At 43.9% G+C, this 72,089-nt stretch overlaps 1 pseudogene; it reads left to right on the top strand.

Annotated features, from left to right (window-relative positions):
- Positions 1-36,458: 36,458 nt before the first annotated feature.
- Positions 36,459-45,928, top strand: LOC122490262 (annotated as a pseudogene).
- Positions 45,929-72,089: the final 26,161 nt, after the last annotated feature.

The following is a 72,089-nucleotide window of genomic DNA, read 5'->3' as shown; positions in this document are numbered from 1 at the left end:
TGGTAAAAAAAATTATCTACTTTATGCTATCAAAAACATTGAAATAGATTCTTAGGGAAATATATATACACACATATGTATATATGTAAATATAAATATATATTTATTATTATAAACATATTTATTAATGTGTATATATTTACATATATTTACATACATACATACATATATATATATAAAAATCTTGTCAAATGGACTAAAGAACTAGACCACACGAATAGTTTTAAAACCATTAAATAAATTTAATCAGCAGTTTAAAATATCCCCATAAATGAAACACCGGGCCCAGGGAAGTTCTATTCATTATTCATAGACAGATAATTCCAGTCTTACACATAATATTTCAGAAAATATAAAAGGAAGAAACATTCCTCAACTTATTTTATGTGGCTAGTATGATTTTGATACAAACCCAGGAGAGGAAAGTATAAAAAAGGAAAATTACAGGCCAATTGCACTCATAAATACGGGTACATAATCTCCCTCAACAAAGTATTAACAAAACAAATCCAGCAAGCACAGTCAAAAAAAGTAATCAGAGCCAAAATGGACTATACCAAAAGTAAAAACTCCTTCATCAGAGACAGCAATCAACAGAGTGCAAATGGCATGCTACAAAACGAAAGAAAATATTTATTTGCAAATCATATATCTGATGAGAGGTCAATACACAGAATGTATAAAGAATTCCTGCAATGAAACAACAGCAACAATAACAACAACTCACAAATAACCTGATTTAAAAATGTAGGAAGAACTCGAATAGAGGATCTGCAAACATGCTACAAGCATATGAAGAGAAGCTTCCGATCACTAATCATTAGAGAAAGGCAAGTCAAAACCACAAGATGTTATCTCAGACATCTCAGGACTGCAACTATTGATACAACAGAAAATAACAATTGTTGGCAAGGACGGAGAGAAATCGGAACCCTCTTACGGTGCTAGCAGGAATTTAAATGGTACAGCTGCTATGGAAAATAGTATGGTTGTTCCTCAAAAATTAAAAATAGAATTACCATATGATCCGGCAATTGCGCCTCTGGGTATTTATCCAAAAGATCTGAAAGCAGGATCTTAAGAGGTGTGTGCACAACCAATATTCACAGCAGCACTATTCACAATGGCCAAGAGGTGGATACAGTCCAAAGACAGATGAATGTATAAACAAAATGTGATATGTACATACAATGGAATATTATTCCATCTTTAAAAGGAAGAAAACTTTTTTAAATGTTTTGTAATTTTTTTTTTTTTTGAGAGAGAGAGAGACACACACAGAGCACGAGCAGGGGAGGGGCAGAGAGAGGGGGAGACACAGAATCCGAAGCAGGCTCCAGGCTCTGAGCTGTCAGTACAGAGTCTGGCACGGGGCTCGAGCCCATGAACCATAAGATCATGACCTGAACTGAAGTTGGATGCTTAACCGACTGAGCCACCCAGGTGCCCCAAAAGGAAGAAAATTTTGACCCATGCTGCAACATGAATGCACCTAAAGGACATTCTGCTCCGTGAAATAAACTAGTCACAAAAGACAAGCACTGCGATTCCATTTACTTGCGGTATCCAGAATAGTCAAACTCGTGCAAACAGAAAGTGGAATGGGGGTTGCCAACGACCTAGAGAAAGAGAACGTGGGGAGTCATTTAATGGGGACAGAGTTTGGCAACATGAAAAAGTTCCAGAGATCTGTTTCACAACAATGTGAACGTACTTCACGCTACTGAATGGTACGTTTAAAAATTGTTAAGGGGCACCTGGGAGGCTCAGTACCCAAGCATCTGACTCTTGATTTCGGCTCAGGTCATGATCTCACTGTTCATGAGATCGAGTCCTATGTCGGGTTCTGTGCTAACAGCAAGAACGCTGCTTGGGATTCTCTCTCTCCCTCTGTCTTTGTTCTTCCCCCACTCACGCTCTCTGTTTCTCTAAAAACAAATAAATGTTTTAAAAAATAAATAAAAATAAAAATGGCTAAAATAGTAAATTTTATGTTTTTGAACACAATTAAAATTCTTTAAATGCCAATTTAGTTTAGCCAGGAAACGTATAGTTGGTTCCATATTAGAAATTTGATTAACGTAATTTACCACAGTAACAAAGGAAATAAGATTATCTCAAAAGACGAAAGTTTGATAAAACTCAATATTCATTCTTCATTCATTCTGCAAAAAGGCCTAACGAACCTTCTTATCAAAGGCTGTCTTCTACGCATGTGCACACATGAAGCTTACAACTCACATCATATTTAATGGCAAAACGTTAAGGATTCCTTTGGAAATCACGGATAAGGTATATTTGCCTGCTGTCAGTATTTCTATTTAATGCTATCCCTAAGGTCCTATCTAGTGCAATAAAAATGGCTGGACAGGGTAGTGGGGGTCAGGAAGGTACACAGCAGGAGAAGGAAAGATTTGGAAGGGAGGCAGCAAGGGAGAGGTGCGCAGAGGAAGGGGAAAAAAAGCGGAAGAAAAAGAGAAAAAGGAAATGAAATGTTAAAGCCATAAAGAAAGGAAAAAATAAAACTATTTTTGTCTTGTATGATGATTTTTATATGGTTTACAAGTAACCAAATGAATCTACAAATAAATTACCAACTTTAGTGAGACAGTTCAGAGTTGCTAGATGTGGTTGTTACATAAAAGCCAATCACCTTTCTGTACAATAGCGACACGTAGAGCCTTTCATTATTTCAAATATGCCATTTTTAGTAGCACCGAATATAAAGTATCCAGAACGAAAGTCACATGAGACCTTTCGGAAAAACTTACCAACTTTTGTTCAAAGACATTAAGGCAGATGTAAGTAAATGGAGAGATTTATCATATTTACAGACCACATCGTTCAATATGGTAACATGGTGAGAATGTCCGCTCTCCCCAGTTTGGGCCACACAGTCACGGCAATTTCAACCAAAATTCAGAAGAGGCCTTATATAGGAATTAACACACTGATTCTGAAGCGTGCAGGAAAGAGCAAAAGACCAAAAACGGCCAAGACACTCTGGAAGAGGAGTCAGGTGAGAATTTATCCTCTGCCAAAAAGACTAAGAAGCCAGTTTTTAATTAAAACGGTGCAGAATTAGGGCATGCATCGTCAGATAAACTAACACTACACAACTGAGAGCCACGAAACAGACCCAGATGAACGTGCACACTGAGTGTACGACAGAAGTGACGTCAGACACCAACAGAAAAGCAGGAGCTATTTCATAAATCACGCTGGGGAAGCCAGTTGTTCCCATAGGGCAAACAATGGAACCTGATCTCTCCTTCACACCTCGTAAAAAAAAAACAATTTCAGACTGATCGAGGGCTTACTACTTTTATTTTTATTTTTTTTTTAATTTTTTTTTCAATGTTTATTTATTTTGGGGACAGAGAGAGACAGAGCATGAACGGGGGAGGGGCAGAGAGAGAGGGAGACACAGAATTGGAAACAGGCTCCAGGCTCTGAGCCATCAGCCCAGAGCCCGACGCGGGGCTCGAACTCCCGGACCGCGAGATCGTGACCTGGCTGAAGTCGGACGCTCAACCGACTGAGCCACCCAGGCGCCCCTACTTTTATAAAAAGAATGTGACAATGTCTTTTTGAGAAAAAGGATTTCTGAAACGAGACACAAAAAAATGAAACCATGAAGAAAATGATTGGTAAGTCATTTACAGCTAAGAACTTGTTTATCAAAAGATGCCTAAAAAGGGATGAAAATCCCAGTCACAGAGTGAGAATGATTACTTGTAATGCATACAGTCATCATAGGATTTGTATGAGAATGTTCCTAATAACTGATTTTAAACATAGGGCACTGGGGTGGCCCAGTCTGTCAAGCATCTGATGTTTGACCAACTCAGGTCATGATCTAAGGGTGGAAGGATGGAACCCTGCGTCGGACTCTGTGCTGGGTGTGCAGCCTGTTGAGGATTCTCTGTCTCTCTCTCCCTCTGCTCGTCCCCCCCCCCCGCCCCGCCCTCTCTCTCCCTCAAAAAGAAAAAAAAGTAGAAGGGTAGAAAATTACGTGGGAAAGAAAAATACACAGTATCAGTTGACGGATTACTAATTTACTAACAAAAATTATAGATCAAGCAGAATAGAAATTAATAATACATCATAAAAGGAAGATGCCCTAGAGATAATAGGACGTCTTTGCACCAGGAAATAAGCACAATGATGATCATCGTAGCATTATTTATAACAGCAAAAATCAATGAAAACAACGAAGATGTCTACCATCGGGAGAATTGGAAGATAAAACAGAAATACAATGGACTAAGTGCACTCAAGGCTCACCATTCTTAGCTAAAGGAGTACCCTGGTTCAAAGGCTTCTTCTCTGGTTAATTCTCCCTCTCCCTCTGGAGATTAAAATCTGTTATTTCTGGATATCTGCCCTCTACGCTATATTTATATATAACTGACCCACTGGACTCAAACCACAGTTTTATTTCAAAACTAGAAAATACTCTAGAGCCCCATTTATTTCATCATTTTCCACTTTCTCTCATCGGCTTCTCACCTCCATCTCCCTGCCACACAACAAAGACACACACACACACACACACACACACACGTTTCTTGTCACGAGCCGCACTTGACTTCCAAAAAATTCAAGTCTCTTAAGATACCTATGGAAATGTCCACTGCCTCCCTGGGATGACAGCTTAATCCTTTTAAAACCCTAACTCTATATTTAGGACGAAGAAAACAATTTTTCAACACCTGAACCAAGAGCAGAGGATGATTAAGATACAAATTTTATGTGCCAGTTTATTTTATTTCTAATTATATTCTTAGTAAATGATGTTAATATTTAATAGGAATGACTTTGCCACTCAGTGCTTCGCCCAGTAAAAACCAGAGCCCTTAGCATTTTATTGGCACTAAAGCAGTCAGCTGTAACACAGGATAACAGCAAGGGTAAAGAAATTCTGCTCCGTCCCTAAATTAAATGTCTCCTCAATGACTTGAGTGCTCAGGTAGAAATAGCAGTTGCTCAAAGAAATTGGCTCCTTTACAATGAAAAACAATCAACATAGCATTTTCCGCAAATCCAAGGAGACTACAACATATGTAGAGGAGATGACAATAATTTTAAAAGGTGTTGACAATATTATCATAATAGAGGCACCTGTTTAAACCAGAGCTGACCCTCTTGCATTATGTGGTTGAAGGAAATCCAAGCAGATGCTATACACGTAATCCAGAAAGAACCCCAAGGATCACCCACCCCATGTGCCTGTCATTGAAAGACGGGTAACATGACCTATTCAACAAAGTACATTCAACAGCATCACCCTCCACCCACAACATATAATGTCACAAAACTAGTCACGGGGGAAGCACCTGGTCCCCAGAACAACGTTCTCCAGCATGTCATGATACCTGGTCAACCAAGATCAATTTTAGCGGTTCATTTATTTCACGGAACAATTTACATATGATTTCCTGAGCTTTATATTTCCTTAATGCATATAAAAATATGATTTGAGAAAAATTCCTCCTGTAATTTCAGGTTACTATTTGTCTTGCAACTTGAATGGCATGTGTCCATGGTCAAGTGGCTAATACAGTATGACTTTATACAGAAGATCTATCTTCAACCATGTTTTCCTAGCAGGTAAACAGAACCGAACTTAATGTCAAGTTCCTAATTGAGACGTCATCATCAAAATAACTTGTTTTTACGTGTCTATTTATGTGTGGCTCTGTACCGGTGACTATGAAACCTCAGAATTAAAACATCATATGATTTCACTCATATGTGGAATTCAGGAAACAAACCAGATGAACATAGGGGAAGAAAAGAAAAATAAGATAAGAACAGAGATTGAGGCAAACCATAAGAGACTCTTACATACAGAGAACAACTGAGGGTTGCTGGAGGGGAGGAGGGTGGGGGGTGTGGTTAGACAGGTGATGGGTATGAAGGAGGGCACTTGTTGGGATGAGCACCGGGTGTTATATGTAAGTGTAACTGTGTTCTACTCCTGAACCAATGTTAATTAACTTGTTAACTACCCTGAATTTAAATAAATAAGTAAATAACATACTAAATAAATAAATAAATAAATAAATAAATAAATAAAATGTCTCTCCCTCATAGGATATGCAATTTAAAGTCAAATAGAAGGGGCACCTGGGAACTCTTGATTTCGGCTCAGATCATGACCCAGGGTCATGGGATCAAGCCCCATGTCAGGCTCTGCACTGAGGGTCAAGCCTGCTTTAGATTCTCTCTCTCTCTCTCTCTCTCTCTCTCTCTCTCTCTCTCTCTCTCTCTCCCTCTCTCTCTAAGGAGCCTGGGTGGCTCAGTTGGTTGAGTGTCCAACTCTTGATCTCAACTCAGGTCATGATCTCATGGTTTATGAGTTCGAGCCCCATGTCAGGCTCTGCACTGACAGCTCGAAGCCTGCTTGGGATTCTCTCTCCCTCTCTCTCTGCTCCTCTCTGACCCCTCCCCTGCTAGGGCTCTCTCTCTCAAAATAAATAAATAAACTTAGAAAAAAAGATTCTCTGCCCCCTCCCTTGCTCACCCTCTGTGTCTTAAAGAGACAGAGAGAGAGAGAAAATGTACATATTAAAGACCCCAAGATCAAATACAGACACTAAAACATAAGCCAGCAAATATGTTCAATTATATCAAATGGTTAGATAAATAAGGGAGTTATAAGAGGTTTTTTTTTTTTTCTTAATGGTTACGTTTTTCATGAAAATCTCTCTCTCTGTCTTGAAGGTTTATTCAGGAGTTGGGTTTGAAGAGCTGTCTTAACAAAGGAGAAGGAGCCTGAGGAGGATTTCAGGGAAAGAGAACATTCAGGAAGAAACCAAGACGTAGGATAATTAAGAAGAGAAGCATGAGTGCTAAGACGGCCAAGGGGCAAGTTCAGTGCAGCGGACCTCGAGCGTCTCGATATGAGAAAACAAATATATTGCATGAATATACCACCATCCCTCAGGAACCCCATTCACCTGCCTAGCAGACCTGAATGGTGTTCACAAAAACACGCTTATCTATTACTCAGGAAGATCTGACTCATTTTGAGTTCCCAAGTAGGTCAAACCAACAATCTTTAAACACCTATATTTGAGAAATATTTAAGAATAGTTCCTCAATCTCACTTAATTTCTAGCGTGGATGGTTCATCAGTCGCTATTGTTTTCCTCTAAGCTATTCTTGTAAAAAGGCAACTCTTTTATCATGTTGGGTTCACTCACACTTACACACTTCTATGAATCTTTTAGGCTGGGCTTCTCCGAGACTGGTCTCGGAAAGAAGGCATCAGCGTCCCCAAGTAACTTGTGAGGATGGAAATTCCCAGGCTGCACCTCAGACCTGCTTGCGCAGACGCTCTGGAGGGGACGTGCGGCCATCTGTGTTTTAACAAGACCCTCGGGCAACTCCAGGCCTCACTCGAGTTGCAAACCACAGCTTTGTACCTGTTAGGAATAGCACACACATGCTTGCTGTGGTCCCAGTTAGGACACGCATTTCCGCTCACCTGTAGAAACACTGCAGGGGGAAGGGGGAGGTTTTGTAGCTTCATCTCAACATTGATAACGGCATATTTATGTTGGTCAATAAATACTCCCCAAATGGTATAATGTTGTTAAATACCTAGGCACTGTAGATCCTAGTGGGTCGCGAAGCATTTGCCAATATATTGTCAATGCGGCTGAAAGATTTAATGAGCTCCCAAGGGTCTCCAGTCTCTCTTGGGTCTCAGGTGAGGAAGACCTAGGAGGCTGAGACCTCACAGCATCTCCCGAAGTGACAGGTGGAGGATGGCCCCAGGAGGAAGGTCTAGAAAAGTCTCCTGGGACATCTAAGAGTAAAAAAAAAAAAAAAAAAAAAAGAGAGAAAGTTTTAAAAAAGGAAACTAGGCCTGAGATTTCTTTCTTGCTGCTCACCAGACCTTTCTCCAGGCAAATCTGGGTCACCTCCAGTGGGCGGGGCCGAGGCCTCACCGTCAGCATCTGGAAATGAATGGACTTATAGTGAGAAAATGTCATTCCCCTTAAGTCTTAGTCTGATACCCATCAGTGGTACTTAACAACACCTTGTCCAAATACGAAAAATTAGAATAAAATAAAATAATAAAAGAAAATGTCTAAGACTGAATCGCAGAAAAATGATTATATATATATATATATATATATATATATATATATTTTTTTTTTTTTTTAAGAAAATGTTCTAGGGGCGCCTGGGTGGCGCAGTCGGTTAAGCGTCCGACTTCAGCCAGGTCACGATCTCGCGGTCCGGGAGTTCGAGCCCCGCGTCAGGCTCTGGGCTGATGGCTCGAAGCCTGGAGCCTGTTTCCGATTCTGTGTCTCCCTCTCTCTCTGCCCCTCCCCCGTTCATGCTCTGTCTCTCTCTGTCCCAAAAATTAATAAACGTTGAAAAAAAAATTAAAAAAAAAAAAAAGAAAATGTTCTAAACTCTAGACTTTTTTGCACGCTGGGCCAACACCCCACCAAGTGCCTGGAAAATCCTCTACCTGTGCCCACCCCACCCCCCGTTCCCACCGTCCCGGGTAATGAAGACCTTCCTGCCAGTCACCAACACCAATTACCTCACCCGGACTTCACCGTTAAAAAGGGGGGAGGGGGGGGGAAATCACTATTTCAGCAGCGGTCATTTAAAAACAAGAAGAAGAAAAAAAAAAAAACCCGCACATCAACAACAATGGAGAACTCCCTCCAAAATTAGCCCACGCCGTCACATAAATTGGTTTTCTTTGTGATCTCAAATTGACTTGCAGCTCACTAGTTGGAAAATAGTTGCTGAGAAGCCGGGGCCTCCGGCTCGCGGATCCTGCCCGCCTTTCATCGTGTAAACAAACGCATCAGATTTAAAGCTTTCCCATAATTGTTATGCTAACCTTGGAGCGAAACCTCTCCATTTGCATTTGAAGGAGCTAAATATTAGGCAGGAAAGAAAGTGCTCTTTTTGAAAGCCTGAGAAAGTGTCCCCGCGCGGGGCTGGCCCGCCATCTGGGCCGCAGGCTGGGCGCGCAGCCCCCGCCCCCCGCTCCCCGGCTGGGGGCGCCGCCGGGGCCGTAATCTGGGGGCCGAGCGAGGCGGCGCGGCCTCGGCGGCCTGAATGGGGCCGGGGACGTGGGAGCCGGCCGTGCCCGGGGACAGGCAGCGCGCCGCGGGCTCCGCTCCCGTTGCCCGGAGCGCGCTCCAAAGCGCCCACGTCGCGCGGGGGGCCACGCGAGCCGGGCCGGGGGCACAGAGCTGCGTGCTCCCGGAAGCAGAAATTCACATCTTCGGGCCCGCTCGGCCCTGGAGCTCGCCGAGCCGCCGACGCGGCCCGTCGAGGCGAGGCTGCTCTTGCAAAGCGCACGGCTGCACATTCATCTCGGAGTAATTAGAAATAGGAACACCGCACCGTGGGAGCTGTTTCAAGACAGGAAGGAAGGCTCCAACTTCCCATCAGCCTGTTCTGGGGGGAATAAAGAAAAGCCAGGCGTCCCTCTCCCTCTTCGTGCAACCTGAACACAAAGCAGGTCTCCGGACTCAGGGGGGGAAAAAAAAATCCCTCCTGGGAGGGTATCTACGGCGGCATACAGCAGGAGAGCAGAGCCGGAGGGGCTAAGATATTGCCAGCTTCCGAGGACATAATTATTTTCTTTCACCACTTCCCATTTTCTTCTCATTTCTAATATAATTCAAAGGTGCTTTGATTTTTAAATGATGGTGCTGTTGTCAGAATTAGCATTTTTCTCTAGTCCTAGGAGACATTCCAGAGGAGAAGGGTATTTTTATTTTCCTTTTCCCCCTGCCCAGGATTTGACAAAGGCTTCTCATGCATCGCTGGGCTGTGTTACAAAGTTAGGGGATTTTTTCCCTCGCTCAAAAGAAGATCATTGAGGCTGCAAGTAACCCTGGTTGCTGCTAGGAGATGGAATTCTTTAGGCTACAACTGCTTGTTGCAGGAATAACTGGCAACAAGAACGAGGGACTGCCCTGGAGTCCCCCAGGGGGCAAGAAAGAGGCAACGGTGGGATGTGAGGCGAAGGTTATTGTTTTTCCTAGTCATAAACAAAGTATCAGTGTTTGACAACTGTCCAACAGAAGCATTAAGTGTTCTGTTTATTTCATAAGTATTTATTCAATGGTCACAAGTGTGTGTGTGTGTGTGTGTGTGTGTGTGTGTTTGAAGAATCGGGGCCTTGTTCTCAGGCAGACCCAGGTTCCCTTTTGGCTTCTCACACCTACCACCTTGGTGGTCTTACTCAAATTAGTTCGCTTGTTGCAATCCCAATATTCTCATCTGTAAAAATGGGTACATGATCTCCATCTCAGAGGGCTATTGCCATGATGGAATAAACACAGCCTGGCACACAGTAAGCTCTTGATAAATCAGAGCAGTTCCTGCATCAACATCATCCTTATCATCCTCATCGTAGCTGTCATTATCTCTTCTCTGAAGACTCTGAAATGAATCTTTAAAAATATGTATTAAATGAAGGGAGCGTTCAAAAATACTGATTTGTCGACAGCCAGTTCCTGTCGGGAGGAAACAGACAAAAGACCGCAAAGTTCCTTGCTCTCATGGAGCTTTTGTTCAAGCTAGGGGGAGGGACGGGCAAGGAAAGGAAGGAATATGATCACTGCAACCGGCGATATGTTCCATCAAGAAAAGGATCCTGGGCATCGGGAAGGGGGGTGATTGGGACAGGTTCAGGGGACGCGAGGGGCTGGTTACCACGAGGTGGACGCAGGACCTCTCAGAGACGGTGACAATGATGGGGGTCAGCCAAGCAGAAGCAGGCCGGAGAAACTAAGCAATGCCAGATCTCGTAGGGTCAGGAGTTTCAAATTCTTCCCGGGGCAATGAGAGACCGCCGGGAGTTTCAAGAGAGGGAATGACGTGATCCGACGTATTATTTAGGGAGGTCACCCTGGCTCCTATGTGAAAGAGCAGACCATGGAACAGGGTGGAGGATGGTGGGGTGAAGGCGGTCTCCAGGCCTCGTTGCACCCGGGAAGCTTTTACAAAGCCAAACCCCACCTGGGTGCGTAGAGTAGCGCCCACACTTTTTTGTTGGGTTTTTTTTTTTTTCTTACTCTGTTTCGGCTTTAAACTCCCAAGGGATTCTAATATACAGCGAAACTTGAAAAACACTAATTTAGGCGTTGGGATTGTCCAGCAAAGGATGATATGCTAGAAGTAGAAGTGGCAAGAGGCGGTCATGGTCAGGATACGACTTGGAGGGAGAGCAGGTCAACCTGCTGTTGAACTGGAAGTGACAGAGGTCGGCGGGGACAGGAAGATTAAGGAATGACCTCGAGGTTGGGACAGCAGCAGGACGGACGGTGATTCCATTCACCGGAGGAGCAGAAATGAAGCCGAAGCAGGCTGGCGAACGGGAAGCCGGGTTGCTGGAGACTGCAGGCCAGAATTACTCACCGGGTTTTGTATACAACGCTTATTTGACATCAATACAACAGGCGAATTATGCTGTGGAGGCATCTAGCAGACAGTTGATTTGAGAGACAGTAGGTCAGAACCCTAAATGTATCAGTGTCGCCCAACAGATCTTCCTGCACGGTCCGAAGCAGTAGTCACTCACCACACGCAGATGTCGAACCCTTGAAATAAGGCTAAGCTGGCGTGACGGGCGCTGCATTTTTATTCTGTTTTAATTAATGGAAATTCATTGATGGAAATAGCTCTGTGTGGCCAGTGGCTGCTTCCCTGTTGGCAAAATGTAGGTACGTGTTGACGATTCCCATATCCTTATATCTGGCCTGAACCTCTTCTTTCAGACTGGGACACCTTCTCATCACCTCCCCAGCAACAGATCAAAGCCTCTGTCTTCTTCGGCTTGGATTACTGCAGCATTAGATTACTGGTCACCTTGTTTCTTCCTGACCTTCTGTCGTATATTCTCAAAACAGCCCCTAAAACCATCTTTTTAGTTTGAGTCGTTTTGTGGATTCCTTTGCTTAAAGCCCTCTAGCGGTTCCCCATCTCAGTATAGTAAAAGCCGAAGTCCTTTGTCTAGGACACAAAAAAAACCTGCGTCATCTGACCCTTTCTTTGCTCCTCCAATTTTCCTCCTTCCTGCATCCCTCCTCTGTCTCTGCCGCAGCATTTTCACTTCTTTTGTGCAACAAAATTAACTCAGCAATCTTGTTTGTTGCCTGCTCTCCCTTACTAGGAAGTAGGCTTTATGAGTGTGGGGACTTATGTCTACTTTGTTCGCTATTGTGTCCTCTAGTATCAAGAGCACAGTAGCTTGGCACACAGTAGGTACCCAGTAAATACGGAATAACTGAATCAGAAGACAGATAATATATGCTCACCTGGATCACCTAGAAAGACTGTACACAGGCAATAGAAGAGCCCCCAGGACTGAGCCTTGGGTCTCGCCAACGCACAGAGCTCCCCTGTCCGATATGGTAGCCACACGTGGTTTTTGAACTTTTGAAATATGCTAGTCCAAATTAAGTATAAAATACCCACCAGGGGCACCTGGGTGGCTCCATCGGTTAAGAGCCCGACTCGAGATTTCAGCGTTCAAGCACTATATCAGCCTCTTCACTGACAGTGGGGATCCCGCTTGGGATTCTCTCTTTCCTTCTCTCCGCCTCTCCCCTGCTTGCTTCTCTCTCCCTCAAAGTAAATAAACATTTTTTTTTTAAATAACCCACCAAACTGTGAAGAATGTAAAGTATCTCATTAATTATTCATACTGATTGTTGAAATAATATTTTGGATATACTGGGTTAGTTAAAATATGTTCTTAAATTTGATTTCACCCATTTACTTCTACTTTTTTTTTAATGGAAAGATTAAATACTAGGAAGTTTAAAATCATAAATGTGTCTCCTGTGATATTTCTGTTAGACACATCGCTCTCGAGACTTAGAAGAAAAGCCAGCAGGGGATAGTGTCCAGTGAGCCAGAGAAAATATCAAGCAAGTATGGTGCATGGAAGATGAGAGAAATAATTGTGCCCAGTAGGAGAGAACAGTTAACTAGATCATGTGAGTAATATGAAGATGGAACATTGACCAAAGATTTGGCAAGATGGAGATCACACTTAACCTTGAGAAGGGTGGCTTGTGAGAAACGTGTGGACAGAAGGTCAAATGTAGACAGTTTAAGTCAGAATATAAAGAAGTACAGACAGCCAATATAGACAACCCTCTCAAGAATGCCTGCTATGAGAAATGGGATACTTGCTGGTCACAGAGGAGACAGAAAAAATTAAAGGTGGGAGGGATTTTGAAAGCTGAAAGAAACCATCAAAGAAAGCCCCAAATTGGGAAATGTAGGCTAAACACAAAGAGTATAGAAGCTTAGCATTTTGAATCTGAAAGGGCCCTTGAAGTTCATCTTGGACATTATAAATAAGGACTTTGAGGCCCAAGCAGGTGAAGGATTTGTCAGTGTCCTACAACAGATCGGAAACCAGAACCAGAAACATGGTCTACAAATGATTGCATGGTCTCCAATGAGATTACATAATCTCATTTCCACAGAGAAGAACATATCCGAATCCTAATATATTTAACCCCAAATATTTTTCCTCTCATAAGCAGAATGTTTATGTGATTATTAATGGTCCATTAAGAGCTAACATATAAAAAGCATACCTAACACTTATTGAATACGGTGTGCTATGTGTCTGGTATTTTACATATATTGATAGTGATTCATGGAATAATCCCATGACGTAGATAGGTATCACACTGGTTTTACAAAATAGGAAAGCAAAATTTTGAGAGTTTTAGCTACTCATATATGTAACTGCTTGGAGCCAAAGCTCACAGTCTTTTCAATATATCAGATGGCCTCACAATCATAAACTTTTTGCTTGGAAATCATCCCTCTGTAGGGGAAAATACCCAAATCAGCCAGCTGATGTAAAGCAAAACTACTATCCAAATTAGTAAAGCAATATCCACTCGTAAGTCAAGTAGCTCCTCTCTAAGGTATTTGTTTGGCATTGTACTTCCAAGGTCTGCACTCAAACAAAAAATTTTAACCAGGACAATCTTACAGCTCTGAGCAAACACAGTGGCACAATCACGGAGGGGTTTGCCTGTTAGTTTTCTAGAATGAAGCACACTATTTTCCTGCAGAAAATCCCACTCATCGAGTGAAAACGATCTTACGTGCCGCTGGTATAGAATGACTGAGTGTCTCCACTGGAGTAGCTTCAGTAATTCTCTGTGAATTGGATAATACTCACAAAGAGATTCATGTTCAACGAAGAACACCCATCTGCACTTCACGCCTAGGACTTTCATACCTGTGACCACATACGACTTCTCTACATAGAATAGAAAACAACTCTGGATAATTACTCTTTCCATGTACAAAAATTAAATTACCTGGAGTGCTCAGAGAAGGGTAGAAATGAGAGGTTCTGGTAAATTTTATATTCTGCTTAACCTGAGGTCAACGAAACGGACACTCTGTGTTCCAGCTCCACTGAAAATCTCCCTTAAATGCCTACATCTTCTTTCCTTACTGTGTAGGAAATTAAACATTATTTGATCTTTTTCTTAATGACTCAGTATTTTTCAGTGCTTCGGGGCATTATGTTCAATACCATCTCACAATACCTATCCAGGACTTACTTATACATAGAGCCAATGGAGGGAAGGGAGTTTTACAAAGTATATTTCCATGAACTTTGCAGAAATATGTTTACTTACGATTTGCCTCCTTTTGCGAAAAGTTGAGTAGCCTAAACACTTCAAGTAATGAGATTATCTGCTAATTCAGGTTTTATCACCCAGTTTTGATCTCTTGTCCACTAAGATTATACAATGCTGTTAACTCCTAAGAGAAATACAGCATATATTGAAGGATTTTGATTTCGGGTCTTGTTGTTGTTGTAACATTGCTGGTGGGTTTGTGCTGACCCTGCCATAAGTCCTCACTTAGAAATTGTTGTGAACAATGATAATTCACATTCACAAGAAATGACGTTCCCAAGATGATCGGTCTGGGGCGACGAGTCTGTGGCCACAAAGAGGCAAACTTTCACACGTGTTCATCTCCAGGGCTTTCCATCTTTATTTTTCTTAACTCCTCTGTGGGGTCTCTGATACAGCTGGATCCTTCCATTTGGAAACTCTCTTCCCCAAGATACTACTTCACTTTTTCTTCTTTTCCCTCATCCTCCTGCTCCGACCAGACCTTAGTCTCCCTCACTAACTCTTCTCCTTGTGCCCCTCAGCTCATTCGTCTTTTTCCTCCATTTCTTCCCTCAGTAATTTCATCCGCTTCCCAGACTCTAGCTGCCCCGGATCCACTGACAACTCAGAAGTTCAGGATCTCTACTGAGCCCCAAATGTGTATATCTAAGCAGCCTCCCGGGCAAGTCTACCTGCACATTCTGGAAGTGACCTAGAAGTTAACGCATCCAAAGGAAGCTCATTAGGCCAAGGTTTTCCCTTATCACTTAACAGGCCAGTTAGTTACCTGGTCACTCAGGCCAGTCCCCCTGGAATCCTATTTTTCCCTCACTCCATTGATTCTAGCTCGGACAGACAGCAAACCTGTCCTTTCCTCGAAGCTGGTGTATAACCTTAGTTCAGATCTGCAAACTTCCCCTCTGGCTTTCCTCTTTCCACCTGTTCACTGCCCTGTGCATTGCACACACTTTGCACAGGGGCATCTCTCCAAAACACAGATTTGAACTATTATACTGCTCCTCCTTGGTGGACCACCACCCGCATCTCTGGGGACCACGTCCTCGACCCAACCCATAAAATAAAGTCCAGAATTATTTTTCAGAGCATGACGTGTCCTTCACCTCCGGCCTTAACTTGTCACACCCACCCCCCACCCCCCGCAATGCCTTTGCACACACACCTAACAAACACCACCTCCTGCTTTCTGCTCAACTCACTCCTGTCTCATTACCCCTAGAACTCCTATTTAACCTTCAAGGCACTTTGTCAATATCTCTTTTATGCACTTATTACATTGAATTATAATTGTTAATTTATTTTTTTTTTAATTTTTTCAACGTTTTTATTTATTTTTGGGACAGAGAGAGACAGAGCATGAACGGGAGAGGAGCAGAGAGAGAGGGAGACACAGAATCGGAAGCAGGCTCCAGGCTCTGAGCCATCAGCCCAGAGCCTGACGCGGGGCTCGAACTCCCGGACCGCGAGATCGTGACCTGGCTGAAGTCGGACGCTTAACCGACTGCGCCACCGAGGCGCCCCAATATAATTATTAATTTACACATCTCCCCCTATATTGTGTTACAATTACTAAAAGACATGAGACAGGGACGATGGTGTTTTCACCATTAGAAAGATATGCTAGATATTAGATAGATATGCACTGTCTAGCATAGTACTTGTAACTCAGTGGGTACTCAACCGATGTATTGGAATTGAATGGCTCAGTGATGAACTCAGTCTAAAATGGTCTAATGAGCTCATCTTCATCGTCTACCCCTTCATTATCCAGGACAGGCATCCTCTTCGACATAAGGGAGAGGGGATTTCTAATTTCAGGCACAGGGTATGTCTTCCTGATTTGTGAGGAAAAAAACAACCCCTCTTTTCTTCACTTCCTCAGGGGAATAAATTGCATTACACAACTGTGGGAACAACATGCTTTTTAAGGGCATACTTTGTTGACCTGATCAAGTCTTCCTTGTCTCTTCTGTTATTCCTTCTCTGAGCCTGTCTGCCTTTTTTCAAAAGAGAAAACACCACAGAGCATTTCTATAATAACATGGTGTATATTATCACGTTAGCTACAGTTATAATAAAAGTAGCTACATAATCAGATTATACTTTGCCTCATAGCCATAGAAATAATGGGGCTTTATCAGGAAATTTTTATAACCGAATGGAAATTCACTAATGCAATAGGAAGTTATCAAATGTAATATAATTCAGGAGTCCCAAACTGCTAGTGTCTCAGTAGGTGAAGGGGGGTAAAAAAAGCTATTTTATTATAATGAATCTCTTAACAGAGACATGCTTATTATTCTCATAAAAATGCTCAGCATATGTTTTTTCTCTTATATAATCTTTTCTTGTTTTATTTCATTTTGTTTTTACTTGGATGCTTTTTTATGAAGAGTCTCTTTGAGTATCAAAAGAAAATTAAAATGATCAGTGATCAGGGGGTTATTTAGTAGAAGAAATCATCCAAATCTTGAAAATATGGACTTGTACTTCCAAACTGCTAAAAGAGTTTTAAAAAGGCTTCCATAAATGTAATACACACAACAGAATATCAGTGTGGCCACGTGTTGTGGAAAGTGACAGGCTTTCTACTCAACATACATGAACTAATGAGCAAGAAATCGTACATCATATCAGATAGCCACTGCTCAAATCCTGTCCAAACGTTTACCTGTGTTTCCATGGAACGACAATGAACAAATATGCAAAATCTAGGTAGGTACAATTTTTGCCTTTACTAGACAATGGTTTCATGACAGTCGTATTATCAAATTGAAAGAAAAATATTAAATGGCTTTTCTACTTCATGATAAATCAAATTCTAGAATTCAAAGGAATTTTTCTTTGAATTTTCTTTTCCTTTCTCTAAAAAAAATTACTCCTTAGTCCAGGATTGGGAAAAGAGTAAGAAAGTGACCACACACACACACACACATACTTTATATTTATATTTATATTTATATTTATACACATATACCCACGTATGTAATAGATACCTGGTGACCTGTTATTCTGGAAGTTTTGAAAGGGAGATGTTTAGGGGAACCTGGATGGCTCAGTTGGTTAAGTGTCCAACTTCGGCTCAGTTCATATTCTCATAGTTCATGAGTTCAAGCCTGCACTGGGCTCTGCGATATCACTGCGTGGGATTCTTTTTCCCTCTCTTCTCTGTCCCTCCCCCACTCACACTCTCTATGTCTCTTTCTCCTTCAAAATAAATAAATGAACTTAAAAAAATAACCTTAGACAATTGAAATATTCCTAAAAAGAAAAGAAAGGAGAAGTTTATTTATTGGTTCAATGGCCTCCTCTCCTAAAGTATAGCTACTTCTCCTTCTGACCACCTGGGAGCAACCACAATTAGGTAACAACCGTCTGCCATGAAAATGTACTTAAGAGAGACCAGAAATACTTATTTCAACCACTTAGACATATTTGCCATTTTGTCCTTTTGATCAATGCTTTCTACACAGTTTTGTTTCCAACCAGAATATTCCTATGGCTCGGGTTCAGGATCTGATCTGTGCGGAAGGGCTCCAGCTGGTCACATCAGCTCCCCTTCTCTGGACTACAGACACGGTGTTCTCCCCTCCAGCATCTAAGCCGAGCAGAAAAGGAGGATGTGATCTGGTAACGACACAACCACACATAATTACTTATACTTTTTAGGATCATGCTTTCCAAATCTCGTACAAGCCCATTGTTAGTATGTGATTCTACGTGGTGGGATAGATGGGTGGGGGTTAGAGGATGTAGGGAAGAATAGGAACCAATTTGGGGTGGGGACAGGTGGTGTTAATTCAAAATGACACATCTAGAAGAGACTCATCTTGGTCTGCCGTTTGAGGACAAAGCTAAAGGAATGAACAAAGTCTTCAGGAAGCATCTTTGTATACGCAGAATTAACATAGAAAGGCAGGGCGCCTGGCTGGCTCAGTCCCAGTCCGTTAAGCGTCCAACTTCAGCTAAGGTCATGATCTCATGATTCATGGGTTTGAGTCCTGCATCGGGCTGTGCACTGACAGTGCAGAGACTGCTTGGGATTCTCTCTCTCCCCCTCTCTCTACCCCTCCCCTGCTCTCTCTCTCTCTCTCTCAAAATAAATAAGTAAACCTAAAAAAATAGAAAGCCAGTTTTCTGTCCTTCAGAACGATCCCTTCATCCTCGCAGGTAGGAAGTTCAGAGTTCCGTTGAAGGGTTCCAACAATCTGCTACTCAGCCTCTTTCCCTTTGCCACTAAATAGCATTGCTTTCGTTACTTAAATGTACTTCTGTCCAGGTTTGGACACACTACCCTCCGCTACCTATACATCTCATCAGCTGTTTCTCAGAGCGCTGTGGCCCAGTGGGGAGGGGAGAGGTCATAGAACAGCTAATGCAAGTGACATTATGTTCTCACACAAGTGATCCTGTACTTAAATGTCCCAATTTGATGAAGAGTAGAGATTTGTAATGAATCACTCCCTCTTTAGGAATACTGACTTCTCAACCCCAGAGTTTTAAAATACCTGTATGAGTAAAAGCAAACTGAAAACCGTAAAGCTCCTATAAGAAAACATAGGTGGTAAGCTCCTTGGCCATGACCCTTTGGGTATGAGACCAAAAGCAAAAGGTGACAAAAGCCAAAATAAACAAGTGGGCCTACCTCAAAGTGAAAAGCTTCCACACAGCCAAGGAAACCATCAACAAAATGAAAATGCAACCTACCAGATGCAAGGCAAATATTTGTAAATCATATAGTTGATAAGGTGTGGGGAGTTAAGATTCAAAGTATATAAAGAACTCATATAATTCAATAGTAAAAAAAAAAAAGATTATATTAAAACAGACTGAGAATCTGAATAGACATTTTTTTTTTTCCAAAGAAGACATCCTAAGCCCGACAGGTACATAAAAAGGTGCTCAACATCACTAATCATCAGAGGAATACAAGTCAAAACCACAGTGCGACATCATCTCGCACCTGTTGGAGTGGCTATTATCAAAAAGATAAGCGATAACACATATTGGCAAGGCTGTGGAGAAAAAGGAACAGTTGTGCACTGTTGGAATGTAATGGGTGCAGCCATTCTGAGAAACACCATGGAATGTCCTCAAACAACTAAACATAGAAATACCATATGACCCACTGATTCCTCTTGTAGGAATACACCCAAAGGAAATGAAATCACTCTCTCAAAGAAGTATCTATATCACCTTGTTCATTTCAACGTTATTTACAATCGTCAAGACATATAAATAAAGTGTCCACTGATGGATGAATGGATAAGGAAAATGTGAGATGTGTATACACACACACACACACACACACACATGCATATGTATATGCATCCGTATGCATATAACTCACATATCCATATATGTATGAATATCATTCAGCTATAAAGAAGAAGAAAAGGCTGAATATGCTGCCATTTGGGACAACATGGGTAGACCTTGAGGGCATTATGCTGAGTGAGAGAAGTCTGAGAAAGATAAATACTGTATTATCTTACATGCAGGTGAAATCTAAGGAAACCAAATTCATAGAAACAGAGGGTAAATTGGTGATTGCCAGAGGTGGGGGTTCAGGGGTGGGGGGACATGGGTGAAGGGACTCCAAAGGTGCAAACTTCCAGTTACACAACAAACAAGGTCTGGAAATGTAACGTACAGCATGGTGACCATAGGTAACAATGCTGTTGAGTCCATGTGAACATCTCTAAAAATAAAAGTAGGACTTAAAAAAGTGTTTATCACAAGAAAAAGATGTAACAATGTGAGGTGATGGGTGTTAATCAAACTTACTGTGGCAGTCATTTGGCAGCGTATACTATTTTGCCAGAATCATTTCCCAGGTAGCAAATCATTACGCTGCTCACCTTAAACTAATACAATGTTATAGGTCAACTGTATCTCAGTAAAACTGGGGGAGAAAAAGATTACAGGAAGATAAGTCACAAGGCATAGACTTCCTTGTTCCCGTCTTCCTCTACTGTTCTATGGTGTAACTGTCTTTAGTATTGAAATCACCCTTTTAGAACAACTGCCACCTGCTTATCAGAGATGCAGGCTCTGCGATTGTAATACCTCAATGAGGTACCCCGCTCGCGAACTTTCAAGGGGCAAGATCTTGGCCATTTTATTTAAACCCTGTACACTTCAGTTTCCTAATCTGGAAAAGGAAGATAGTAACCATAATAGCCATCTGGGCTTGTTCTGAATATTAAGTGAGCTAATGTGTGTGATGTGCTTGCTACATCGTAAGGCAAATAAGTAGCAAATGTTGATTATTATGAGAAATTAAACAGCGTATTGCTGGTTAATAATGAGTCCTATCATTATAATGAGTCCTATCATTATAAATATATTATTAAATCCACACTTTGTTTAAATTTTACTATTATCTCCAAAATATGTAGCAGTTTTAGGGGCACCTGGGTGGCTCAGTCGGTTGGGCATCTGACTTCAGCTCAGGTCATGATCTTGGGGTGTGTGAGTTCCAGTCCTGCGTCGGGCTCTGTACTGATGGCTCAGAGCCTGGAGCCTGCTTCGGATTCTGTGTCTCCCCCTCTCTCTGCCCCTCCTCCACTCATGCTCTGTCTCTCTCACTCTCAAAAATGAATAAATGTTAAAAAAAATTAAATATTTAAAATATGTAGCAGTTTTGTGGGTTTTTTTTATTTCGGTTATCCAAAAAGATATGTTTTGCATAATCATCTTAAGGAAACAAAAAGATGGGTAACTGCCAGGCATAAGCCTCAGGATGCCGAACAGCTTTACAGAATCACCAACTGCTGTGATCATTTCCCATCGTCTCTCTTGTGTCTGTTACATTATAAAAATCTTGTCAGCAGACTCATGTCATACCTAGACCCAGGAATTTCAGTCACTGGGGTTTCTGAGAGGCGCGGGCTTCTGGGGTAGAGGAAATACCAGCACTTCGCTTTTCAAAACAAAGTATATTTCCCTGCGCCCCCGAGTCTAGGAGGAAGACCATGCACTTTGCCGCACGAGTGTAGACAGACTTCCCCCGGGAGAAGAGGAGATAGCCATGAGAAGAGAACACAGGTAAGAGGCGTCCTGGAGTCAGAGGCCCTCAGCAGGGCCTGACCTTGGGAGATGAGCCCTACACAGCAGGCGGGAGAGAAATTTTAGGGGACCTGATGCAGAACTTGGAGTAGGCACACAAAAAAAGATGTTGTTAGACTTGAGACACTTCAGTGGAACAGATTCTAAGGTTGACACTCGCTCTGATGAAAAGATAAACCGACAGGGGCATTACTGGGTAGTTAAGCTAGTTTTTAAAAGGGGCCAGGTAGCGACAGTTAGTACCTGGATCCTGTCTTCATATGTGGGGTACCTTGCCCTGCAGGTGCTCTGAGTTGCCTTTCAGGTGCTCTGTTCTTCCCTAAGTGAGTATGGAACCAATGGTCTGCACCAGTTTTAATCATACATCGTTGATCATTCCACCGAGGGTCCTAACCATTCACTGAGAGTAAGTCTGGGGTCTATGCAAAGATAGTGAGAACAATTGCTATATCATAAAGCTAGAACATTCCACTTGGCATCAGATGCTCGATACTGAGTGCTCTCCTTGCCTTCATCATTCTGAGGACCTTAATGATGTATGCAAAAATCAGTCTCCTGGCTACGGTGTCAGATCACAGCAGGCTTCATGATTCTTCTACTTAATTTTTATTTTATTTTCTTAATTTGTTTTAATGTTTATTCATTTTTGAGAGGGGGGGGAAGAGAGAGAATGAGTGGGGAAGGGGCAGAGAGAGAGAGGGAGATACAGAATCCGAAGCAGGATCCAGGCTCTCAGCTGTGAGCACAGAGTTTGACACGGGGCTCGAACTCATGAACCGTGAGATCGTGACCTGAGCCAAAGTCCAATCATAACCAAGTGAGCCACCCAGGAGCCCCACTACTGACGTTTTTATTAAGGACCACTGCGGCTCTCTATTGAAAGAATTCCTGAGACATTAGGAGTGTTTTGTTTGGAGAAGGGAAAACAGAAGCCAAAGGTCAGAGAAGGCTTTATGAAGTCAGATCACCTCCACACCTCACTTCCCATCCCACACTTTCTACCCACAGAGTGACCTCTCCCACTGTGACTCCATCCTGTCTCTTTACACTTCACGGGAAAATCTGATTTGCTTTGCAACACACTTTGACAGATTTACTTCCATTTGCTTCCATGAGTTTTGAGATTGAGCTCTCTTGAACCCTCAGACAGGGACTCCTGTTCTAGGAGACCACTCTTGAGATTGTCCCACGCCTTTGGACATGTATGGACTCTTCAAATCCATACCTGCTCTCTTGAATGGTGTTAGATGGCCGTGCTTCTGGGAAGGATTTGGAGCATATTTCCTGGTGGGTGGTGAGTCCACGGCTGGGATTATGTGAGCAAACTTGAGCCTAGCCTGTGTCAGATCTTTCTTCCAGGCGCTGCAGCATTCAGTGCCATTGAGTGAGTGTGTTTTGTTTTACTCACTACCGACACTTACGTGGCATTTTCAGAGAGTTCTCAGGGCTGCGTTGCATGTTTCCAGCCCCAAGAGTCACAGTGGCTTTCCGCCCTGTCTGCTTCACTCTAGAGAGTCCGTGGAATCATTAAAGGGGGAAACCGTGGCAGTCGAAGAAACACCCACAGCAGCCATCTCATAATGATCGTCCTTTCTTAACTGAGAAAGGAAGACTACCACTGCCCAGATGGGGATCTCTGGAAGTCACCCCCATTCTTCAATTTAACAAACATTTATTGGGAATCTCCATGACTGAGGCAACAGGGAAGAAGTCGATATGACACTTTTTAAGAAAAAATCTGATATTATGAAACGACTAACAGGTGCCATATTTTACGTACATTATCCCGGCTAATCCTTACAACAGCTTTTTGAGCTGGGGAATATTATTCCTGTTTCACAGATGAAGAAACGGAGGCTCAGTGAATTTCTCTCCCTCGCTCAAGCAGTAGAGATAGAACCTTCTGACTCCAGAATATAGAGCGATCTTTTTTTTCAACGTTTATTTATTTTTGGGACAGAGAGAGACAGAGCATGAATGGGGGAGGGGCAGAGAGAGAGGGAGACACAGAATCGGAAGCAGGCTCCAGGCTCTGAGCCATCAGCCCAGAGCCCGACGCGGGGCTCGAACTCACAGACTGTGAGATCGTGACCTGGCTGAAGTCGGACGCTTAACCGACTGCGCCACCCAGGCGCCCCTAGAGCGATCTTAATGTGGATGAAAAGACAGTTCCTTGGACAACTAGAATTCAAGGTGATAAGTATAACAGGATGAGAACATTTTCAATTGCCATATGAGTTTCGAGGAAAGAGATAAGAACTTGATCCTCCCTTCCCCTTGACCCCCCCACACAAATGAGTCCCTTCCTACCCACCAGCTTGGTATGAAGCAGAACAACTTAGAAATACATTGGAACACAGTGTCGCAGTTACTTAGGTTAAAAGTTTGGAGCTGCACCTGGGTGGCTCAGTCGGTGAAGTGACCCATTTCGGCTCAGGTCGTGACCTCGCAGGTCAAGGGTTCAAGCCCGGGTCAGGCTCTGGGCTGACAGCTCAGGGCCTGGGGCCTGCTTCCAATTCTGTGTCTCCCTTTCTCTCTGCGCCTCCCCCTTCACGCTCTGGCTCTCTCTCAGAAATAAACATGAAAAAAACCCAGAAGCTTGGGGATAAGACTGTTCACTTTCTATGCATGGATACTGTCACACATTGGTGACAGTTTCTCAAAACTGGGTGATCAGTTTCTCAAAATGCCCTGCTCAGGAGATCAGCTGGGGCTCAACAGGGCCAGGCCGATAAGAACCCTCCTTACCCTCAGATGGTCTTCTGTTGTCAAAAGCCAATTCTGTTTTCCCCTTCTGGAAAGTAGTATCTATAAATCTGAATGATACCTATTTTCCATCGTAGATGAAGCAAATATTGGTAACCAGGTATGGAACAACTTACTGGCTAGGTGAAAAAGATATGCGGAAATGTACAGAAATAAAATCATTTTTCCACATTTGGTAGCAAACTTCTTAAAGAATTTTTTAATGTTTATTTATTTTTGAGAAAGAGAGAGAGAGGCAGAGCGTGAGTGGGAGAGGGAGACACAGAATCCGCAGCAGGCTCCAGGCTGGGAGCCGTCAGCAGCACAGAGCCCGTCACAGGGCCCGAACTTACGAACTGCGAGATCATGACCGGAGCTGAAGTCGGATGCTCAACTGACTGAGCCACCCAGGCGCCCCAAGTTTTGTGGGGTTTTTTTAATGTTTATTATTTTTTATTTTTTTTTTCAACGTGTATTTATTTTTGGGACAGAGAGAGACAGAGCATGAACGGGGGAGGGGCAGAGAGAGAGGGAGACACAGAATCGGAAGCAGGCTCCAGGCTCTGAGCCTTCAGCCCAGAGCCCGACGCGGGACTCGAACTCCCGGACCGCGAGATCGTGACCTGGCTGAAGTCGGACGCTTAACTGACTGCGCCACCCAGGAGCCCCTTTAATGTTTATTTTTGAAAGAGACAGAGAATAAGGGTGGGGAGGGGTGGAGAGAGAGGGAGACCCAGAATCCGAAGCAGGCTCCAGGCTCTGAGCTGTCAGCACAGAACCCAACGCGGGGCTCGAACCCACGAACCGTGAGATCATGACCTGAGCCGAAGTTGGACGCTCAACCGACTGAGCCCCCCAGGCGCCCTGACGTTTGGTAGCAAACTTCAAGTACCGTTCACCTTTTGGTACCTCCTTCTCTTGCCTAAATCCAAAATAATATAGTAATGAAAACACATTTTATACGGTACGTGACAGGACAATATGGTACGCTTATTCCCCCAATCCTTCTGAGATAAGTAGGAATTATTTCCCCTAGAGCAGAGATGAGAAAAATGGCTCAGATAAAGTGTATTTCCAAGGGTCAAAAAGTATCTTTCCAGGATTGCAGAGCCAGGGAGTTCTCTAAGCTAGAACTGTAGCCCAGAACACCACGTTGCAAGCTGCGTGCTCCTTCTAGGCATGATGTGGTTTTGCAGCAGGTGTGAAATTCTCTTCACTATCGCCAAAAGTGACACTCTAAAAGATCATACCCTTGGGGCGCCTGGGTGGCGCAGTCGGTTGGGCGTCCGACTTCAGCCAGGTCACGATCTCGCGGTCCGTGAGTTCGAGCCCCGTGTCGGGCTCTGGGCTGACGGCTAAGAGCCTGGAGCCTGCTTCGGATTCTGTGTCTCCCTCCCTCTCTGCCCCTCCCCCGTTCATGCTCTGTGTCTCTCTGTCTCAAAAATAAATAAACGTTAAAAAAAAAATTTTTAAAGATCATATCCTTTGCCAATTTTGCCGTCTCAGCAAAACTCCCATTACTTCACATATATCTCGGCATCTCTTCTTTCAACGTGGAAGCCTTCCGTTTTACGGGACTCTATCTGTATTACTACATTCCCACTATTATGACTTCTCATTGTTTTCTAGTATCTGTGGTTCTGAATTTTTTATTTTCAGTCTTTTCCTTCTGGCTACACCAGACATTCATACACAGGAAATGACACAAGTGAGTGGAAGATTTGGATCCACATCTAGACCCAGGAATGGGTTATTATTTCAGTAGTAATCTTAGAAAGTTGATCCAAAAGCATCACTTAAGCAAAGCTTAATTTACTTGGGTAAAACGCAAATTAAGCAATGAGTTTTCCAAACAAATATCTGAGATACTAGTATCCCCACAGTTCCCAGAAGAAGCAAATGGACAGATAAAGACCATGTATATATATTTGCGTCTTCAAATAAGGACAACCGGATACAGAAAGTCTCATAGCTTTAAAAGATTTCTTGGGGCGCCTGGGTGGCGCAGTCGGTTAAGCGTCCGACTTCAGCCAGGTCACGATCTCGCGGTCCGTGAGTTCGAGCCCTGCGTCGGGCTCTGGGCTGATGGCTCAGAGCCTGGAGCCTATTTCTGATTCTGTGTCTCCCTCTCTCTCTCTGCCCCTCCCCCATTCATGCTCTGTCTCTCTCTGTCCCAAAAATAAATAAACATTGAAAAAAAAATTTAAAAAAAAAAGATTTCTTGTACATGGCCAGTTTTTAAATGAAAATTGTATTTATCTAAGACATACAGCATGATGATTTGATACACATAGTAAAGATTTTACTACAGTCAAGCTAATTAACATGCCTTCTCATATAGTTACCATTTCTGTGTGTGTGATGAGAGTACATGAAATCTACATGGGCATTTTATGGAATTCTCACCCCGACCCCCACATCATGCCATGCTTTGGAAAAGCATTTGTCTTCTCAAGATATCAGGCATTTATATATTCACGTCTTGTGATGATGTATGTTGGGTTTAGTAACGTCTTACCAGGCCAAGAACTTACCAGTTGGAGGCAGTCTAGAGAGGCAGTTAAGATGGCCAAGTGTACACAAGGCTGCAGAAAAGGGGAATGGAATTCGGGGGAAAGAAACTCAAAGCAATGGCTTTTTCATCCCCTATCCCTTTGGCTACAGGATTCTACAAAGGCCACTAGAACTCGGCTCTCAGTTATCGAATCCTGGGCCTTCGCAGATTCAGAATGGAGAGAGAAACTGAGATTGTTAATTATTTTTTTCCGTTTTATTTGTTTTGAGAGAGAGAGAGAGGGAGGGAGAAAGAGAAAATCCCAAGTAGGCTCTACACCATTAGTGTGGATCCTAATGCAGGGCTCGAACTCAGGATTGTGAGATCATGAGTCGGGCGCTTAACAAATGGAGTCACCCAGACGCCCCTGAGACTGTGATTAACAAGAAACATGAACACCGTATTTAGCACAACCTATTCATCAGGCACAGTGCCATCTGTTTACCTACAAACAGCCTCCCAGATAGCAAATAACACCCAGCTCGATTCATGAGGGCATATCCAAAGTACAGTGATATTTCCAGGAAATGAGTATGGACAGAATTCTGAGGCAAAAGGTGAATCATCAGTGCCTCCCCCAAGAGTGACCTCCCAGGAGACATTTAACACCTGGGAAATACCAATGAATGTATTGGGTTGTTCAAACTCATCCAACGTTGGGTGGCTTTTTCATAAATAAAGATCTAACCATTTCCTCTAAGAATCTGTGACTTGTCACTCCTCCTAACATCTTGTCCCGATTTTTAAGAAATGACAAAATCTCAAACCAGACATGTAAACGTAACTTGCTTTTTCCTCTAATTCGTGGGGGGAAGTAAAATTTTGAAAAAGACTTGTTGGTTTATGAAACTAAAAATATAACCAAGAAGACCCCAAATATCAGATGCAACTTTCTAACTTCTGTACCTCAGTTTTTCTATCCTTAAAATGGGATTAACAATGTTGCAGTGCGCCTGCAGAGGAATATAAATTTAATCAGCATCTTAAACCTCCACTTTGTAATCCTCAGAGGAAAAGGCCCTGTGTAAATACAAAGTGATCTTATTGTGCCTCATTATCTGAGCTAATATTAACTGTAGAAAAGCTATGTCGACTAACATAAAATGGATATTGGAAGAAAATTGCAGTTTGATTTTGTTGTTTTATCATTTCTATTGGCAAGTGAGGACAAAGTAAGCACAAAGGAGAAATAGATGACAAACATTCATTATATTATGTCACCCAAATTCCGGCTTAGAAATAATATCTAATAATAACAGCACAGTTCCTGGTTCTACCAACTTCTAAAATAAAAACTAACTCGAACCGAGCATGCCAGCTAGATATAAAGTAATACCTTTAAAAAAAAAAAAAAGGCTCAAACTCACTTCTAAATATCAGACTGGAATCCTGATAATTGGCCAGTAGCATCGCTTTCCACTACTTAATAGCACATCGTTAGTAAAAGTATAAACGTCCAGAATCTCATATTGATGTTGTTTTCACTGCTTTTTGTTTTGTTTTGTTTTGTTTTGTTTTGAGAGAGAGTGTGGTGGAGAGGGGCAGAGGTAGGTAGAGAGAGAAAGAATCTGAAGCAGGCGCCACACCCTGCAAGGAGCCCCAGTGGGGGGCTCAATCCCATGACCCTGGGATCATAACCTGAGCGAAAATCAAGAGTTGGACGCCTAACTGACTGAACCACACGGGTGCCCCAATATTGTTTTCACTTTTATGAAGTGGTCAGGTGATTCTCATGCAAGGATAGCTTATTCTGTAACTCAGATACATGGTCTGTATGGTTCCATGGAAGCTTCCATGACTGGCCCAAAACATCAGGCAGAGCAGGAATGGCGCCCACATCTCATGACCACTTAGTTAACGACGTAACCCTTGCACATTCAGTGTGAGCCAGACTCGAGCCTCTTCTTCCGAGGATGAGAATGGGAGCGTTAGCAAGCTGATCTGCAAAATCCAATCTGAAGCTCATCCCAGTACACAACGACGAACTGATCCTTTGTGTTGGTATAAATAGTGCTGTGCGATTCTTTTGTTTATTCATTTCGAGAGAAAGAGAGCAGCATGAGTAGGGGAGGAAAGAGAGAGAGAGAGAGAGAGAGAGAGAGGGAATCCCAAGCAGGCTCTGAGCTGTCAGGGCAGAGCCCAACACAGGACTTGAACTCATGAACCATGAGATCATGATCTGAGCGGATACCAAGAGTAGGACGCTCAACCGACTAAGCCACCCAGGCACCCCATAGTGCTGTGAAATTTTTAATGCTTTACAAACTTTCTCTCATTTACCTCCTTCAAAGCAGGGTCTCTGTCTTCCCTGTGCTCTGTTTCCCTTGTGCTAATGCAGTGCCAGGAATGTTGCACATATTCAAAAAATAGCAAATATTCATGTTATTTAGTTGGGACCCTAATTCGTTCATCTTATAAACCAGATTTTACCTCAGCTTCGCGTAAGTACTTTTCTAGCTCAAGTTGTCCTTTTTCCTTTTTCTTTCCTTTTTTTTTTCTTTTTCTTCTCTTTCTTTCCTTTTCCTTTTTCTTTTTTTCTTTTTCTTTCTTTTTTTTTGTATTTTGGCGTTTTTTTCCATCTGTAGCTTGTCCATAACTACATGATTCTCTTAGCACCTTCAAAAGTTGTCCAGACTCCTGCAGTTTCTCTTTTTGTTTTTTTTGTTTTGTTTTGTTTTGTTTTTTCTCCACTGGGGATTTCACAGCCCAGGCAAGGGTATTTCACCCTGTGACTGCTTTCTGCTAACTCAGCAAAGACTTTAGATCAAATTTCCTGATTGTTCACGGAGGATATTTACATTTCCACAGCCAGAAGTAGGGAAGACAGAATGATACTGGTCATTTTCAGGGTGTATTTCAGGGCTTTCCTTTTACAATTACAACATTTTCCTCCAGCTAACCGCTCCCCCACCCTTAGTTCCTTATCCATTGAATTGCCTATTGTTCATATACTGCCTTGAATCTTTTAGGCTTTTTTATGAATTACTCATGCTCAGGTGCCCTTAATAATAATCCTTAACCATCTTCTAGCTTAAAACCCTGCTTCTGAGTCTAAGGGAGGATTAGTAAGTAAATCTATTTTTTAGGCATTTTTTTCTTCCCATCATCATAAAGAAATTATTAAAAATTGCTGTGTGAAATTGTGCTAATCAGTATTTTAAGATAGTATCAAAACCATAGATGGCTAACGTGACCAAAGACCAGACTGTCCCCAGGAATCAGGACCATGCAAGGGCATGGGACCAATTGCCAGGAGATCCGGTTTTAGGTGTAACACGTTCCCGAAGTCTGGTTTCCTCACCTTTCTGCCTCCAGCGACTGGTGTCAAAGCTGGGTGAAATAATGCAGAGAAATGCGTTTATAAACGGTAACACTCATGTAACATTCTTCAACCTTCTCATGCATACATGTTTACACTGAAAAAGAGAAATAGGGGTGCCCGGGTGGCCCAGTCGGCTAAGCGTGCGACTTCGGCTCGGGTCTGGATCTCCCAGTTCTGGAGTTTGAGTCCCAGGTCAGCCTCCTTGCTGACGGTGGGGGGCCTGCTTCAGATCCTCTGTTTCCCTCTTTCTCCGCCCCTCCCCCGCTCACAGCTCACCCCCTCTCTCACAAATATAAAATAATAAACACTAAAAATGAAAAAGAAAATAGAAGATTTGAAAAGGGACGTGGAGGAATATTGCAGGTATGCTAAGAAGTCTCTGCAAGATTTCTTTTGACATAGTTCTTCGGCAATATATTCTACTTCCTCCAGGAAAATTCCAGTCTCTAACCTAAAGCCCTTGTCGTGAAATAACGTCCCAAACATCATAACCAATTTGTTTTGACTACTAAAGAGGCCCTTTCACGGTCCCTATAGTACACCCCCAATTATATTCAAGCCCTAATTAATCCTGGAGGTGGTGGGCAGACCCTAGGTTGGTGTATGTTGACCGAGAATTCCAACCCTCAAGTGGTAATTTCGCCATACTCAGCGGTATTTGTGGCCCTCGCCATCCAAATGACTTTGCTCAAACGCCCGTCATCCCATTTGGCCTTCACGCCTACAGACTCGAACAATCCAGCCTAATGCTTTCTTGGAGGTGACGCGCTCCAGTTCAAAAGTCCGCATGTCCCCCAGGCCACTGAGGGTCTCAGATCTACCAGCGAGGCACCACCACATACTTCGTAAGAGAGACTGTGAATTAGAGGCTTAACTGTGAAGTTGATTTTCTCAGGAATGGGGTTGTAGGAAAGAGCTCTTCGCTTTTCTGAAACAAGTTTGCAGCCTTAAAGCTTGGGCCTTATAAACAGTCTGTCTTTGGACTTGCTTTTCTTTCCCCCCCTCAAAGGTGTTCTGGAAAGCAGAGCGTGTGAGAACATAATACAAATGAGTCATATGGGGGTGGAGGACCCCCCAGGAGGGGCCTGGCATTTAGAGATAAAGACACTGTGAGAAGGTTACCCAAATTGCATTTCCACTGGCCAAGTCCTTTCTCCGCGGAATAGCAACGTAAAATAAAAACGCAACACAAGGACCAGGAAGGATTGTTTGCAGGGATAAACAGGACAGGAGACAGACTCACATGTGCCACGTTTTTCCCACTGCAGATGAATAAAAGAGGCAATTATCTAATAAAAAAATGTACTGTTAATTGCCCCCAGTTAAGCAGTACTACTGTTAGAGCTATTAAGTACTATTTGGACTGAAGAGATTTATTTCACCTTCCTCTGCTTGGAAATTTGACATCATTCCTGGCTTCCATCTCACCCCCCAATTATAATCCACTGGAAATGGGAAAGCGACAAGAGCCATTTAATGTGTCACAACAAGAGTGAGGGGGAAGAAGGGCTGGAAGTGAAGGCTTTTCAAAGAGAGGGGGGGAAATAGTGTCGCATGATGATTACAGAATCTGGTGGGGTTTTTTCTTCTTTCCCCCTCCTTTGCCGTATGGATTCGTTTTGTTTTTGTTTGTGTTTTTGTTTTCTCCCTTTAGGGCCAAAGCGTTATGGTTAAAGGGTGTGTTCTTTCGGGTTTATGGCTCTGACTAATGGAATTGCTCTAAATAACATTTTGATCTCGCAAGGTCACCCAGAGTACTATACCTTTCCTTTAATGATTCAGGTCTGGACCAGGCATTTCCCAGAATTGAGATGGTAATGAAGTCATTAGTTTCTTCCTACTTGAAGCCCTGGCTAGAAAGCAGAATTCTATGGGCAAAGTCTGAGTGGGCTTTTTTCATAAATCTCACACCCAGCTGAGCTGTAACACCTGTTACATTTTCCCAGGAGCTTGAGCCATAAGACCATTTCCAATCTATTTGCTCTTCTTCTTGCGCAGGACACTGACAAAGGCAGGGGTCCCTGTTTTCTAAGGCACTGCTAATTGAAAATCTCTGGCCGGTGCAAATGTGAACTCAAACCCACAAGAGTTCCAAATAAGGCTCCAATGAGTATTTCCTCCTCTTTTTAAAAATGGCCTTTCTAACGCAGGTTATACAAGATTAATTTGTTGGAGGGAAAAATCGTCATTGAACCTCTTTGCCCCCAATAAACTTTTACTTTCCATGCATTTTTTTTTTAAAGAAAGAAAAGGGAGGGAAAATAATAAAACCCAGAGATCAGCTAACCCTACAAGACCCGTGTTTGTAAGAACTGGAGGGTGGGGGGGGGGGGAGCATAGCATTAAAGTGTATTTGCTTTTGTTGGTGTGCTTTTAAAATCTCTGTGTATTAATTTTGAACGCAAGAAAGGAGAACAAAGTTGAGTCACATGAGCGAGCAAATGTAAAGTGATTACAATGGCAAAGCAAGTTTCAAAAACTGTTCTCAAAAACTGAATAATTAAAAGAGGAGGAAATTTTCCTCTAGGATTCTTGAAAGGGAAAAGAAAATGCATTCATCTATAGAGAAGATGGGCATTTCTGGTCCTCATAACAGTCCGTGGGGAAACAAAACAAAACAAAACAAAACAAAAAACAAAACAAAACAAAACAAAAAAAAACCCCAAAAACCCTGCAAAACAAGGGAGGTTTAGAAGAAGCAGCTATGAGGCCTCACCTGGCATTTGGCAGGAAAAAGAAATATCGGAAATAAAGTAGATGTAAATAAATGAACAGTTACATATTCCTCTGGGAGCTCAGACACCCTAAGAATTTGAGTCTTAAAGATACAACGTTGGGATCCTAGCCCCACAAATCGTAACAGAGCCCACATCTGGCTGTTCCACCAACTACATTCTTCACCCAAAGCCCCTAAAGAGATGGCCTGTCTCTGAATTCCATACCACAGGCTTTATCGCTTTATTGGTGTTTGATGTTTTGTGACTTGTTGGTTTGGGGTTTTGTTCGCGCGTTGTTTTTAAGTGCATTGCTTGTGGTCATTGTCATTGTTTGAGTAGGTAGCACTTAGGTCGTTTGGGTATCTTTGCAGGCCTCCTTCTTAAGGCACATTCTCACTCATTATACTCCTCCTTTGCCAGAAGTGGAGAAGCTGGTCTAAAGCGTGCAAGCTTTCAGTCATGATGTGTGAAGGGGTGTATGCATCGGTAGGAAGAAAGCTACCATTTCGGTGCAGGAGGAAAAAATAATGAATGACATTTTTAAGTCCACGTTTAACAAGCTGTCTTTCTCCAACATAGATTAACTCTACTGTGAAATCTGTGTGTGGTTCTAAATCCAATCCTGAGAAGAGCTGAGACACTCAGAACCTTCAGAGAACACTTGTTCATACAGTTCCTAAACCATATTTGAAACCACCAAAAATGGATTTGGTTGCCTATTTATTGGAAAGGAAAGAGGTTCATGATATATCCCTGAGTGAAAAAGCTTTTCAGCTCACCCATCTATGAATCGCCATATTTTTTGGTAAGGTCAAAAGTGGTCAAGTATCTACAATGTCATATCTCAGCTTAAATACTGTGTAAGATAATATGAATAAAATGATCTGATTTTGTCGTTGTTTTATATATACTCTGAAAATCTACCATAAGTTTTCCCTGAAACAGAGATTAGGGGTAACTTTTACTTCATTTCTTCTTTTGGCTTACCTTTATTTTTCACTTTTTCTGGAAAAATCTCTGGGATCCCCCCAGGAGGTCCAGGCCGGCCAAAGCTGAAATACTTGAGAAAATGTTAGCTACACCCTTTGGGCTCTTGTCAATCTCTATCCCAATGCTCAATCCATTTGTACTATTCATGGTGGGGAGGTGGGGCGGGGGGAGTAGGGGGTGAGGATGGTGTTCTTACCCATATTTCACCAATTCTGACTTTGTCCATATAAGCTGTAGAGTCAAACAACTTAATAATTTAAGAATCAATTTGGACTGACGATTTTTTCCCCACTTAAATCTACCATGAAAACATGTCACAATTCTGTCCGGAGAATTTTCTGTTTCCATCCACCATAACAAAATTAAAGATACGCTCCCATGGAGGAAAAGTCAAGCAAAACAAAGACTCTGCATAGACTGAGTCTAAATTTCTGGAAAAAAATATGGTGAAGGTGGTGACCTTTTATTTGTTAGGAAAGACCAGCAACACTGATTCTATCCGACTTACCTTCTCTCACTTCCAGAAATTTGGGTTATTTCTAGATTCTTCCATCTCCTTTCCACCATCCACCCCTTTAGACTCCCTGCTTGTGTTTTTTGTGTTTTTTTGACTCTGCATGGATCATTGCCAATTTCTGCCTTTCCTGCTTGTTCCTTTTATGTGGTTATTTATGTCCAAGAGACTGGACCTTACCACCATTTCATCAATAGTTTCTGCCACTTATTGCCATATTTTCTTATCATAGTAACTTCCTTGATCGATTTTCTATTTTGTATGTGCTAGTGATGAGTACTGGTATTCATAATCTTTCTAAGAGCTCAGAATTTCTTTTAAAAGGGACCATTCTATTATTTAGGTTGGTGATACCGATCTATATTTTAATTAGAGAAAGTTGAGCAAAAATTATTTTAAACCCCACACTATTCAGGGAGGCAGCCTGAAGCAGGAAAAAAGAAATCACCGGTAAGATAAGGTTGTAGCCCAGGTTTTGTGACTCACTCTGTGACTTTGAGCATGTCACTTAACCTCTATGGGACGTAAGCCATCATCTATAGGACAAAAGATTTTCAAGACAGAGAATGTAGGTCTCTCTATTTCTACTTTTGTTTTGGCTGTCAATTCATGAATCCATAAATCTCTTTGAATTCTTACGTGCAACACCAATTTTCCACAATGACTAATAGCCAAGAGTGGTTGATCCATCAGCCCCGTGATTCCCAGGGCTCTGGAACGTGGCTGAATCTCCATTTGCCAGGCAGAGAGATTCTTTCCATTCCCTTACTGCCCGTCGGTCTTCAAGGCACAGAGAGGACTCTACTCCTGACAGGTACCTTGGTGGGTACAGGTAACCTTGCTTGAATGAACTCCTCAGAAACACCCGATAGCTTTGAGTTTCACTGTGCCCACCCATGTCCTGTAACACTTGGGAATTTCCTGGACTCATTCTTCCATACATTCCCACCCAAACTACACGCTAATGGAATAGGAGTGGAAATCAGCTACGAGTGCGGAGCGCCGTTCAGAATCGAATGGGAAAATTTTCTCAGCCTCAGGTAAATAAAAGTAAAAAGGCAGAGCGCTCTTTGAATTCTCCTGGAGACAAAAAAAAAAAAAAAATTAAAATGTTCTCTATGAGTTGCTCCAGGGCCCCGGGCAGGCATCCCCCCCTCCCCACCCCTTTTTAAAATAAGAGCTTGCCCTTCCCTGCACAGCCCTTTTAATACAAGTGAAAAAATTCCAAATTCCTCATTTGTTTAGCCTGAAAATCCCCTGCACATTCCCACAAACTACTTCCTTTTCTCTCTTTTTAGCAAGACTCCCCTCTCTCTCTTTAATGAAGAGAAGTTCAGAGGGTTTTTCCCATGAATAGATGGCAGGCACCTGGGAGTTATGAATTTTAAAGTGATCATTTTCTTTCAGCCATGCCGGACAATGGGCATCTCCTTTTGACTCACTTTCACAGCTTTGAGAGGCTCTCAGATCAGCCACATTCCAATCGGACTGGAGTCAGCTCGGAGCTGTGCTGGACCGCATCAAGGTCTCGCACAGAAAGACAGGGAGCAGATGGCCGGCCCGGCTCTCCTCCCCCCTTTCAGCGCGCAGAGGCAGGCAATGTGGGAAAGCGTTGGCCCGGCATTGCCCATTGATCCCTGAATAGAACCACCGCGGGCCACCAGCCTGTAGGTATGAACCTCTGTTAACAGATGGTGAGATCATTATGAGCAATTAATTCCTTTAATGTATCAGTGGGAACATGTTGGAAAGGATGACGCAAACACTCAGTGAATAGTGAGCTCCTCGCTCCTGGGGGAGTGAGCGAGCGGGTGCTACCTTGGGGGGCGGCTGGGAATCTCTCCCCAGGCTGCAAGGCCGCCTTATGGCTTGGGACGGGATCTGGGAACGGACTGCCCGGCACGGAGGTGTGGTTTTCATTAACTAATTGTGAATCCTTCCCTTCCTTCATGATGAATGCCAGATTTGTCTCTAGGTCATTTTTCTGTACAAGCACCATCCAGAAACAGAGACACAAACAAAAACGGTGCTTGTCAGTCAATCCGAGGTGCGCGGGGAATTATTTCACAGAATCCGGCAGAGAATCAGGTCATGGGGTCACTTTTGCTAAACACGATTTCAGTTGCGAAGGTTCGAAATTTCAAAGAAGGGTTTCTTTCAACACAGATGAAGCAGTGGTAATACTCCGTGCATCCCAGGGTTTGAGTCTGCAAACTGAATGTTTGGATGCATGATAAATGGGTAGATGAAAGGAGAGTCATTTTTAAAATATGAATTCGCAAACATAGTGAACTTGAGCAAATGACCCATGCAGCAAATTACGCCCCTTGCATCGGTGAGATAATTTTTAAATTCCGCAACAAGGTAAAAAGGATGGTCGGCGGCCATCTGGGAAAAATTGGCACCCTCTTCTTCAGGTATTACTCTGATTAGTAATCAATGAGATAATGGCGTTTTTACGTGTTTTTCCTACTTTTGGAAATAATATTTAGTCGTAGGGGTGTTTTTATTTTATAGGAAAAAGAAAAATCTACAGATGGTTGGGTAGCCCTTAGATTTTAAGAAGATAGAAAATACAGGAACAGGAAATACTGGCAACTATTCGCTTAATTCATATTTAAATGACACTTTTTGCTTGTAATTAAGACACTCAAGCAGTGTCTCTGTTCATGAAATTTACATAACTGTACAATAGCTTGCCTAAATGAACAGCAAATGGCAGTTAACCTTGAAGTGTATTATCTTAATTGAATAAATCTGGCTTTAATTCAATAAATTAAAAACAGAAATAATATCGCAAAAGACTTCTAAAAACAGACTTGCCATCACCCCCTAAATACAGACTGGTACTGTTTATAGTTGTGTTGGAATGCTCGGACATTTTCCAGTATGATTTTAGAACTCTAAAAGCATTCTGGGTACACATTTGCTATTTTTCCATCATTGTTTCCAAAGCAAATCAATGTCACTTTTTGGAAATCATTGATAACAGTATCTGAACCCTGAATCAGAACTCATAAGCCTGCTGATTTAAGATGATTCTTCGTCCGGGTTTCCACTGCCTCTACCTCCATGGGAAATTTGGTCTTCCTTTTTTTCCAATTCTTTATGACGGAGTGTCCTGTGACACACAGAAAAGACTAAACAGGGGGGAAGAGACTTCTTACATAGGAAAGAGACATTCCCACTACTTGTTCATTTAAATCAGATTCCCATGGGCTACACATGCCTTCAGCATCAGGGAAATGACAAAAATTGCTGAATTCTTTCTCCCAAAGTTTGTTGCATTAATCGGCAAAATTATGTTTCAGTGATTATACAGTTAAGGAGAAGAAATCATGCAATATGTTTTTATTTGCATGAAATAAGTTAATGAGGCACCACCTGTGCCTTGTATCAGTTTATGGGGGAAAAAGCAGGAGAACACAGGTGTTCCAAGAGCATCACGGTAGACTTCCTACATTAATTTAAAAACCCTAAAAGCATTTAGCAGCATCTACAGTGCATATTGCCAAGGAATAACCTATGCACACAGAGACGTGCATAAAAATTATTGTGAAGAAATTCCTGGTTTCTTGGCTAGCAAGGAAAAAAAAAGCCGTAATTCATTCTTTCCTTGTTCTCACAGTGTTTGCTATTATACCATCTGCAATATACAATGTACATGCTCAGCCATAACCCGTACGGCTGGAAAAGAAGCATTCACACTGTGAATTACCATTTTTCCCAGCATCTAGCTCTAGTCAAAGACAGCACAATAATAAACTAGAAGCTCCTTTGTCTGTTAAACATTGTTCTTCATTACTACATGAAAAGCAAATTGTCTTTGTATAGAGAAAGAGTGGCACATCAGCCATGGGAGTGGGGGGAAGGGCTTCGCCTCTCTCACTGACCACCTCGCAGACACAGAAGCCACTCATCTATCTTTCCCCACCGGCCCACCCAACTCTGCTTTCCAAATCATTTCATCGACAGGCACGTTGGGGAGAGATCCCTTGTTCAGTTGAGTGAGATGCTGGATTGGAGGCTCACAGGAAGCTTTTACCCTGAATAGCCTAACACTTACATCCACAGATTTCTTGTTTAAAAATCTCTTCGGTGTGTCCCTTTACAATGTTTGGGAGAAGTGAAGCTTATCAGAGATGCTCTTTTTCCTGTGGTTAAATATACTCCACGAGTTATTGTGCTCTTTGTATTGTTTTTGAGCTCCTAAGGGCCAAATGAGAAGACAGCCAACAAAGAAACAAAACATTTGGAGCAGCCGACTAGATAGATAGACAGATAGATAGATAGAAAACATATACCAAGTACATGAATACCAGCTACCATGAAAGTTAAGAAAATGTATAGATTAGACCAGAACCACCCATTCAAGGAAAGGGTCCTCATGATGAAATCAGTTACTTACAAGAGACTGATGATTTTCTCAGGGCTTTTTAAGTCTTTTGGATGTAATAAATTCCAACAAAACTTGCAACATCATAAGCTTGCTTGTGAAAACTTAGTTACTAAATTAAAAACTCAAAAATCTCTCCTCATAGGGAAGGCAATGGGCAAACCCAAGTTCTCGTTTTAAATCTCGAAGACGATTACCTCTTACTGACGTCTCGTATGACCCACAGTAGATCGTGGCCACAGTGTGTTGCTAGAGAGGTCTGCCAGGAGGGACTGAAGAAGGGGACCCTGCTAGACATGACGTGAGGAGTCAAAATCACGTCTGTTAACTCCACTCCACTGGACAGAGACCGGCTGGGTGAAACACCCTGCCTGAATATCAGTCCCAAAGTAGTTCAATTTGTGCATTTACTGTTCAAAAGAAGTTGAGATCTCATCAGAGACTGGTAAAAATCACTGGGGGGAGAATGTCCAGAATCAGCTTTGGACATAAAACAGCCGTTTCCGTATTGATGGGTTTTGCAGTCTAATTTTGAATGTGACTGCAAGTTTTTCTCTCTGGCAGACGGGAAAAATACCTGGCTCACTGAATCGTCATGAGGCTTTTAGGAAATCACATCATAAAATAACTACATTAGCTCTCCATAGTGTAGGCTCTCAATAAATGCCAGGTACCTTTTCAGGTGTAGATTAACACTTGATTTTCACTTAGGAGATGGGGCGCCTGGGTGGCTCAATGGGTTAAGCGTCCGACTTTGGCTCAGGTCATGATCTCACACTTCGTGAGTTTGAGCCCTGCGTGCTGAGAGCTCAGAGCCTGGAACCTGCTTCAGATCCCTCTCGCCATCTGCCCCTCCCCCACTCGCGCTCTGTCTCTCAAAAATGAACAAATGTTAAAAAAAAAAATTTTTTTTTAATTTCAGGAGAAAAAAGTACATAATTGCCAAGCAGCATATTCACATTTGTTCTCTCCTGAGGAGAGACACAACTTTTATTTTTAATGTGCAACACTTGAAATGGCAACTTGAGAAATTGTGAAATGTTTGCGGAGGTAATTGGGACAATCCTTCTCAACTCCGAAATTCCGTTATTCTCGAATGTTCTCGAATGTCTAAAGTTCCTGTGCTCAACCCAGAAATCAAGTCTGTTACCCTGGAGCTTGCAACCGTATCCCATCTAAAAAGAAACTCGCCTATGTATTTTTATCATGCATCACGTGACAGGGCTAGTTTTGACTTAGGCAGGCTCATTCTGTGTAAACAAGATACTGACATCATCAAGACACAGAGAGGAATAAACTGAGTCCACGGCCATGAGAAAGTGGTAAAAATACATGAGTCACATCAGAAACATCTGTCTTCAATCCCAAGTTAAGGACTTCCCAGGCTAAGGGGCAATTTGTGAATCATACGATCGACTCTCCCAATTCAAACATTGGCATTGGTCTTAATTCTACCGATACGTAAAAGGATAACTAATGATTTATCTTTTTTAATAATACTGCTTTTCCTTGTAAGTTTGCATACTGGTTTCCAAATGGTTACAACAAATACTTTTTTTTTAAATTTTCAGCTTGAATGCTTCCTTCTTAATTCAGAATGACATTTGTTCCTAAACTCATAACACAAAGTATTTACTAGTACTTCGTATAGTTGTGCCTTTGTTTTTTCCCTCTCAGGGAAAACATGTTGAACTTCCTGACTGCTACTCCTCAACATTTAGACCCTCCCTTTCCAGTATCCCTTTTCTTTCCTTCTCCACAGGCTCTTTCTCTATCATTTCAAACATACTCGGACCATCTCAGTTTGGGGTGGTACTTCCTCACTAAAGAGTGATTTTGCCTCTGGGAACTATTTAGCAACATCTAGAGACTATTTTGGTTGTCAAAACTCCATGCCATTGGCATCGAGTAGGTACAGACCAGGGATGCTGTTGAACATCCTACCATGCATAGGGCAGTCCCCTTGCCCACCCCACACAAAGAATTATCCAGCCCCAAATGTCCATTGTACCCAGGTTGAGAAGCCCTAGTCTAGAGGAGGAAAAAACCTGAGACCTAGTTTTATGTTATTTTGTGCCAGCTACTCCACTCCCAATCCTTTCCTCTTTGCTAACCTGTCTCAAAACCTCTCCCCTCTATCCATTTCCTATTACCCCCTTACTCCTTAATCATCTGCAATTTATTTTCCTTCTCTACAAGTCACGGCAACTGTTCTCTTCGGGGTCACTAACCTCCTTGCATGCTCGACCTCACAAGGCAATGAACACTTCCTGTCCTTTATTGGGACATCACTGTTGCACTTTGCTTGCTGACCACTTTCGCCATCGTATAACTCTCTCATTCCTTGGCACCATTGACAAAAATGGTCTACAAGTCTTAATCATTACATCTTCTTCTTCCTCTTCAGCATCATCATCATCAACAACATCTCCTCAATCGTCGCGACCACTCACACCTCATGCCTCGCTTCATTCCATTCTCCATTTAAATATCCTCCCCGCAAAGAGCCTTCCCTGCCTGCTCAACTCAAAGTAGCGTTATGGGATTTTCCTTTCTCCTTAACTTGCTTTGTTTTTTTATTATTACCTGATACTATATTATATGAATGTATAGTTGAGTTTGTACCTTGTGTCTCTTCACCGCATTCCTTTTCCCCAAAGAATATAAACTTGAGGACAGAGGAGGGACAGTGCTTGTTTTGTTCACTTCTATGTGATTAGCACCCGGCACTTAGCGACACATGCATATTTGTAGAATGCGTGACTGAATGAAATAATGGATGTGTGAATGAATGAGTGAATGAATGCATGAATAGTGGGGGGAAAACCCCAGACCTTCGAGTGCTTTCCACCTGCCAGCACTGTGCTTAGTGCAGTGTCTGATACTGGAGATTTTTTCTTAAAATTCTTTCCTATTGTTGTCTTCTAAGACATTGCCCTAGGCTGATTCTACTATTTCCATGGTCATTTCTCTGTCTCCTTTGATGCCTCCTCCCTCCTGCTGGGCCATTCCCTCCTCAAACGAGGGCCATCTCCTTATTCTGCTCCCTCCTTGACAGCATGTTCCAGTGTCCCACTTGAGTGACCCTGATAAGATTCTGTGTGTGGCACCACACATCTGTAGAACCAGTTGTATCATGGGGCATTCTGAGAACCCAAACATGTTCTAAGTCAATGCCGTTGCTGCTGAATGCATCTACAAAGTATGACATTGGCAGAGATCTTGAGGGAGGAAGAAGCCTTAAATATTTGGGAAAGTGGGGGGGCGGTGGGGGGACGGGCTGTATGCTGGAATAAGGAGACTGAAGGGTGTAACGCTGATAAAATACGGTGGTGAAGAAATTTTCATTGGAAGCCCCTTTATGGACATATAACTACATCTAATTTTCTAAGACATGTGGACAGAGAAATTAAAGATGAACTGAGGTCCCCTTCATGCCTAAAGTTCTGTGATTTACTAATCACAAGCACTGTGTCTAAATAAGGCACAGCCCGCTGTATTGTGCTCCAAGGATGTGTGTTTCTTTACGACTTGGAGGTTTGAGGCAGCCCTGGGTTGAGTAAGACTAAGCTGTCACTTTTCTACCAGTATTTGCTCGCTGCATGTCTCTGTGTCACATTTTGGTAATTTTTGAAATATTTCAAGTTTTTTCATTATTATTCTATCTGTGATGGTGATCTGTGATCGGTGATCTTTGACTTTACTATTGCAATTGTTCTGGGATTCTGTGATCTGTACCCATAGAAGACAGAGAACTTAACCAATAAATACTCTGTGTTCCAGCTGTTACACTGACCAGTCATCCCCCCATCTTTCTCCCTCCCTCTCTTCAGGCCTCTCTATTCCCTGAGACACCATGATGTCGAAATGAGGCCAGTTAAGGACCCAATGTGGGCTCTAAGTGTTCAAGTGAAGGGAAGAGTCACTTGTCTCTCACTTTAAATCAAAAGCTAGAAATGGTTAAGCTCAGTGAGGAAGGCATGGTGAAAGCCAAGACAGGCTGAAAACAAGGCCTCTTGTGCCAAACAGAGAACTTGTGAATGCAAAGGAGAAGTTCTTGAAGAAAACGAAAAGTGCTGCTCCCGTGAACACACGAATGATAAGAAAGGGAAACAGCCTTTTTGCTGATAAGGAGAAAGTCTGAGTGGTCTGGATAGAAGATCAAACCAGCCACAACATTCCCTTAAGCCAAAGCCTCATGCAGAGCAAGGCCCTGGATCTCTTCAGGTTGGGTGAGAGAGGTGAGGAAGCTGCGGAAGGAATGATTGAAGCCAGCAGAGGTTGGCTCATGAGGTTTAAGAAAGAAGCTGTCTCCATGACATCAAAGTTCACGGTGAAGCAGCAGGTGCTGATGTAGAAGCTGCAGCAAATTCTCCAGCAGATCTAGCTGAGGTAGTTAATGACGGTGGCTACACTAAACAACAAAAGTTTGGTTAATTTTTTTAATGTTTATTTACTTTTGAGAGGTTGGGGAGAGGGGCAGAGAGAGAGGGAGACACAGAATCCGAAGCAGGCTCCAGGCTCTGAGCTGTCAGCACCGAGCCCGACGCGGGGCTCGAACTCACGAACTATGAGATCATGATCTGAGCCGAAGCCGGATGCACAACCGACTGAGCCACCCAGGCGCCCCACAGGTTTTTAATGTAGATGAAATAGCCATCAACTGGAAGAAGATTACATGTAGGACTTTCATAGCTCGAGAGAAGTCAATGCCTGGCTTCAAAGCTTCATTGGACAGGCTGACTCTCTTGTAAGGAGCTAATGCAACTGTTGACTTTAAGCTGAAGCCAACGCTCGTCCACCATTCCAAAACTCCGAAGGCCCTTAGGAATGATGCTGGATCTACTCTGCCAGTGCTCTCTCTATAAATGGAACAATAAAGCCTAGATGACAGGACATTTGTTTACAACATGGTTTACTGAATTTTTTTTCAATATATGAAATTTATTGTCAAATTGGTTTCCATAAAACACCCAGTGCTCATCCCAAAAGGTGCCCTCCTCAATACCCATCACCCACCCTCCCCTCCCTCCCACCCCCCATCAACCCTCAGTTTGTTCTCGGTTTTTAAGAGTCTCTTATGCTTTGGCTCTCTCCCACTCTAACCTCTTTTTTTTTCCTTCCCCTGGTTTACTGAATATTTTAAGCCCACTGTTGAGACCTACTGCTCTGAGGAGGGAAAAAAAATCCCTTTCAAAATATCACTGCTCTTTGACAATGCACCTGCTCACCCAAGAGCTCTGATGGAGATGGACGAGATAAATGTTGTTTTCATGCCTACTGATGTAACATCCATTCTGGAGCTCATGGGTCAAGGAATAATTTTGACTTTCAAGCCTTATTTAAGAAATACATTTCATAGTGCTATAGCTTCCATAGACAGTGATTCCTCTCATGTATCTGGGCAAAGTAAATCGAAAACCTAAAAAGGACTCACCATTCTAGATTCCATTAAGAACATTCGTGAAGGGGCCAAAATGTCAACATGAACAGGAGTTTGGAAGAAGTGAATTGCAACCCTCATGGATGACTCTGAGGGGCTCAAGACTTCCATGGAGGAAGTCACTGTAGCTGTGGTGGAAACAGCGAAAGAACTAGAAGGGGAGCCTGAAGATGTGACTGACTTGTGCAATCTCATGATCAAACTTGAACAGATGAGGAGTTGCTTCCAATGGAGGAGCGAAGACAATGGTTTCTTGAGATGGAAACTACTCCTGGTGAAGACGCTGTGAAGATTATTGGGATGGCAACAGAAGATTTAGAACATTACATGAACTTAGTTGATAAAGCAGTGGCAAAGTTTGAGAGGATGAATTCCAATTCTGAAAGACGTTCTACGGGTAAAATGCTGTCAAACAGCACCACATGCCATGGAAAAAATGTTCCTAAACGGAAGATTCCCATGGATGTGACAACCTTCATTGTTGTCTTAACTTAAGAAATGGCCACCTCCATCCCAGCCTTCAGCAGCCACCATGCTGATCCACTGGCAGCCATTGACATGGAGGCAAGACCCTACCCCTGCACAAAAATTCTGAACGGCTGAAAGCTCAGATGACGGTTAGCATTTTTTTTTAGCAATAAAGCGTTTTAAATTAAGGGTGTACCTTTTTTCAACATGATGCTATTACACAATTAGTACAATGTAAGTGTAACTTTTATAAAATTCATTCGATTCGCTTTATTGCAATATTCACTTTATTGCGGCGGTCTGGAACTGAACCCACAATATCTCTGAGGTTGCCTGCACTAAAATAAATAGATGAGAATGAATGCAATAAAACGCGTGCATACTGTTGATGGAACAGACTCAAGCGTGCTGCTGGTCATTCTCCGAATCAGTTCTGCGCCCTTTCCTGGCCGGCTCTGTGCCCGAGGCTGACTCCCGGCCTCACCGCCCATTCCGGCACCAGCTGTAAATGGGAGGACGTGAGGAGGGAAAGTGGGGCCGGTTTGCCTTGTTCCCTCCTGCGTTGCCATCAGGAGGACAGCTCCTTACTGGGCCCAGGCGACCCCTCCTCCCTCCAGGCCCAGGAATGGGCACAGCTTCCCCTACTGCCAGCTTCTGGAAGTCTCCGCATCCCTCTCGTCCCCCGTCAGTGCCACAGCTGGCAAACCGAGTACAGCCTCTTCACCTGCACCACTTGGGATGAAGTGTCTCCAGCTGGAATCTTGTCCCTTATCTCCTCTTGTGCGTATGTGAGTTAGATATTTTTCTGTGTATATACAAATTGTGTGAGCATAACTGTCCATTCTCTTTTCTTTAAATTTCTTTAATCTTGCTGGTTTCTTTATTTTTAGATTATTCTCCATTGCTGACATACTAACTTAAAGTAACTCATATCTATATTGTGGTGTGTGTGTGTGTGTGTGTGTGTGTTTGTCATCAAGGGAAAACTTTTATTTTAGGGTGTCTGGCTGGCTCAGTCGGTGGAGCGTGTGACTCTTGATCTTGGATTTCTGAGTTCAAGCCCCATGTTGGATGTAGAGTTTCCTTAAAAATAAAAATCTTAAAAAAAAAAAAACAAAAATGTTTAACTGTATGGGAGTTGAAAACATTCAAACAAACAATATCTTAAATAAAACAAAAAAAATTTTCAATGAAAAAAATGAGTTGCAAAATTTAAACTCCCCTAAATTAATCTATGAACTTAGAGCTAATCTAACTGAAATATTATGACCTTCTAATGGAGTGATCTTATTATTTAGGTTTTTTTCCCAATTAAAAAAAATCAAGTCATTCAGGAAAATATTAAATTCTTGTACAGAGTTCTAATACATGTTCATGTATCTGAAAATGACACACAAAAATGCTGATGCCATACAAAAATGGTCTTTATTGTTTTAAATCTCAGTATGCGTGCCAAATTTTAATGATGGATAAAGTAATAGTGGACTTTTTATTTAAATCAAAATACAATACTTACATTCTCTAATTCTGCAGTGTCCAATGATGTGAAAATAATGTATTCACGAGAATTATATCAAACGAATCTTTATTTGAAAAACACTATCCCAAAATTGTGTTATATCTACTTGAATAAGAACGACCGTAGCAGCAATTAAATGACAGCAACTAAACCAAGAAGAGATCAGTGAAAACGACTGTGAAGACAGAAAACACTTGCAGACGCGCCGAGGCTGTGGGTGACCAGGACCCGGCTGCCGTGGGCCGGGCCACACCTGCAGGGGAGCCTCGATCCCTGAGCCCTCAGCACGTGACCCTCCTCTTCCCTGGGGGGCTGGTGGCCCAGGGGACCCCCGGACACTTGCGGGCCTCTGTGGGCTGTGAGCGGAGCACCGGGGGCCGACGGGCCACTTGGGAAAGGCTGGGAGTCAGACGTGGCGTTGGCCAGCATTTGCTTGTGGCGATCCTTTCCTTCTCTCAGCTCCTCGAGGTTCCTCCAGTCAACACAGCTGCCGTCCAGCTTTCTCCAGCTGTGTCCTCAGGGAAGAGGATTTATTTGTTTGGGGAGAGAGGAGAGTGGGGGAGGGGCAGAGAGAGAGGGAGAGAGAGATTCCCAGGCAGGCTCCACACTGTCAGTGCAGAGCCTGAGGCGGGGCTCAGTCTCCTGGACCAGGAGGTCACGACCTGAGCCGGAACCAAGGGTCAGACGCTCAACCAACTGAGCCACCCAGGCGCCCACGGATCTCTTTCGGTTGGAGGCAGTGCTTCTCTCCATTCTTTGCCCATGTCTTCGGCCGTCTTCCTCTAGAGGCTGGGAATCTGATTTGTGCAGTTCGTGCTTCTACACACGCTGGGAAGTTTCTTCTCGACTCCCAAGCAGCCTGTTTCCTCCTCAAACAACTGTCTGTGACGTTGCACGATGTGTTCCTGATGTAATCCAGGCAGAATTGGAAGCTTCAGCTTCAACCGCAGAATCTCACCTTCAAGCTGTGAATTTTCACGCTACAAAGGTGCTTCTTCGGTTTGGAGTCTTGTTATTTGTCCTGCGAGCTGTTCATTTGTTTGTTTTCCTTCCCACAGTTGTCTGGCTATTTCTTGATTTTCCTCTTTGTACGTTGAAGGGACACCCTGAAGTCAGTATCGTCGATGACACTCTTAAGATCAACTACTGACCGGTGGATGGGGCCATTGCCATCTTCTCTTTTGCTTGACTGCCCCTCTCTCTAAGGAGATCAGAGAAGGGGAAGGTCGTCAGCAGGTTTTCAGCCTTTGATATCAACTGGCTGAGTTTCTCCCTCGAGACCTGCCGCATCCCTGCGTTCGGCTGCTCCAGCCCTTCTCTCTCCTCCTCCTTTTCCTGGACTCTCTGCCTCCATCTTGCAACTTCTTGTTTGGACGGTTCTGGACTTTCCTTCAAACCACCCATTATTTCCTCCTGAAGTTGTCCTCTGTCCTTCTCTGATGCCTTGAAGATGGGTTTTTCATCAGTTGCTTGGGAAAATTCAGGGGGCTGGCTCCTCTGTGCCTTTTTCAGGGAGTTGACGGTGACGTCTTGGAGTGACGACCTGCTCAGGTTTGTTTTCATCGCCGACAAGCACAAGGTCTGTACGTGAGAGGACCGGCCTCGGCCCCAGGTGCCTGAGGGCCTCATCGGCCTGTGTCACTGGTGCGAAATTCTCACCACGTTCGCCACAGACTTTGTTGCAGGCAGAACACGGTTTGCCTAGAGCCTTCACACTTCTTAAAGGTTCGTAGTCTCTTTACACCCAAACCAGCACCGCGGTACAGACCGGGATCTCCCAGGGAAACAGAGGCCTGGGACACAGCTCCAGCTTTCAGAAATCACCCACAGAGCGTCCCCACCACCACCAGATGCTCCAAGGCCAGCTGGAACGCGGATCTGGTGACGGGCGGCAGGCCCTCCATGGCTGCATCGTGCTCCACAGCGCTGTCTCCAAGTGCCAGCGTCCTGTGGGTCTCTACCGATGGCTCAGACCCCCGGGGAATGTTCTGCCTCTAAGATAAACAAGGGCCCGACAACCAGGGCAGAGTAGTCGGGCCGGGGGAAGGGGAGGCCAGCCAGGGGCCAGAAAGCAGTTCTCCCTAACTTGGCCCTGAAACAGAAAGGGATGTCACTTACACAGGCACAGGCGCAAGTGCAAAGGGCTGATGGCAGCTTGGAGCCCCCCTACTCCAGGCCCACCTGGCCCTACAGCAGACCTAGGGGGCTCAAAGCAGGGCCAGGCCATGTCCCTTTTCTCACACCAGAGCAAGTTAGGACAGAGGGGTGGGGCCCCTCTCCCTGTCCCTGGGTGAGGCTCATTTTCCTGATTTAAGGTTTCCTTCTGCCGCAGGAGGCCTGGTGCTGCCCACGAGATCCCGGGGATCCCACCCTTCTGAGTCTTCTTCTCTCCTCTGTATGTGGCCAGTGTGGGCAGGCAGGGGCCCCGGGCGGACGGATGTCCCCAAAGGGATTAACTAAGAGACCTGGATTCCGACCCTAACAACTCAGGAGAAATCAATCACAACTGGCAGGCCTTATGATTTCCCGGACTTTCTGTGGAGCCAGTAGCCCCTGTTCGACCCGGCGTTCCTGGAAGGGGTGACTCTGCTCCAGAGGTGACAGAGTGACCGGGTTCCTTCCCTCATGTGGCCCTCCATCTTGAGCCCGTGCCTCCCAAGATGGCCTCGGGGAGGGTCCCCAGTCCATGAGTCATCTTCAGAAGTGGGCCTCTGGGGAGGCGGTCCTTCTTTGGGCTCAGTTTACCACTTTTACTTCATTAAACCACATCTCACTCTCTGGTGTCTCTCGGGCAGACCCCGCTCAGGGCCTCCTTGTCCACCCCCGGGGACTCTGTCGTGAGCAGCTTGTCCCCAGTCCCTTTACTGAGAGGGACACAGGACAGCTGTTAGCCGAAGGCTGTCTGGGGGTCCTGAAGGGCTCCATGGGTGCAGAGAACAGAGGCTCTGACCAGGCCTGGTGGTGCAGGGAGGAGGCAGCAAAATGCCCACGGTGAGAGTGGCTTCGTTTCTTCTTCTTCTGTTTTTTTTTTTTATAAATGTTTATTGATTTTTGAGAGAGAGGGTGGGGGGAGGGGCAGAGAGAGAGAGGAAGACACAGAATCTGAAGCAGCTCCAAGCTCTGTGCTGGCAGCAGAGGTCACGACCTGAGCCAAAGTCGGACAGTCAACGCACTGAGCCACCCAGGTGCCCCCACCAATGCAGCTTCTTTTTGACTGGACTATTTTTAAGAGCAGTTTTGGGTTTGAAGGAAAACTGAGTACAAACAGAGCCCAGCCAGCAGCACGCCTGTCTGTGACCCTATCAAACCCCAGCATTTCACCACATACCTCCCCTTCTGTTTCCTTTCTGAGGTTCCTTCTGGTCAATTCCGTTGGTCCTGTTTGATTGAGAAAACAATTTATCAGTTATGATTTTTTCAAATAGTGGTCTATATTTAAGAGTCATCAAAACAAGACAATTTATTCCAAATGTATTCCCAACTACTAAGAATCCGCATGGAGCCTAAATTATATGTCACAGAGAAAAGCACAGTTTGGGAAGGATCGCGTAACTAAAAGGTACGTCATTTGCTTTTCTCTTTTTTACCTAATTGTGTTTTCTTCTTCAAACTCTTTTTTTCCTTCCTCGGATTCATTTTTCTCCTATCCAGACTCTTTGCCTTTAAAGAAAACTCCAGTGGTGGGCAGCCATTGAAAGCAATAACACATACTATGAGTTATCAAGGGGGATTTGAAAGGAAAGTCATTTCTGACTGGGAATATCAGCCAAGAGAAAGGGAAAGAAGCTGTGTGTGTGTGTGTGTGTGTGTGTGTGTGTGTGTGTGGTGTGTATTTGTGTGGTGTGTGTGTGTGGGGGGGGTGTGGTGGAACACACGTCTGCCTGTGTTTATGCCTCACCTTGGAATCTGAGCTTCAGGAATATTCTCAGACATCATCTGCTTCTTAAATTTTCAAACAGACAGGACCCCAACAAGGACTAAATAAATGAAGATGACTTCGATTATAAAGGCAGGACAATTGCATAGATTATTTTAAAAACGTCTGAAGTTGGGGCGCCTGGGTGGCGCAATCGGTTAAGCGGCCGACTTCAGCCAGGTCACGATCTTGCGGTCCGTGAGTTCGAGCCCCGCGTCGGGCTCTGGGCTGATGGCTCAGAGCCTGGAGCCTGTTTCCGATTCTGTGTCTCCTTCTCTCTCTGCCCCTCCCCCGTTCATGCTCTGTCTCTCTCTGTCCCAAAATTAAATAAACGTTGAAAAAAAAAAAAAAAAAAGTCTGAAGAAAAATAAGCTGGTACGGTAAGGAGGATGAGCTTAACCACTTTAGAAACTGTAAAGCATTAGACAAACGCAATGTGGTGGTGTTACTGATAAATAATTACCTGTGTTTTAATTTGGCTTTGCACATGCAGTATTCTGTGACTTCAGTAGGATTGCTGGGAAGTCAGTTCTAGGGAGAAACTAAAAGGGAAAAAAAGTTACTTGTCTTTCTGCATTTGTCCCAAGTAGCTCAAATTCAGAGCGTTTATTTTAAATCACTCCTTCCTTCTGATGATCTTCTGTATTAATATAGTTGGACACTGAGATATAGAGTTATATTCTGCTTAGAAAAATTCTTCTATTGGCCACACTATACAATGAATGTAACTGATTAATGAATTAACCAGCTGGCAACCATACCTGGGTGTATTTTAGCACATTTTCAACTAAGACGGATGAAAGAGGTATTACAGACCACTTGGGAATCGTTAATAATAATAGCCTACATTTAGAGAAAGGAAGTTTGATGTTAATTTTCAGAGAAAACAGCCAAAATCTTGCAATATTTTCTGGGAGAAGGGGCAGTAGGTAGAACCCAGAACTTGGGTTATTTTGGGCAGCCATCCATGCTTTTAAGACTGATCCTTACAGAAATCACTTGGTTTGCAAAATTGTCAAGGGACTAAATGACTTAATCAACCTTTCTCATTTTTATCTGCAGTCAATCTGAGCTTATTATCAAACCACTCAAGTGATGGCCCCTGATTGAACAGAACATTCCACTGGGAGCAGCGTGAGTAGCCTTCCCTCCTGGGAGGGGGTACTCACAGGCATTGCATTATTCCTTTTTCACCTTCAACCTCTATAGGTAGAAACTTAAAAGCCATTTTGAACATCATCTCATTATCCCTTCAGTCTTGAGCTAGGAGTTGATTACCCTTAATTTACGAGGGGACACTATATTGAGAAGCAATCCCGTTTCTCAAATGTCACATACAAAGTATTCTGTGTGGGGCCGAGAAGAGAATTCAAACCTACGGGTCATAATTCACCTTCTGCTTTGGCATTTACATAGCATAATATTATGACGGAGACTCGCCCCACCTTTGAAAAATAATGAGATATTATTGACAAACAAAAATCCTTTCGTGCACATGTAAAATCCTCTTTCCTAAGTCAAAGGTGGCTGGTTTTTTTTTTTTGAGAGAAAAATAAATTCAGATGTTCAAATATAGAAGTGGTTTCATTTTATGTGTTTACTTTTTTAGTTCGAAAGCTCTTCTGTTTACCAGGAGCCCAAATGAATGCGTACAATCCTCAAAGAGACAAACTAAGGTAACCCTGATTGTTTTGTTGACTTTGCTAAAGGCAATGGCCCAAAGCATTAGTAATTAAAACCCATTTAAAATTAATTTAATTTCAGGAGCTCCACAAACCCATAAAATCAGACACACACAAAACTAACAGCCAAAGATGCCTTTTTGAAACCAATGGTTTTCAAAGTGAAAAGGCAGACACCAGAAGGGAGCAGAGCTCAGGAGAAAGAAAGGGAGTAGGGAGGGAGCCGGAAAGGAGAAAGTGCTCGCATTAGCCTGGGAAGCCACCTTTCGAGCCCCAGCCCCCTGTTTCAAAGACAGGATTCCTTCGCTTTTTTGAGTTTCAAGTCGCTGAGCCATCATTCTGTTTCTTCCCAGAATGGAGCTAAACTGGCCTGAGACATTTGGAAATGCTTCTCTGGGCAAACGTTCTATTTGTATACGTTTCTCAGAACAAATCAGGGCTGCCACGGACTAATCTTAAGTCCACAGAAATTGGGCAAGCACTTTCCGCAGTCGAGTGTGACCCCAGCTTTGCATTCAGGGAAGCGCTAACCCATCGCTCACAACGCGAAGACACAGGCTTTTAGATCACCAAGCGTGGGTGTTTGGGGAAGTGGCGAATATATCTAAATGCGGGTCCAAGTCTTATTTCAAAGGAAAAATGTGGAAACAGACTGGTCCAGATGTGGAAAAGAGCATCACTGACAGTGAGGTGCAAGTGTGGGCAGCCGGAGCGTGAGAGCTAGCGGTGGGGTCTGAGTGGGGGGGAGCAAAGAACCTGAAGATAACGGAATCTTTCTCCACCTACCTCTTCCTCTTGCCAAGTGCACCTTTCCAATCGCCAAATGACCCGGCACCTAAAAAGGCAGACCACTTACAGACCCCTATTCTTGACAAAGACTCTGGAAATGACCCGATTCGACATCTGCTTACATATGGTGAGTTCAGCCAACCGCCCCTGACTGCGACACTCATTACTTCCAGCCAGCTCTCCTGTAGCTGAGATAGTCTTGTTGGCACAGACGGATTCTTAGAAAGTTCTTCCAAATCCTAATTCTGCTCTCTTGAGCAAGAGAGGATACGACATTTTGCTCTGACATCTGCAAGCAATAGGGTAGCAGTGAGCCCTGGAGCTCTCCGCGGAGTCAGACGGGCATAGGTTCATACCCGCACCCAGGGACAGGTGTGTGGATACAGGTAGGTTACTCAGAGAGTCTAAGCTTCAATTTCCTTACCTGTGAAACGGAGTAACAAATATTCCCCACTTCCTAGGTGTTTAGTGAGGATTGTTAAGATAAATCACCTAGAACAATGCCTAGCATATAATAAATGTTTAGATAAATTAATGATTATCGTGGTGTGAAAGGCATAGACTTTGGAGTCAGATGGTCCTGAGTTCAGATCCCAGCACCACTGTTAAGTAGCTCTCCATAGGCTCATGCATTTCCCTGAGCTTCAGTTTTTCCAACTTTGGCATGTCTGCCTCAAAGGGATTTCGTAATGATTTAGTGAAAAAAAACTTTAAGTGTTTAGTATAATGTCTGTCCGGATTTTTTCATCCTCATCGTTACCCAGGGTCTTTTTAATGTCCTTCTTAAAACACAGTGCTAGGAACTAATTCAATATTCCCAAAGTGGTCAGAAACAGGGCAAAGAATAGTGTGCAGAAAGTCTCCTCTGACCTAAACATGATACGTTTATTACTGTAGCAGTCTAATGCTGTATTTGCCTCTTCTCTTTCGGCCCCTCAGAAATAAGAGTATAAGAGGGAAAATACAGGCTCAGGGATCCACTGGATCTATCCCAGTCTTTCAAAGTAAGTCAGTAAAGGGGCACCTGGGTGGCTCAGTCAATGGAGTGTCTGACTTTGGCTCAGGTCATGATCTCACGATTTGTGGGTTTGAGCCCTGTGTCGGGCTCTGTACCGACAGCTCAGAGCCTGGAGCCTGCTTCGGATGAATTCTGTGTCTCCTCTCTCTGCCCCTCCCCCACTCACACTCTGTCTCCCTCCCTCTAAAAAAATAAATAAACATAAAAAAAAAAACCACCAGAATCCTTTTGGGGCACCTGGGTGGTTCAGTCGGTTGAGCGTACAACTTTGGCTCAGGTCATGATCTTGTGGTTCACAGGTGCCCCGCATAGGGCTCTGTGCAGGAGAAAGAAAGGGAGCAGGGAGGGAGCCAGAAAGGAGAAAGTGCTCTCATTAGCCTGGGAAGCATTGCAGAGCCTAGAGCCTGCTTCAGATTCTGTGTCTCCCTCTCTGTCCGCCCCTCTCCCATTCACTCTCTGTCTCTCTCCCTCTCAAAAATAAGTAAACATTAAAAAAATTTTTTTCATAAAAAAAATTTTTGAAAAGAATCCTTCCTAGCTGTCTAGGTCTAAAATTGGAAAATTGCATTGTTCTATCATTAACAATTTCCTGTGGCACAAACTATCCAAGGCTCTATATGTCCCTGGGACAGTCTCTCTTGGATCAGTCATAGGAGGGGCTCTCAGAGTGAGTTCTTTTTCAACTCTCAAACATTCAAGAGGAACTTCTTCATGTCCCCAGACAAAAGTGACCAGCCTCCAGAAAGCTCTTGCAGCACGCACACCGTTGCTTTTCCCACCAGCTCTCTCCCCTGCCCACCTTTGTTTCTTCCCAGTTACAGAAACACACCGTGTTTATGCTCACACCACGTGCTTCCAAGGAGGCCAGGCTCCTACCTTGTCCCAGAGGGTAAATGTGCATTGGCCTTAGCCAACCGTCCTTATTCCAGTGCCTCTGCCAGCACCCGATTCAGGAATGGGCAACACGCTGCAGTTCTAGACAATCAGATATGAGACGTGTAACACGAGGAGAAATCTATTGAGTGGCTTCTGGCAAATGTTTCCCTGCTGTCTAAAAGGCGTATAGGAGGGGGAAGCTTCCCTTTCCTACCCCCTCCCTCCGCTGTGCTGGGAGGTAAAGCCTGCAGCTTCTACAGCCATCTTGTGACCACAGAAAGATAAATCTGAGTGGAAAAGGAAGCACACACAGCACAGCAGAGCAGAAAAATGGAAAACACCCAGGTCCTCCTTGACATCGTTGACTTGCTGAGTTAAGGACCCCCGCGCTGCTGACCCCTAGCCAGCTTGCTATCTGAAATGCATTTAAAAAAAAAAAAAAAAAAAAGGTCCTTGTTTAATGCTGTGCTTCCCAAACTACAATGTGTGCAGACAAGTAACCCATGTCTCTTGTCAAAATGCAGATTCGGATCCAGAAGGGGTGGTCTGGAGCTGAGGATCCCACAAGTCCGAGCTCCCGGGTGGGGGTGATGTTGCTAGTTCTAAGCCCAAACTTTGAGCAGAAGGGCTTGTGTCATCTCAGAGAGATTTCTCTGCTATTTGTAGCTGAAATCATCCCAAATGATACAATCCTCAGTCCAGCATCCTTGCTCATCACCTCTTACCTGTGTTCACGAAACCCAACTGAGGTCCGGAAAATGTTAACAGTAATTCCAGTCGACGTGAACCTGCAATTCGTGTTTCGACTCCGTTCCACACATTTCGATACCCCGCCATCACCAGCACCCTCTCACTCTTTTCTGCCTTTAAGTAAGGCACTCACGGCCCGGGCACCCAGGGTGTGACAAAGGCGCCTGTGAATGCCGGCTGCACGAGCCCCGCACCACCTCGGAGCGCGTGCCAGTGCACCTGGCCCAAAGGTGAGGCAGCTGCACGCACGTCGGTTCCTTCCTTGCCATCTCCGGCTCTAAGGAGAAATGCTTGAGCGCTTTTGCAAATCAAAACCTTTTCATCCTGAATTTGGTGATTCACCCTGAATGGCGTCTTCTTGGAAAGTCTGTAATGCGCTATTGTGTAAGATGGGTAAAATTGGCCTGTCTCTTTGACAACGCTCCTCTTCTCATGGCTCAGGGCTGGGCTGGGGGAGGTGAAAGAGTCACAATAAAAGGCGTCCTTTACACACAGCCGCCCTCCCCTCCCCAGCTGGAGCGGTGTACCTGCGTGGGCCGGGCTGTCTGCACCCCGTGCGGTCGGTATTACTAGCCCCCTTTGTTCATCGCATAGCCTCTGGACGAGAACTAGGTTTCAGCAGGTACGAAGATGGGGCTTGTTTTTAACAAGGCAAATTTACAAAGCTTCCACACTAGAGAAAAAAAAAAAAGTGTGGGGGAGTCAGACATTCAAAGGCCATGCCAAATTTGCTTTTCCCCAAAGCAGGGAGAGACAAAGGAAATCTCAAGCATACCTCCCAGACACAAAGGACATGTGTTTACCCTCCAAATTCAAGCTGAGTGAACTCACCTCATTATCCCAGGAGCTGGTCACTAATTCTACCCAGTTAAAAAAAAAAAAAAAACACCCAAAACAAAACAAAAACACCCAAAACAAAAACCTACAGTCTCAGTCAAACAGTGTCGTATTATCTTTGCATCTGGGTCCGCTAACAATTCTTTCAGTGTGACACAACTCTGCACTACAGACTTTCATGTATATTCTCTTCCTTAATCCTTGCAACAACTCTGTCAAGTAGATACGTGGATTAGTGAGAGAAAGGTCCAGAATCTGAAATGTCCAGAATCTGAATCCAGAACCCAAGAGATTTTTACAAGAGGAACAGGTAAAATTGCTTTGGGAAACTATGTCAAATGGTGCTAGAACAGTTTTAAATTTTTTTTTCAACGTTTTTATTTATTTTTGGGACAGAGAGAAACAGAGCATGAACGGGGGAGGGGCAGAGAGAGAGGGAGACACAGAATAGGAAACAGGCTCCAGGCTCCGAGCCATCAGCCCAGAGCCCGACGCGGGGCTCGAACTCACGGACCGCAAGATCGTGACCTGGCTGAAGTCGGACGCTTAACCTACTGCGCCACCCAGGCGCCCCATCAGTTTTAGAACATTCATACTTTTTTTTCCCCCCACACAGCTGAAGCAGACCTCTCCTTGGCTCCTGCCTCAGTAGTACGGTCGTGGTCTTTGGGGACAGGACAGATGACCACAAATTTCCAGATACCTTGAAGCCCGGGATTTAGAGCCCACAACTACGTGGCTGGGGCAAGACTGTCTGGGTCAGGGCTTGTAAGTAGCCACTGGGAAGCCGAGTCTAGTGTGGCTCCCTTAACCATTGTTCATTTGGACTAATGCTTGCTATTTTTAAATGTAGAAATTTCATGTAAAAAGATGTTTTTGTTTTGTTTTGTTTTGTTTTAATTCTCCGAAGAAGTCAGAAGATCTGTCTACACTGGGTCATGGGACAATAAGTTGACTGCTAAAGAATGAGAGCCCTTTTATTCAAGGAAGGTGCTTTCCAGTCAGCACACTGAAGCTCTCCCTGCTCTATCTTCAATACAGGGTCCAATGTCACTACCAAATACATGTCTCTCTAAGCCAAGCTTTCTCAACCTCGGAACTCTTGGCATTTGGGTTCAGATAATTCTTGGTGAGGCGGGGGGATGCTGTCCTACACAATGTAAGCTGTTTAACAGCATCCCTGGCCTCTACTCACTAGATGCCAGTAGTAAGTACCCTCCACAGCAGTTAGCACAACCAAAAATGTCTCCAGATACAGCTGAAGGTCCCCCGGGGGGGGGGGGGGGGGAATGGCCTCTGAGGGAGAACCACCTAAACTTCTTCATCCACTTAAGATCCTAGCCAAGCCCCCACCCACACGAGAGTCTGGATCTCCTGCTGCCTACAAATAGTCCCCCGTACAACCAACGATGGAAGGTCTACAAATCACACTGATTTCCTTCAACTTCAGGTTTTGTGTTCCCTTTAAAACGAGTGTCCGGGGGCACCTGGGTGGCGCAGTCGGTTAAGCGTCCGGCTTCAGCCAGGTCACGATCTCGCGGTCCGTGAGTTCGAGCCCCGCGTCGGGCTCTGGGCTGATGGCTCGGAGCCTGGAGCCTGTTTCCGATTCTGTGTCTCCTTCTCTCTCTGCCCCTCCCCCGTTCATGCTCTGTCTCTCTCTGTCCCAAAAATAAATAAACGTTGAAAAAAAAAATTAAAACGAGTGTCCGTCTGGATGAGGCAGTACATCAAGTATCCATCATTTGTATCTCGGACTTTCCGGATCCTTTCTTAAGGGCGGCTTTTCAAAGGAAAAGGGGTAAGAGGAACATGAGACCACTGCGTTCAGAAGGCAAAGTGATTTTAAGAAGGGAGGGAACAGAGCAAGGACCCAATGGGCGACATCATCGCCTTGAGCGCCAGCCCAGCAGGCACCCACCTGAAACAGAGCTTTACCAAGATCACCTGTGCTCACGCTGAACCCTGCCGCTTTGAGTAAGGAGAATAGATGTTCACGAGTCCACCGCCTCCCACCTTGCTTAATGATGCACCTCATCACATTCTGATGAAATCCGGACGCAATCAACATTCTTGTTTTAACTAGTTGTTCTGGCAAGGGGTCTTTCTCCAAGCTCAATTTCTCACGTTGGCAACACGGCTAAGAAAAACATACCCATTTGCCAGCTCCCCTCACCGTCCACCCTAATTAGAGCCAATGTTGCTGCTCCCTTCAAAATGGCTGTGGAGGGCAAAGGGACGCTGTAAGGAGGGTGGCCCTCTGCAGGGGTGAGTGCTCCCAGCGTCCTCTTGGCAGGGACGTCAGGATCTGAGGAGAGTCACTGCGAGAACTTTGGGGTGGGACAAAGCCAACTTTACAAGTTGTTTATAACTGAGCAACCACGAGAACCTCATACACCAAAACCTTTGGAGTTGGGGCACCTGGGTGGCTCCGTCGGTTAAGTGTTCGACTTCAGCTCAGGTCGTGATCTCACGGTTCATGGGTTCGAGCCCCACGTCGGGCTCTTGCTGACAGCTCGGAGCCTGGAGCCTGCTTCCGATTCTGTGTCTCCCTCTCTCTCTGGCCCTCCCCCCACTCATGTTCTGTCTCTCTCTCTCTCTCTCCCTCTCTCTCTATCAAAAAATAAATAAACATTAAAAAAACAATCTTTGGAATGTGGCTAAAGTAGTACCCAGAGGAAATGTATAGAATTAAAAGAATATACTAGAGATCAAGAAGGCTGAAAATAAACTCAGAAAGCTATAAGCGACACAAAAATCATTTTTTAAAGTAGAAGGAGTTGGTACAATAAAAGAAGATATTCATAATAAAATATTATTAAATAATAAAATTATTAAAATAATAAAAATGAAATAAAATTTATTTTATTAAAAATAAAAATAAGAATTGGGGTGCCTGGGTGGCTCAGTCAGTTAAGCCACCAACTCTTGATTTCAGGTCAGGTCATGATCTCACAGTTTGAGTTCAAGCCCTGCATCAGGCTCTGCACTGACTTGCAGAGCCTGCTTAGGACTGTCTCTCTTCCTCTCTCTCTCTGCCCCTCCCCTGCTCATGTTCTCTCTAACTCAAATAAACATTAAAAAATAAATAAATTAAAAAAATAATAATAAAATAAACAATTTTTGACAAGTATGACAAAGAAACAGAGATCAAAGTCATACATAAATGGCATTAGGTATGAAAAGGGGCACATAAGTATAGTTGCAGATGAGAGATTTTAAATCCTAAGACACAAGAGACCCTCTCTGCTCTGTATCAAACCCTACCCGACACATTTTGCTTATTTCTGCACAAAACAGACAAACGCTTCTTCCGTAAGACTCTATGCATATCCCTAGTATAGCACCTATTCTGGCATAGATTTTGCATTTGTCTAGCCTCAGCCCTCCTTTATGGAAGGGAATAGATCCTTTTTGATTCAGAACCCTAGCTTTGGGCACGCCTGGCATACAGTTAGTACACAATAAATGTCTGACGAATGAATTCTGGGAAAAGAAACAGGCGGAGGAAATGGCTGAATATATGAAGAGGAAGGTTTGAAGGAAACAGGGGTATCCGATCCTCAAAAGAGACAATTACAGAACATACCACAGCTGCCTTCAACAGTGTCACTGGTCATGGGAAGGAAGGATTGAGTTTTTTCTGCAGAGGAGACCCAGGGAATAGAACTTACATCAGTGGACACGACAGAGACCAAAAAGACCCGAAATGGCAGAAGAGCCAATTGGATTATTTGACTTTATTAAGATGCCTTTCTTTCCCAGAAAGCTTCTATTTAAATTATTTAAAGGTAAGAGATATGTCTTACTTCTTTCAAATTAATCATAAACCTGGGGCACCTGGGTGGCTCAGTCAGTTGAGCGTCCGACTTCGGCTCGGGTCATGATCTCATAGTTCATGGGTTCCAGCCCCGTGTCGGGCTCTGGGCTGACAGCTCTGAGCCTGGAGCCTGCTTCGGATTCTGTGTCTCCCTCTCTCTCTGCCCCTCCCCCACTCATGCTCTGTCTCTCTCTGTCTCAAAAATAAATAAACGTTAAAAAAATTAAAAAAAATCAATCATAAACCTCTCTGCCTTTCTTCCCCCATACCACCCCCACCACACCCCCAAATCACCTGCACACAGCACTCTTTTGGGCCAGCTTAGGGTTATTGCCCTCATATCTCTGTCATATCTCCATCAGATTTCCAGTTTCCGAAATAAACCTCGTCTGGTTGGTATGAAGCCCGATCTAGCAAGGCTAAATATTCCACCAAGCTGCCTGCCAGACGCTGATAGTATCAACATTCTGTCTTCGTTCCGAGTTGCAGTTTAAAACCAATCGGGCTTTTTCCCGAATCTCAGGCCACCTGTTTAAGTCCTCCTTTCCTCCATGCCCAGCGTGAACATATTTCTCCAAAAATTGGAATTAATGAGTTTTTTTTCATCAACCTCGTTAAACGTAGAGATTAGACTGACTTTTCAACCTGATCGCAGCTCACCAGCTATCTGCGAGGGCTTTGTTCTTCAGGCAAACAAACTCTTGATATGCTCCCCTCAAGTTATATTTTCTATGAATACCACTTTCAGACAAGACATGCAATTACTAAACTTGCATCTGATATTTGTAATTACTTGGGTCTATACCTGCGGCGAATTGGTTTCACACTAGAGGAAATGCAAATTGCTTTACATCCAGGTGGAGGAGTATTCTACAGCACAATAAACCTCGCAGCTTAGAGAATTAGCCAAAGGTAGGGAGCCGAAATGTCTTACTTGCTCAAATTAAAGATATTGCTGTGTGTGCGTGTGCCTTTATACATTTATAATGTAAATATATATGAGGACGTAGCACAAGCTCATTATCTAGACCAATCAGAGCTAACCCCCTGCAGCATGGCCCTCAGACTGTTTGCCTGGAATACCGATTTTGCTGGCATATCCGTCTCCTCCCTCCCCCCCCCCGCCCCGTCACCCCTCACAGCACCAAACCTTTGGGGAGTACCTGAAATATGCAACAAATGTGTCTGTCAACCTCTTGGTTTCCTATGGACGGCTCCAGATCACTAGGATCAAAGTTAGTTAATAGGAACCTATTCTCGTAGGCCAACTGAACAAATGGCATACCCAACTCCCGGGTGTGTATGGGCTGAAGAAATGATGGGCTTTCCGGTGCTGCCTTCACCATCGGTCTGTTCCTTGATGCAGAGCCCTCTTCCCCACCCCAGGGGCTTGTGGTGAACATCACGCACAGTCCTTACAGAAATGACAGGCAAGTCCACGGTTTGTCCCAAACTTTGCGCTTGACTCCTGGAGAGTTATTTGAAAAGGCACTGCTTACTCCTCAGTTTTAATGAAGGAGAAGGTAAGACAGGAATTTTTTTTTCTAATTTTTGGGGATGCTCTATTTTTTTCTGTAGGTAGAGTGGTCGTCTTTATCTCATTCCTATTTTAAGTTTTTGATTTGTAGAGTCCCCTGGTTTCCCTTGGAATGTGTGTTTCTTTTTAAAATTTTTTTAACGTTTATTTATTTATTGAGAGAGAGAGAAAGAGAACCAAGGAGGGGCAGAGAGAAAGGGAGAGAGAGAGAATCCATCAAGACGTGGGGCTTGATCTCACAAACTGTGAGATCATGACCTGAGCTGAAATCAAGAGTCAGCTGCTTAATTGACTGAGCCACCCAGGTGCATCCTTCGGCTGTTCACACACACACACACACACACACACACACACTTTTCCAGAGTATCTGCTGTGTTATACCATTGTCTTACTAATGACAACACTTGGGCATAGTGTAAGGTAGGTAGATTTACTAATAGGAAAACGATAAATTGATAAAAAGAAGAGAAAGATGATAGATAGATAGATATATAGATAGATGATAGATAGATACTATGAATCCTCCCCTAGAGTTAAGCCCTCAAAAGCTTATGATTCCCTAAAAATCCGCCTGACAGAGGGAAGAAGACAAAAATGCTTAAAGTGTCTGTACTTTCATCAGAAAGTGACCATAACATGCCTCTGATATTCTTCTTCTCAGAGGCCCAACATCCGAATCTCCTTCCTGGAAATTAGACACCTTCTGCCATACGAACCTTTCCCGGAAGCAGAGTTCATCCGCTCTACAGAAAGGCCTCTTGTCTGCTACCCCCACCAAACTGGCTGCCGTTCGTGGACTCGTGACCTCGTCAGCCAATCAGACCCCACCACCCAAGACACGGGACCCGGGGGCCACCACAAAAGGACGCAGGGAGGGCGGAGAGCACGTGCTCCCCGGTAGGTCCCCGGACGCCACGGCGGGGAAGGCGGTGCCGGCCAGGGCCCGCGCTGCCCGGCAGAGGTAGCCGCCGCGTCCTCCCCACGACGCTTCTCTGGTCCCTGCCCCGCTCCCAACCATACCTCTCCAGCCTCCCTGGCAACTCTGGAAGGCGACCGACATCCTTTTCTTTTCACTTTATGGGATTTCTTTTCCTTTACTGCGAAGATCCGTCCACGCAATGCAGGTGCAGAGTTTAAAAATTAAAGGGAAGTAGAGGATGTTTGAAGAAAACCAACCAGCCCTGCTTGTTCTCTCTGCCTCTCACTGCTCGGCCGTGCTCCCGGGAGGTATCGCTTCCAACCTCCTTGTCTGTTTCCTCTGGAGGGTATCCCCATAATCCTCGTAATTACCCTGACTTCTTCTGCTGCTAGATGAGCAGGGGCTTCCTGCACTCTTTTCTACTTGTCCTCACTAGACCCTCCAAGTAAAGTCATAGAAGAGTTTTATTTAACCCACCACAGAGTGGTCACATGATAAGAGAAAGGCCATGTAGCGCTTTCTGATGTCCTCCTTTCTCTCGTGCCATCAATTTTTGTCACACTTTTTGAGACTTCATGGTTTTCTATGTATCAGTCAGCGATACCGTTTCAAACGCTTGATTTACAGGAATCTCAGGAGGGTTTTTTTTTCTTTTTTTCCCCCAATGCATTATCATATCAGATAGTCTCCTCATGCCCTCTTCCCCCACCACCCCGCCCCGGGGGATCTGATGTTTATCTGGCTGCTCTTCGGCCAGCCGGAAGCTTTCCTCTGATATTTGCAGGTCTTTGGCTGTCTGCTCACAGAGCAAAGCCCTAAAACGGATGGGAAATCCAGTGTGCATGGAAGGGCCCGGACCCTTGTAGGTGTTTCTCTAGTGTGAGTGGGGCAGGCAGTGGGGGGGAAGTCCAGTGTTTATTGGTGAACTCCTAAGTTAATGGAAGTTGGGTTTTTTGTTTTTGTTTTCGTTTGTTTTTGTTTTTCTGCAGCTGTTCAGTGTCTCCAGAGTAGAACCCCACCGATCTCCCTCACTGGGGCATCAATCCAGCTGCTGGCCTTCAGGAAAAGAAGCGAGGCACCCTACCACGGCCAGCTTCGTGAATTGTGGGGCCCAGTGCAAGATGAAAATGTGAGCCCCCTTGTTCCAAAAGCAGGAAAAATGCCATTAAAGTTCCTAAAATATAAAGCTTCCTTCTGCAATCTCTCAATTTGTCATGGCAGTTTTTGGTTGCTATTTAAAGTTGCTCCAAATTTTAAAAAAATTAAAATTTTAAATTATTAGTATTTTTACTGCTCATCTTTATATCATGCAATGCCAGTTTTAAATGCAAATATAAGTGCATTTAGCTCTGAAGCAGAATCACTGAAGTTACACAATTTTTGTTTCCTAGGCTTGTATTTGCATCTGTGTATATATAGATTTCATTCTCAACCAAAACAATGGAAATGCTTCACAAAAAAATAAAAATAAAAATAAAAATTGTTTTCATTTCACATGTTGATATGCTCATATTCTACCAAATTCTCCACCCTGAGGATGACTAAGTTAGGACAGAAAAGACATGCACTCTGGGTCGTCTTATCTGTCTCTTTGCTTCAATGATCTGTTTTCATTGTAGGTGGTTTGACAAATAAAAGGACGTGGTAAGGTTCCTTGGTAGTCCTGTTTCTTACAGTGCAACTGCCCTGTGTCTGCATTGAAAGTTCTGATTTGAGCAGAAAGCATGGTCCCTTGGGGCCAGCAGTGCTCACCCTGTGCTCACTCTCAGTCTTGCTAAACTTCCACGTGTCTGGGTCCACTGAACCTCTGTGCCCATGGACATCACAAACACTGTGCTCAAATGGGACTGCAGGAGACAATGGACGTGCACCTTATGTACATCTCCTCTGCGCACATTCATGCTTCCTCATCCCATCGGGCCTCACTTGAAAAACACAGGCTCGAAGATAAAATGATGAAGACTTCCAGAATGGAAGCACTGTCAAGTCAAGCACAGGACCCTTCTGAGCACTGGGCCCTGTGATACCAGCCCCGTGCCCCATGCGTCATCATTCAGACTCTGACTCAAAACCGTTTTTTCCCAACTCCTGGCCTCCCCCTTGCCTATGATGGTGCCTGGTGTCTCCGAGCCTGCAACCTCTCCTGTTTAGTTTGTTCAGAGAACAAAGCTCTTCTGTGGTCAAGAACTATACCTGGGACATCAAACGGATCCGCGAGGCATGTGGGAAGCTGGTCCCCGTTGACGAAGGTCTCAGTGCCACAAACACCAATAGAAAGTTGGGCAGGTTCCTGTAGCCTGAGTGGGGCAAAGTGGGGTAGGCAGGAGACTGGGCAGAAGGGGATATGAAATACCAGACCAGTTAACGTCCATCTGGGGTTGGAAAAGTAACTGTAAGTGACACATCAGTTTATTTAACTGGAGGTTATTGCTTCCCATAAATGACATTTTGCACTTTAAAAATGTCTTTGTTAAGTCTGGCGCTGTGAACATTTGTGATTTCCCCAAAGTGTTTTTGTTTGGAAAATAATGCATTCTGGAGTTTACAGACCTGGCATTGTATCCTGGTGCTGGCACTCCCCAAATGTAGCTATAGATATATTATTTAACCTCTCAGAGCTTTGCTTTTCTCTTCTGTAAATAATGGAGGTAACAATATCTAGTCTCAGATCACAGATGCAAAGATAAAATAAAGGTTGAAATTATAACACAGCGCCTCACATATTCTTGATGCACAATGAATATTAGTTTTCTGCCTCACTTTTGATAGTATATACAAATCTCTTTCGAAGATATGTCAGTGAATCAAATATTAACTTGGGAATGATAGAGAACCAAGACGGATTTCTTATCCCCCGTGGACAACAAATAATGGTTGATATATAAATACAGTTTTCCTTATCAGACTAATGACTTTGCATTTATGTGTGGGCTTAAATGATAATGGATAACTGGCTTTCATTTGAACATCGCACACATGTAAATTTGATCAGATTTGAGCAAGTAGAAGAGATTTATTTTTGGAGTTTTTTTTATGAGCTTATTTTTGTAAATGCTTATTTATTTTTGAGAGAGACAGAGACAGAATGCGAGTGGGTTAGGGGCAGAGAGAGAGGGACACACAGAATCCCAAGCAGGCTCCAGGCTCTGAGCCGTCAGCACAGAGCCCGACGCAGGGCTCGAACTCGCGAGCTGTGAGATCATGACTTGAGCCGAAGTCAGACGCTCAACTGACTGACCCACCCAGGTGCCCCTATGAGCTTATTTTTAAAGATATTGCTTCTGTTTCTAATTGGGTGTTTCTAATTGTTTTTTTTTTCCTAGCAACCAATAGTTACATATTTTCATACCGTAAGGTGTGCTTCAGGTGGCTTTGATGCTGCTGTTCACAGTTATCCCATGACATCACCAAACAACGGCCATCATGGGGTTATGTTGTGGTCCATTCACGACCCATGTCCACACTCGGTAACTGCAAGCATGTCTTCTGTGCTGGCGTCCTGGGTGCATCACAGATCCCCCCTTCAGCAGTTGTGTTTTTTGCTTTTTTCACATTAATGATTGCCAGGATGTTAAAGTAACTACTCGAGAACCCATGCGTGTCTTTGTGTCCAGCCCAAGATTTAGAATTAAATAGGGTTCTGAAGCCCCATACTTGTCATACTTCCCGTTTGATCAGAAGAATAAAGCCCTATAGGGATGTCATGAAGGTATAACACATACTGAACACAACGTAAAGTGTTAAGGACGGTAACAACGCAAACTTAAGCCAGTACATGATTACATGCCAGCTATTTGATGGAGTAACTGATGTGAGAATGATCACTCCGGGTGGTAGCGTTCGGAGGGGAAGGCCGGGATTCGGCCAGGTAAAGAAGAAGCCATTGCCCAGTCAAGAGACAATTATCTCACAGGAAAAGTCTTAATGATTCACAAAGTTGAAAGTAATCCCGTAATATATATATTCTTTATGACAATGAATTTTGGTTCTATGCTCTGCTTTCGATATTACAACAGTTTCTTAGAGATGATGGCTTCAAGTGCAAAGAGGAAGTCGGATGAAAACACTTGACTCTCGGTGGAAAACATGAGAAAGTTCACTCCGCTCTTGTCTTCCTCCATCTGCTCTGCAGGAAAATAAATGCCCTTGGAACTGCTACGAAGCTTCTTCAAAAGAATTTGGGAAAACTTTCCAGAGGCCCCCAGAGCCTCAGAAGGCAGTAAGGAAATGTATATCATGCCTTGCCTGGGAAACAGGATGTAAGAAAATCTAAAAGATCTCCAGGAAAGAGTCCAACCAGAAAGACCCAGAAAACCATGATGCAAATTAGAATCTCTATGTTTCACTTTTGATGACAAGGACATTTTAGAGTTTGCCCATGATCGCCTGTAAAACATGACCATCTTTCCAGAGATCCTGGCCTTAAAGATAGATGAAGTGACCAGCTATGAGTCTGAGAGTACTGAAAACGTCTCCCCTACCACCTGCACCTGTAGTTCTATCATTAGAAACTCCGATCTTTGGATTTAGATTTGTTTTAATCTGTAAGAACCCACAATAAAACTTTAATGCTCTTTAGAGGGCCATCTAATGTTGGTGTCAGCTAACATTCAAAGAGCTTGCACTCCACGCGTTCTTCAAATGAGAGCATAAATTAAAACGAGTCTCAAAGTTGACTAAGAACCAGATGAACAAAAGGCCCCAAAGGAAACAAAGGAGAACGATCAAGATAACCATGCATTGCCTTCTTGGCTATGTTCCCTAGAGATGGCTGTCCATGGACCGCCTCTTAAAAAAACAAACGAAGGAACAAACAAACACAAAAAAAGACTTGCTTCACTTCTAGCAGATAGACTTACCTGCCAGTCTTTCCTGAAGATATCTTGTTCAACAATGACTCCGTTTGGGTAACAAACTATGCACAAATCCTGTCGTTACCACTCTCTCCACAGCAGGAAAAAACTGGCCACGGAGATCCTGGCCAGGATCTCCACACCTGCCCAAAAGTGTGGAGATCCTCAGATCCCAGAACAGCCGCACAATGCCAACCCGATGAGCCAGCACGTCCCCAGAGTATGGGAAGGGGGACGGGATACGGGATAACTTTCCAGCTCTGTTACTAGCCTTCTTGGCACACTGGTTTTACAGAGAAACATGGCTCTCGTCGTGTGTAAAGAAAAGTACAGGAAGGGGCGCCTGGGTGGCGCAGTCGGTTAAGCGTCCGACTTCAGCCAGGTCACAATCTCGCGGTCCGTGAGTTCGAGCCCCGCGTCGGGCTCTGGGCTGATGGCTCAGAGCCTGGAGCCTGTTTCCGATTCTGTGTCTCCCTCTCTCTCTGCCCCTCGCCCGTTCATGCTCTGTCTCTCTCTGTCCCAAAAATAAATAAACGTTGAAAAAAAAAATTAAAAAAAAAAAAAAGTACAGGAAGTAGTCTTTTTATTTTTTTCTTCGTGGTAAACAAAAACAGCCATGCCTACATCAACGCAAAGCAACTGCACACATTTTTTCCAGTCTGTGGATTTGTGCTTAGAAACCGTCATCTACCAATGGCAGTTGGGTGATTTTTTTTTTTTAATGGACTGGCACAGATGACCTTGTATTTGACTCGCTGGAACTGACAGTATTTTCCTTGGTTGGGGACCAAATGGAGACCTATGCTTGCTCTCTGAGACACAGGAGCTCTGTTCTGAGAAGGAATCAGACACCTACGGGCATGACAGTGTTCTCGGGCAAACCTCAGTCAGATAAGCCCTTTCTTAAATCCTCAATTTTAGCCCAAAATAAACCCTAAGTTTTTAAGTCAGCATGACATGTGTGAGGTACCTCTTCCTTCCAGCATCCCTGTACTTGATGGAGCAAAAGAAAGGAGACTAAGTGTGTAGCCGCCTCGCAGAGGGTATTCCTGAAAATCAGGAGAAGAACGGAAGATGGACGCAGGACGAAGGTTGAGGGAACTGGGATTCTTACATCAGAAAAAGGCAGCCAATGGGGTGAATCAACGTTTGAGTATGTCGGGGATAAATGCCTGCAAGAGGCCATCCGATTTCCTCTGATAAGCAATGAGGACCAGAGCAAATGAGGACCTCTGAATTGCTGTCCCTGTAATACATTATGCGCTGAGCAAAGTGGAGCCAGAAGTTAAATCTCTGTCAACCGATGCGCTAATATATCAGGTACCAGATACCCTAAAGAAGATGAAACAGATCCCCACACGCAGACTTCATAAAAGAAATTTCTTTTTTTTATTTAAGTTTTTAAATGTTTATTATCTTAGAAGGAGAGACAGAGCGTGAGTGGGGGAGGGAGACACAGAATCGGAAGCAGCTCCAGGCTCTGATCCGAGCTGTCAGCACAGAGCCCAACACGGGGCTAGAACCCACGAACTGCAAGATCGTGACCTGAGCTGAAGTCGGACGCTTAACAGACTGAGCCACCCAGGGGCCCCTAACAAAAGAAATTTCTGAGAATTGGTCCTGTAACTCCTGAACCTTCTCGCTTACTTTGAAAATATAAAATGATGGACATAGGAGAGAGAAACAGATTGTGTGGAGAACAGTAATAATTGTGCTTTGAGCACCCGGAAAGGAGTGGAGGGGAAGAGGGAGCTTCCTCTGTCATCTCAGTGCACTTCTTTGGGACCATCTGAAGAGCTGGAAAAGAATTTTCCCCTGTCGGGAGATACGGAGGATTTGCTTCTGCCTCATCCGCGAGAAAGCAGAAACATTCCAAGGAGAATGGATGGAGGGGATATTGGGACTGGTCTTCATTCTCTAGTAAGGGGTATGCAGATTATCCCTGTGGACCTCATGTAAGCTCAAGGGGTTTGCAGACAGAGTCCCAGGAGCAAGATGCCAGAAATGTAACCCATCGGAACCACACCCTGACTTCTATTTTGTTACAAAGATTAGAAAAAGAAGGCCTCTTGGCTCTAAAAATGAAAACAAAATCGAAAGAGCTAAGTAAAACCAAAAAAAAGAAGGAAATAACTTGATTGTTCTTATATTTGTTCAGAGCAAGTCAAGAGAGAAAAAAATCAGGTATAAACTTTAATGCAAGGTGCCATGCTACTGATAGAGAAATTAAGAGTTTTGATGCAACCCCAGCTGTCAGACGGGTAGAAGATATGATCTAGCTCTTGAGAAAAGAGAATGCTCCTGGAACAGATGGGCGCGCCTCTGAGCTTTATAAAGCATTAACTAGCTGTTTAAATAAGTCCTTAGCAGATGTTTTCAATGGAATTTTGGAGGTGAGATGGGAAAAAAAACAAAGTCCGAGGCACAAGGGGACTTGATATCACAAATAAGAGACATTCTTGAATTCAGAGAACAATTTATGGTCAAAAGCTTTTCTTTTTTCTTTTCTTTTTTTTTTTAAGACTAGCCACAGTATTTGTAAAATGGGAGCACATTACCCAAATCTGCCATTAAATTAATGCATATCGCAGTATTAGCCTTTCAAGGAAGAGACGTATTGAAAGCCAAGGACGGTTTACTGTGGAAGCTTCGTGATATGGATAGCTACTCATCTGAGACCAAGAAGGCGAGCAGACATGTGTATCTGCATGGTGATAAGTAAGAGGTCTGTTCTTGTAATGGTACCCCGTATATAATGAATACGTTTATTAGCGATGAGATAAATCGCAGAGGGAGAAAGGAAAAGATGCTCCTAGGTCTGTGTTGAAGGTACTGTGTGAACGTGTCCAAAACATATAAAAAAGAAGAGTATGTTGCACAGCAAATAAAAGGAGCGGTGAGTTTTCTTCCTCCCGAATGGCTCCCACACGTCCATACTTTGGTAGATCAGCAAACAATTCTCAGTGCCACCCAGTGGATGAGGTGATGCACAGGGAGATAAAGAACACCCCGTCCCTACCCTCCAGTGGCTGATCTTCCTTGAAGGCTGCAAGGACGCTGTTCTCACTAGCAGTACCTGCTGTGTTAATAGTACCTTCACCTCCAAGTGCTACTCCTCCCATAGCTTTACCTACCAACTTGTAGGGATGGGGGAGGGGAGATTAAAGGGAGAGAGCCAGGGAGACTCAAGCCCCCACAAGAGAGAGGCTGGAGTGGAAAACACGGCGTGGAGACCTATGGATCTAACTGCTCAACGCCTTCACCCCAACAAACGACTGCGTATCATCATTTAGGGGGGACGGAGAGGATGAATGGAAAGGGAGGAGGAAGACAGCACCCACGTCTGTCAAATCCAGGCATGTGTATTGAGAAATGACGTGAAACAATCCACAGATGAAAAGACACGGAAATGTAAGGCGGAAAGAAAGGACTGACCCATTTAAATAGTCGTTTTTGACCAAATTCACATCATTCAAGGTGCCGTGAAATCTAGCACGGTGGTTTAGGCAGGTTTTTGCCCCTGACTCACCCAGGATGAAAGCCGAGGCTTTGGCAGTCACGAGACTGTAACTTCTTAGGTTTGGTTTCCTCGTTTGCAAAGTGGGAATAAACACAGCACCCACGAAGGGTTGCTGTAAGAATTCAGATAATGCACACAAAACACGTTTATGTTGGTGCATGAGACGTACGAGACCTCAACACACGGTTTCTATCATTACCAAGTCCATCACGGAGCCTGCTTACAACTTTGCCACTTCATCGCGTAGCTCCGTCTGCCCCTCTGACCTCTCAGGATATCTTGCTGGCAAGGCCCTGCACCGTTTATCACGGGCGCATCCAACAAGTCCTTACGGAGCATCCAGTCTCTGGCAGACACTGTGCCGGGGGACCCAGCAGGGGAGTCAGACAGGTCTGCTTCCTGTCCTCACAGAGTTGGGGAGAAGAATTACCCTAGAAATGTGATGTCATTGGCAACATTCTTGGCATCTGAAAATCGCAGAAGAATCCTTCCGAGACTCACGGCGGGCCCCGTAACTCTTACAAAATGGAAAAGAAAACCTCCCCTCCAGGAAAGCCAGAAGGGGAGAAATGAGCCCGGGGATGGTGAGCCTGAGACAGGATGGGCGGCTGACCGTGCACGGGGTCTTCTGGATTAAGGTGATTCTAGGACCAGACAGCTTGCCGTTTCGCCCTCGGTGTCTCTGGCGGCTCCACTCTTCTTCACCTTCAAAGCTCACTGCTGCTGTGCGAGCTCCTGCCTCGTCGTCGGTGAGCTCCTGACGTCTGCACTCGGCTCCTACACTCCTTCCTCCAGCCACCCCTGACGGCCTTGCAAGGCTTTTCCACTCATCGCTTCCCCTGCTGCAAACTCACCAGCGCTTTCCCGTTGCCCACAGGGTAAGAGCCAATGGCTTTCCGTGGCAAACAAAACTGTTTATGAACCAGACTCCTATACATCAGGCCTTGCCATTTTCTCTGCCAAAATGTTTACCCCGTTTTAATTACTTAAAGGTTTCAGTGACATTATCATCTCTCCCCTCTGTTTTTCCACACGTGGGCCCCTCCGCCCAGAGTGCCCTGTCCTCCTCCGTTGGGCTCCCTAGTATTATCATGGCTCCTCAGACCTTGGTTTTAGGGATCTTAATGGTTCGTCACAGTTTCTGTTTCCTGTGTC

This window comes from Prionailurus bengalensis, chromosome B2, assembly GCF_016509475.1.
Source record: "Prionailurus bengalensis isolate Pbe53 chromosome B2, Fcat_Pben_1.1_paternal_pri, whole genome shotgun sequence".
Taxonomy (NCBI): domain Eukaryota; kingdom Metazoa; phylum Chordata; class Mammalia; order Carnivora; family Felidae; genus Prionailurus; species Prionailurus bengalensis.
Note: the sequence above shows the minus strand (reverse complement) of the source record. Positions and strands in the feature narration are given on the sequence as shown.